Source organism: Zingiber officinale, chromosome 1B (assembly GCF_018446385.1).
Source record: "Zingiber officinale cultivar Zhangliang chromosome 1B, Zo_v1.1, whole genome shotgun sequence".
Taxonomy (NCBI): Eukaryota; Viridiplantae; Streptophyta; class Magnoliopsida; order Zingiberales; family Zingiberaceae; genus Zingiber; species Zingiber officinale.
Window position 1 is genome coordinate 159,574,698 of NC_055986.1, and position 71,487 is coordinate 159,646,184.

General features: G+C 40.0%; 4 protein-coding genes and 1 pseudogene across 4 annotated transcripts; 2 read left to right on the forward strand and 3 right to left on the reverse strand.

Moving 5' to 3' along the window:
• Positions 1 to 8,935: 8,935 nt before the first annotated feature.
• Positions 8,936 to 13,140, forward strand: LOC121986288 (homeobox-leucine zipper protein ROC8-like). The gene is made up of 10 exons (XM_042540166.1): positions 8,936 to 9,480; positions 9,585 to 9,702; positions 9,842 to 10,030; positions 10,466 to 10,927; positions 11,007 to 11,108; positions 11,194 to 11,397; positions 11,484 to 11,661; positions 11,763 to 12,031; positions 12,105 to 12,194; positions 12,447 to 13,140. The coding sequence occupies exons 1-10, from the start codon at positions 9,386 to 9,388 to the stop codon at positions 12,819 to 12,821; spliced, it is 2,082 nt and encodes a 693-aa protein (XP_042396100.1). The 5' UTR covers positions 8,936 to 9,385; the 3' UTR covers positions 12,822 to 13,140.
• Positions 13,141 to 14,190: 1,050 nt separating this feature from the next.
• Positions 14,191 to 16,161, reverse strand: LOC122043766 (65-kDa microtubule-associated protein 7-like). The gene is made up of 5 exons (XM_042604351.1): positions 16,047 to 16,161; positions 15,824 to 15,975; positions 14,466 to 14,553; positions 14,317 to 14,396; positions 14,191 to 14,241 (listed from the first exon to the last, which is right to left on the reverse strand). The coding sequence occupies exons 1-5, from the start codon at positions 16,159 to 16,161 to the stop codon at positions 14,191 to 14,193; spliced, it is 486 nt and encodes a 161-aa protein (XP_042460285.1).
• Positions 16,162 to 48,820: 32,659 nt separating this feature from the next.
• Positions 48,821 to 49,420, forward strand: LOC122043776 (cytochrome P450 84A4-like). The gene is made up of 2 exons (XM_042604359.1): positions 48,821 to 49,017; positions 49,060 to 49,420. The coding sequence occupies exons 1-2, from the start codon at positions 48,821 to 48,823 to the stop codon at positions 49,418 to 49,420; spliced, it is 558 nt and encodes a 185-aa protein (XP_042460293.1).
• Positions 49,421 to 49,533: 113 nt separating this feature from the next.
• LOC121994498 lies at positions 49,534 to 49,699 on the reverse strand (annotated as a pseudogene).
• A 2,539-nt stretch (positions 49,700 to 52,238) lies between these two features.
• On the reverse strand, positions 52,239 to 54,630 carry LOC121986296 (purple acid phosphatase 17-like). The gene is made up of 7 exons (XM_042540178.1): positions 54,412 to 54,630; positions 54,091 to 54,247; positions 53,313 to 53,420; positions 53,090 to 53,217; positions 52,838 to 52,966; positions 52,697 to 52,764; positions 52,239 to 52,614 (listed from the first exon to the last, which is right to left on the reverse strand). Exons 1-7 carry the CDS (start codon positions 54,580 to 54,582, stop codon positions 52,404 to 52,406), a joined length of 972 nt encoding a protein of 323 aa, XP_042396112.1. The 5' UTR covers positions 54,583 to 54,630; the 3' UTR covers positions 52,239 to 52,403.
• Between the last annotated feature and the right edge of the window lie 16,857 nt (positions 54,631 to 71,487).

Genomic DNA, 71,487 nt, shown 5'->3' on the forward strand with positions numbered 1-71,487 from the left:
AACGATCTAACTATTAGAATTACTATGTAAACCCCTTAATCTACTTTGAGGTCTTAGTACATTAATCGATTGATGCCCATGAACAATCAATTAATAATAATCAATTGAGTTGAATAGTCAATCCAATTTTTTTTTTTTTTGTTTCCTAATCGACATCAATCGACTGATATCGATCAGCCGAGTTGTATAGATGATTGAGAAATATTTTATTTTCTTCGTCATCAATCAACTAAATAACTTGACTGTTAGGGTTGTTGTGCAAAACCCTCAACCTACTTTGGGATTTTGGCATATCAATCAATTGATTTTGTGTATTAGTCAATTATTGTCAACCCTTCAGCATGATTTTGGATTTTGTAAACCTTGAACTCCCAATAGAAAATCCCCTTTTGTTCTATAGTTTATCAGTCAATTGATACATCTATATCTATCAACTATTGTCAACCCTTCAGCATAATTTGGGGTTTTACAAACCCTAAACCTGGAACAAAAATATCTCCTTCTATTCTACAGTGAATTAATCGAATGATTTACTTGTATCAATTGATCATTACACTTGATGGTGTCCTTTTTCATCCACCCGGGCTCCTCTCACTTTGCCTTCAAGGTAGAAACTTCGATTATTCTCCAGCATGCTCTTCGTGGCCTACAAGTCAAAGCGCGTCAATGGGGGCCAGCGTTGCTGGTGCGACCCTTCCAACAGTCAAGTCAGCTCTAGACTATGAAATAAAACTATTGGTGCAATCTACCTCAGGTCAAGGTTGACTAAGTTTAGATTGACTCGAGTTTGAGTTTCAATGTTTGATCAATATATTAGTAAGATGTCAAATAGGTCAATGTTGACTAGATACTTGACAATGAAGAAAAGCCGAATAGGTCAAGATTGACTAGATTCTTGATAGTAAAGAAGTCAAGTAGATCAAGATTGATCAGATATTTGACGATGTCAAAAGTCCAATAGAGAATTAGCATAAGAAGTTAAGTAGGTTCAGGCTAACAAGATACTTAACGATTGTAGAAGTCCAATAGGAAATTGGCACGAAAAGTCAAGTAGGTCAAAGTTTACCAGATATTTGATGATGTCAGAAGTCCAACATAGAGTTGACACAAGAAGTCAAGTAGGTTAAGTTTGACCTGACACTTGACGATGTTAGAAGTTCAACAAAGAGTTGACATGATAAATCAAGGAGGTCAAGATTAACTAGATACTTACTAGAAGTCAGAAGTTTAACAGAAAGTTAGCAAGAGGAAAGTCCGAGTGTGTCAAGGTTGATAGAACACTTGGTAATTGAAAGTTCAACAGGAAGTTGCCAAAAGAAGAGTCCAAGTGGGTCAAGATTAATCAGACACTTGGTAATAAAAAATTCAACAAAAAAATAGCCAGAGAAAAATCCAAGTGAGTCATGAAAAATTGGACATTTGACATGACTGAGGAAGTCTTGGCAGATTAAGGATAACTGGATGCTAGGTAACAGTAAAGTCCTAGTACGTTAAGGTCAACTAAATACTAGGTGACGATGAAATCTCATTAGGTCATGGTTGATCAGATATTTGACAACGGAAAGTCTTGATAGTTCAAGAGTGATTAGATGTTGAGCAAAGAAAGTCTTGATAGGTTAAGGTCAATTGGATACCAAGAAAGACATGAATTTCTCCTTGAAAAGATTAAAATCAAGGTTAACAAGTGGCAATTAATTAGCAAACCTTAAATTTAGAATTTCAAGTTTGTTGCTTGAGCAATCAATTGATGCAATTAATTAGGTAATCAATTGATAGCTTATTTAGCAGCGAACAGAATGCTTTGGAAATGATTGGTGCAATCGATTGACAGCTAGCAATCGATTAGGTAAAAATAGTTGTTCTATAGGTTTAAACGGTCGGAATTGACGTGACAATTTATTTATGAGTAAGGTCAATCAATGATAGGTAGAAATCAATCCAAACAACAACTGCATAAGAAGGGTTTCATTTAGAGGAGAAGGTACGAAATCTTGAGGAGTTAGAGATGAAGTGCAGCTGCATTTCTAACCATAAAGAGGCTATCCAAAGCAACAAGCAAGCTTCCAAAGTAAAGATTTCATATGTAAAGTTAGTTTTGCTTTAATTTGCTTTTGTATTTGCCTTTCTTGTTTGTCCTTGCAAGAACAAGATTGTAAGAGGTTTCTCTTCCTTTGAAAAGTATATGAAAAAAAAGAAGATTCTAGTGGAGGGAGATCGCTAAGAGTAGATCTTGGATTAGTCGCCATAAGAGGTGGATACCAAGTAAATCTTGGAGTTGCGCATGTGACGTCAACTTTGAGTTAAGGTTTCCACTGCACATTTAAACAACGAGCACAAGATCAAGAAAGGAAGTGATTGAAGCTATTCACCCTCCTCTAGCTCACACAGGTCCTAACAAAAACCCATAGAAATGCGAGAGAGAAGAAATGCGCATGAGAGAGAGAGAGAAAGAGAGAGAGAGAGATTGTTGGTGGAGAAGAGTTTCCTCCGCATGCGATAAGAAAACCATCATCCCTTTCACTTATCTCTATTGATCCTTATATATACAAAAGGGAATCTCAACGTAGTCCACTAGATGGCTGAATGAAGGGCGGTTAGGGTACAAGAGCAACAATCATTAGACCGTATACTTGACATTCCCGGCGATTATGGTACCAAGGGCGACAATCATTAGACTATATACCGGACATTGTCGAGTTGTTGCCTAGGTGTCGCCTTATGCCAGGTTGTCAGAAGTTGAAGCCAAGTGTCGAATTTGTTTAGTATTTAATTACCAAGTTTCTAGATCTCTAAGTCTGAATGGGACGTTGTGGATGAAAGCCAAGTGCTTGGGAGTAGACATCGGTTGGTTTGGGAATGAAGTTGAGTGCTCGAGAAATGACCCGAGTTCAAGTGGGATGCCTCAGGACGAGTGTTGAGTGCTTAGGAGGAAATGACCAAAGTTCGAGTGGGATACCACAGAATGAAGGCCGAGTTCTCAGGAGTGAGTACCCTTCTCAATTCCGAATGAGATCTTCATCGTGGCACCAAGTGCATGGGAGCTCAGATCCAAGCGACCTTCTTGAGCCCGAATGGGATGTTGCTGGTGGCACCAAGTCCTCAGGAGCATGTATCCCGAACGTGCTCCCTGAGCCCAAATGGGATGTTGTTGGATGAAAGTTAAGTGCTCGGGAAATGAGACTTGTGGGTCAGAAAGTGAGGTCAAGTGCTCGGGAGTAACTCCGGATACCATTACATGTTCCTCCTCCAAGTTGGACTGAGGAGTGGAGTCAAATTAAGTCTGATAGAAGTGATGGGCTGAAGAGGATCAGCTCGGCAAGGATTCCTCTGGATGGCAAGGCTCGGATGCCATCACATGTCCCTCTCCAAGTCATACTAAAGAGTAGAGTCGAATGAAGTCCGATTAAGTATGAGATAACTATAGACATTAAGTACTTGTCAAAGGTAGTGAGCGGAGAAGGCCCGCTTGACATAGTTGGAGTATATGTGTAAGAGTTGTTGTAACCAAGCGGGATGGAGTGGTTGAAGGCTATCTGAGTCCTTACCCTTTGTTTGGGAGGAGATGAGGGAAGGGGAGGGAAGAGTAAATAAGGGGAAGGAGAACTCTAACCCTTGTTTGGGAGGGAGTGAGCTAAGAAAAGGAAAGACAAGTAAGGATAAGCTCTGACCATCATTCCCCATGAAATGGAAGATTTTCTTACAACCCGATTTGGGGGTAAGGGTAAGGGAACCAAACAAAAATTTGTTCTAATTTGATCCTATTTCTCGACAATCTCACCTTCTTCACCATTGATGACACCGCTAGCTCTAGCAACACCGAGATGCCCTCCTTCCTTGAGTGCCTTTGTGATGCCTATAGAATGCACCAAGGAAGGAAAAAATTATAGCACGTTGGCTGGGTGAAGATGTGAAGAGATTAGCAAATCAAGGAAGGGAGAATAGAATTGGAGGACGAGGAGGAGAAGACGCCATCGACGAAGGTTCCTAGGGAAAAAGATGATTCTTGTGAATCGGGAAGGAGAACTTGGCCTTGGAATGACACATTCTGAGAAGCTCCACAAGTAAGGAGATAGTTATCGATCGGAGTAGACACAGCAAAGGAAACATCAAAATAAAAAGGTAGGGATCACAAGGAGTAAACAAATCAACCTCATACTTGTAAACAACTTAATTTCTCTACTCCCAAAACAAAATATTATTGCTTCTAGAAAACTAATATCAAGTAATAAAAACAAGTGTCTTGTGAGTAAAAACTAACGTTGAGCTTCCAAGAAAACTTTATGTTTGTAGACCGCTCCGAGGAAGATGAAGAATTGACCTAGAGCTCAATGTGGAAGGATCTTTTCCTCCCTCTCCAAGATCGTAACTTTCTGGCTACGGAGTGATCCGGGAAATGTTTCGGAGTTAAAATGCGGCGAAGAACGACACTCTAATTTTGTAATTAGATATGAGACCTAATTTTGTAATTTTATATATTTAACTTTAATTCCCCTCCATTTCCTACCAAAAAAGATAACACATGTTATGTTAATCAACCTTCCTTCTCTCTCAAACAAGTGGAACATAAATATTTTACTTTCCCTCACTTTCCATTCCTTCTCCTCCATTCCCCTTTTGTTAATGAACCTTTCCTCATCCCATCCAAATAGAGGCTTAGAGAGTGTTGATCCGCGGAGGGGTGTAAAAGAGAACAACAACCCTATTGGGTTCACTCAGGCTATATCAACGCTGTTCTTAGCTATTTTAATGGTTGAATTCACCTAGACTCCATCTACCTTTGACTCTCGTTTACCTCATGTCAAAGAACCTTGTTCCTTGGACTTTCATGCTTGGAGTCTTTGTGTCTCTAGATCTTCATTTGCATTACATCTGATCTCCTGATTTGTCTAGACTTTTCTTCTTACCAAGAATCCAAACTTAAGCCTCCTTGAACTTTATCACCTTGCATCTGAGTCATTTGACCTTTTAGGGCTTTCTTAACACGAAAGTGAGACATCGCATTATCCTCCTTAACTTAAATACTATCAAACATCAAAATTACATTTCTAGGGCATGATTACACCAATATATCTCACAACTCCTCTCTTTAAGTTCAATTATAAAACAAAACCCTATTAATTGTTTTGAATCTTATTAACTAGAAATAATATTCATCTTCACCAACAAATATAGATAAATAATATAGATATGATCATTTTGTAACTTTATGATGATCTCCTAATAAAGGTGCGAGGATCTTAGCTTATAAAGAAGAGTTGTGAAACAACAAACATTTGATCCTAAACAATATATTGGTCCTTAAAGTCCTTTCCCAAATACAAAGTTCAAGGGTTTTAGTAGGAACACGAGATAGTAGGAGAACAACTTTCACCCTCAATGAACCTGTCTTAATACAAAATACAAGGGTTTTAGTGGGAACACGAGATAGTAGGAGAACAACTTTCACCCTCAATGAACCTGCCTTAATACAACATACAAGGGTTTTAGTGGGAGCACGAGATAGCAGGAGAATAACTTTCATCCTCAATGAACCTACGGACTTGTTGTTGAGAACATTCAAAATGTTGACCACACCTAGTCACACAAAATCTCTATGATCGATTTTATACACGGGGGACTACTCAAATAGAAGAAATTTTTAAAAAAAGACAACACGATTTACAAATCAGATCAAGAGAAGAGAGACAAAAGGCAAGAAAGAAGATAAAGTTGAGAATGAAAAACCCAAGATAATTTTTCCCCATTAGATAAGAAGAGAGATCAATTTATTTACAAATATAGAGGAAAAAAAAGGACAGAACAAGAGTTTCTTTTCAAAATAGAGAGTATATAAACTATATCTAGATTTGCTTAATTAAAAAAAATGATATGAAAAAGAAAACATAACTCATACTTTTGTTTCACAGCATTTGCATATGTGCTACATGGACTCAATTTATCACACACACACACACACACACATAAAAGAAGCTAATTAAGTAAATGACCATCTATATATAAGGTATTAAGAAAAAAAACTTGAATATATAGATATTAATTTGATGCATGAACATATTTGCTCATAAATGCAAAGAATGACAACTAAAATGCTGCTGGCAATGAGGAGGATGAAAGCTAATCAAACAAGTTTGGAGGTTTATGGACAAAAGGAGTAGACTTTAAGAAGGCTGTTGATGGTCCTTGTGGAGTTGGTTGAGTTATCAAAGTTAAATACTATGCATTCTCTTTTATTCGTATTTCAAGATCAAAATGAAATGAAATTAAATTAGAATGATGCCTTAATTATGGTTTAATAGGCTGTGTGGCAATTAATTAACTGCTTAATATTCCATTTCTTTTGTGGATCGATCGACTAAGGGCAAGGGCTCAAGAAGTTGACGTTTCTCAATCATGGCACAGTGCACATTGTAGAGATGGTTCCCCGTAAACCATGTGGTATTCTTTGAGATGGATAATTGACCAACTGCATCATTAATTTGCTTATAATTAATTATCCAACCGTGCATAATAAATTTTTTTAATTAATCTTATTAAATTTGGCCTTTGGTTGTTTGATCAATTAATATGGGTTCCAGAAAAAGCCTATTGTATACTGTCTTATATTGCTTTGCAAGAGACTGTTTCCACAATTCAAATTAATGACCTCCAAATTACACATTAACAATTTTACTATTATATCATGACTCCTCTTCATACAATTCAGCTCTCTTAATAAAATAAAATGTATTAATTATATGCTAAAATATTTGGTCAAAAATGCATAATGCATACAAAAATGGTGTGTAGTTATGACCAATGAGGCTAGATCATCATTCCAATAGAACCCTAACTAAAAATAAAAAAATTAACCTCTTCAAGATTTTTTTTTTAAAAAAATTTAAGTCAAAGTGCTCTCAATCTTGCATTTAGCTCTTACATTTAGTGAGCAAGTACATACAAGACATGAATATTTTTGTATATTGTAGAAGTAGATTTGTGCATATTGATTTTTTAGATTACTATTTAGTGTTTGAGTATGCTAAAAGACATGAATATTTTATAAGAATTTCATATCGTGAGAGGAAAACTAATTCTGTTGGTGTAAATTCTCCTAATTTAGTAAACTTTTAAATAGTGTGTAAATATAATAATAAGCTTTATTTTTTTAAGATAGGTGTGATGTGGTGAAAACAACCGTGACCTATATATATATATTTATATATTTTTAAATTTGAAAAATTATAAATTAAATAGGTATGAATATTTTCCTTTTTTTTCCAAAGAAAAAGAATTAAATCGAAGTTATACTTTCTTGATTTACTCTGTAAATATTCAAAATTAACAGATAAATAAAAACAAAAAAAATAATTAGAATAATATCATTATTTTATTTTTATGATGAAGTAATGAAGTATATTAAATTTGATTCGGCTTAATTTAGTGAGTTCTAATTTAATTTGGCTTGGGTTGAGCTATGTATGGCTAAATGTAATTCGCTTGGAAGATTACAAAAATAGTTACAAGATTTAAAATTATAAAGGAATTGATTAAATATATTTTTTAAAATTATAATTTTTCATACAGAATGATTTTTTTTTCTTATAAAATCTACTACAAAACATTTATAAAATCATGTCGGCGTATAGCTAGCACGACTCACGAACCTGGTCATGTTGGACTCCGGTCTGGGGCTGGCCGGTCCAGAATTGTCTAGGCCGGCCCGGGTCGCGCGGTCAAACCCCGAGGTAACTAAATGAGCGGGGAAACTGGCACGTGTCTCGCGCTCGATATGGGCAAAACGGAGAAAGCAGTGACGAGAGATCCACCGACGGCGACGGCGACGGCGATGCTCGGCTCTTCGTCCCGCGCTTTTTATTTATTGCGATCGGACTTCCGCCACCAAACTCTCGTCCGGCGGCCTTAAATCCCAGCTTTATTATCACCCGTACCATCTCTCTCTTTTCTCCATTCCCAAGAAATCCCCAAAAAGTTCGATCACAACTTTTTGAGGTTGCGAAAACAGATTAATTGAATTTAACATTAAAAAAAAAATTGCAGCTTGTGCACGCATGATGGAGGCAGCCATTCTCTTCCTCTCCGTGAATAAATAAAATATAATTGCGAAGTGTCAGATTTTTTTTTTGTTTACTTTTGTTTATGTTCAAGAGGAGCCCACAAATCTTGCGTGGTTTGACCCTTTTTTTTTTTTTTTCTGGTTAGTTCGCTTGGTTTCAGATAATTGCTGACTATCTTTTAACCTTTTCGGCAATCAAAAATCCAATCCATCGATCAAAATTTGTGTTTTTGAATTCACAACCATAAATTTTTCTACCAGAAAACCATTATAACCCTGCGCCGCTGACCAGAACTCTTGATTGCTCGCATTGATTCACTGCCGCATCGACGCTCGGGTTCGTTTAGACGACGGATTCAGAGTTGCGTTCATTGAGTGTGTTTTTTTTTTTTGAGCATGAGCGGTGGTGAGGTTTGAAGCTTGAGCTGGATTGATCAGTGGTCATTTAGTGGTCACTTGGTTTCTATTTCAGAGGACAGAAACAGGACACATGAGAGAGGATGAGAGGATGGTGGCTGAGAGAGCTGGCAGATCAAGAGGCAGCGCCAGCGCGCCCTCTCTCTTTCTCTTTCCGTTCTTTAATTCTGGAACATGTACAATTGAAGATGACTACCGGATCAGGATCAAATCTTTTTGGTGAATTTTACGGCCAAATGCATGTCTGGAGTGTAGTAACGTACGTAGCGGTTGCTGCTGGATGTAGATGAAGAAAGAGCAAGGGAGTGATAGGAGGATTTGGGAGCAAAATGAAAATGTAGGAGAAGAATTTGGCGGAGTAAAATAAAATCATTGTGTAGTCTACAAGTAATAAATTACGTAGATATGGTTTGGAGAGGAGGATAATTATATATGGGTCCAAAATCCAGCAATTTTAAAGCCCCGGCCTTTTAAATCGCGTCAGTTGCTGTTAGCTTTAAATACAGAGAGAGAAAGGGAGGAATTCTCGGTAGCGTCTTAATAAGGGGAGAGGCCGAGACGGAGCCGGTCGAATCCGCCTGGATTGCGGCCGATATCAGCGATGCGCATACCGCCGGTTTCCTCATTTGGCTCGCTCGACCAGATCATGAGGAGACTGATTTGAAAGGCGCCACCTTTAGGAGGAGGGGGAGGAGGAGGAGAGGAACACGAGGCGGCGGAAGGGAGCGTTGCGACGCCTTGGAAATAGACGCCATCATCTCCCGCGATCGCTTAGCGGATACTCACCTGTAACCGCTTGAAGTCAGAGCAGCAGTGGCAGTAGGAGTGAGAGCAAAAAAAAAAAAAAAAAAAAGGAAAGAGGAGAGAGGAAAGAGGCGGTGCGGGCGTTGGGAGCGGCGGCCGGCGGCGGCGAGGATGGACTCCGGCGATGAGCAAGATGTTCCCGACTCACAGGGGAGGAAGAAGCGGTATCACCGGCATACTCCGCGCCAGATTCAGGATCTCGAAGCGTATGCTCTGTTTCCTTGAACCATTCTACTCGCTTTAGAGATTTTGATGGTGTTTGTGTTGCGGCACTGGCTTCGCCTTCTCATGGGTTTTGTTTGTTGCGTAGGATGTTTAAGGTGTGCCCGCACCCCGACGAGAAGCAGAGGATGCAACTGAGCCGGGATCTGGGGCTGGAGCCGCGGCAGATCAAGTTCTGGTTCCAGAATCGCCGGACGCAGATGAAGGCAACTAACCTCTCTCGATCATTTTGTTTTCCATCCTCTTTGGCTTGCTGTTCACGATCCCCAAATTGAATTTTGATACGGTTTTGAGATAAAAGGAGCGACCTTTGGCGTTGTTTGATGACACTCTGCTACTTTGCAGGCCCAACAAGAGCGGACGGACAACTGCCTCCTCCGCGCCGAGAACGACAAGATCCGGTGCGAGAACATCGCCATGAGGGAGGCGCTCAAACACGTCATCTGCCCCTCCTGCGGCGGCCCGCCGTCGAATGAGGACTCCTACTTCGACGAGCAGAAGCTGCGCATGGAGAATGCGAGGTTGAAGGAAGAGGTAAGCATCAAGCTCACTACCCTTGTTTGGAAATGAACACATATTATTGCTTCAAGTAGACAATGGCTCCAAAATATGGCAATTCAATCATTGTTTGAGTCAGAAATTGCTGCTCTAATGTATCTAGAAAGAGATTGAATCACTAAATCGGTTGCTATTCTCTTGGAGTAGAACTAGTTTGCCAGTTGTTATCAACAAGTCGACAAATCAAGAGGTCACTTTTGTTTTGCTACTTTGGCTTTAAACGGGTGATCCTTTAGTCACCAACACATGTTAATCTAATTTTAATGAAGATTAAATAATCATAAATATGCCATCGTCATTTAATTGTACAGTATTAACTTCATGAATTTTGTTGTTGAATGAGCACCATTGTTACCTGTGATAATTAAGGTTAACTATGTTGCCTCCCTTCCTCCTTGCTACCAATTGCAGCTCGATCATGTCTCAAGTATGGCATCAAAATACCTTGGAAGGCCAATCACCCAGCTTCCCCCAGTTCAGCCACTATCCATATCTTCACTTGACTTATCGGTCGGGGGATATAGCAATCCAGGATTAAGCCCCTCTCTTGATCTTGACCTTCTCTGTCGGAGTTCTTCTTCGGCCTTTCCATATGCATTTCCAACAGCAACTTCCGAGCTTGAAAAGCCTCTAATGGTGGAGATGGCCACCAATGCAATGGAGGAATTCATCAGGCTAGTGCAGACTGATGAACCCCTCTGGGTGAAGTCGGGCAGCGATGGAAGGGACATGCTTCAACTTGAAACTTATGAAAGGATGTTCCAGAGGCCTGGCCAACAACTCAAGTTACTGGATACTCGAATTGAGGCATCGAGGGATTCAGCTTTGGTCATTATGAGTGCTTTGGCATTGGTTGACATGTTCATGGATGCAGTACGTTTCCATCTTGATTGTGTAGAGGGCACATGATCTTCTTAAACGACATTTTAACTCGAATTTGATTATGTTTCAGAGTAAGTGGCAAGAGTTGTTTCCCACAATAGTTTCCAAGGCAAGGCCTATTGAGGTGCTGGCTTCAGGAATGGCAGGAAGTTCAAGTGGATCGTTGATATTGGTAATGTTGCATTACTTGAAACTCTTGTAATTGTACCAAACACTGTTCCTTTATGCTACATACTGATCTATCCAAGAGAATGCAGATGTATGCGGAGATGCAAGTTCTTTCACCAGTGGTTCCAACTCGTGAGTTCTGCTTTCTTCGCTATTGCCAGCAAATTGACCAAGGAATGTGGGCAGTAGCTGATGTTTCGGTGGACTTTCCTCGAGATAATCATCTTGCTTCGCAGTCAAGGAGGCTTCCTTCTGGTTGCTTTATCGAGGAGGTGCCTAATGGCTATTCTAAGGTATTGGCATACTGTAAAGTGATGATAGCTGCGTCTTTCTCCGTTCTCATAGCTTAACTGAACAGCATTTGGTAATCTTGATGTAGGTCACTTGGGTTGATCATGTGGAGATTGAAGAAAAAAATCCAGTTCATGTTCTCTTCAATGACCTAATAAGTAGTGGTATGGCGTTTGGGGCGCAGCGGTGGCTCACCACTCTTCAGCGAATGTGTGAAAGATTTGCTTGTTTCTCTGTTGCTGGAGTTCCAACTAGAGATGCCGGAGGTACATATTATCTCCATTGCAATCTTTAGCCAAGTATAATGGTGACAATCCAAATAACTAAATTCTAGATGATTGAATGATTTGTTAAAATGTTGTATCAGTTGCTCCGTCACCCGACGGTAAGAGGAGTATGATGAAGCTTGCTCAACGAATGGTGAGCAACTTCTGTGCCAATGTTGGTTCATCAATTGGTCATAAATGGACGACTCTCTCGGGACCTAGTGACATAGGAGTTAGGGTTACACTTCACAAGAGTACTGATGTTGGCCAGCCTAACGGTGTCGTCCTCAGTGCTGCAACTTCTATTTGGCTTCCTATATCACCTGAAAGTGTCTTCAGCTTCTTCAAGAACGAACGAACTCGAACACAGGTTCAAATGCTCAACTCCCCCTGTTGTTTCCGAATAATGTAACTTTTTGCTGTATTTTTGTTCTTCTTTTCAGTGGGATGTTCTCTCAAATGGCAACACAGTACAAGAGGTGGCACATATCACAAATGGATCCCATCCAGGGAACTGCATTTCCCTTCTTCGTGTATGTCTCCTTTCTCGATCCCCGTTAATTTCCTCTCCCTGATTGTGGTTGTATGAAAGGTCACTTCATTAGATAGATTGCAAACCAAGTTGTGTTTCAAAATTTTGCTAGATAGGTACTTGCCTAGTTCTGATTACCTTCACCTGCAAATGAATGCCAACTACTCAAGTTATGAAGGCTAGATTGTAATGAAAACAAAGCATCCAGTGTCAGAAAGTTTTAATTGCCTCTTTTATGATGGTGAATAAATAGGGTCTCAACTCAGGGCAGAACACCATGTTGATACTCCAAGAGTGCTTCACTGATGCATCGGGCTCGGCGGTGGTTTACTCTCCTATCGATCTACCAGCGATCAACATTGTCATGAGTGGGGAGGATCCCTCCTACATACCCATCCTGCCTTCAGGCTTCACCATTCTTCCAGACGGACGATCGACAGGGGGACAGGGGGCATCATCTAGCTCAAATCCTATGGGTGGGTCATCAGGCTCGCTGGTCACCGTGGCTTTCCAAATTCTTATGAGCAGCTTGCCATCCGCAAAACTTAACCTGGAGTCAGTAATGACAGTCAATAACTTGATAAGCACCACCGTCCAGCAAATAAAGTCTGCCTTGAACTGTCCTTAACTCTGAAGAGAGAATTGACGGGCTAGTTTTGTTCTTCCACTTCTCTCCTTTAACTTGCAGGTATTTGAAGCTGGCATTGAAGAAGGGGATTAACGTGGGGTATCTTTGTTGGTTGGTTGGACTTGAATGCCTTCAAATCCTGGCCTTAAATTGCAACTTTAAGATGCTGGTGCCACTCTCAGTACATCCCAATTTTTTTTCCCTCTCTTTTTCTCACAGGAATCAGTCAGGCTTTAAATTTACAAGTTGTTAATGAAGGAGTCAAGAACGCACCATACCTGTTTCTCCTCTTTCAGCACTTACTTTTTCAACGTTTTTAGATTTCCCCCCTTTTTTAGGATTTTAATTTGCTCACTCTTCTTTTGCCTCTCCTCACTCCAGTCCTATTTTTTTTTTCCTTCTCTTTTCTTCATGCAGCAAGTGGTTATGGTTCGGGTATTGACTTCTGTCCTTGAGCATTTATTAATGAGCATTTACTTGCAAGATGGTGTAGATGGTCTATGGATTCATTATGAATTTATGATGACTTTGGGAACAGTAAGAAGCATCTAAATTGAACTTGAAATGTGGTACAGTGGTCCCTCTGATCACTGTGGCTTAGCGTGGCTTCGATGTTGTGTGATCTGCTAAAGGGCCATGCCTTCTAGCTTTGCATTAGCTGTTGAATTAAGGTCTCAACCTTTGTTACATTCAAGAGTGAAATGTAACGTGCTTGCTTTATTGGTGTGTACTCTTCATTCCTCTGTTCCGTTTCCATGGCTATTGAAGAGCCAGCCAGCCAGCTATTCCACACTTTACTAGCTATTTAATTAGCTCATAGCAAGTTAGCTGATGTGTGGCACGAAGACAAGAAATCTTTTATTCGAGAAAGTAAGCAAAGGCAATAAGCCAACAAATAACACACATGCAATAAGTAATTTGATCTTTATCTATTCAAAAACCAGCAATTGAACTTTGGACAATTGCATCCTCTGGCATAGCGACAAAATTTAGAGGAGCAGTCGACAACCTTCTCGTCTCCTTAAAGCAGCAATTGTAACGGCCTGAGTAGGAGTGCGGTGCCAGCAGCTCTGGAGTTGCATCACCAGCGGGAGTGACGGGTAGACAACCTATTTGTCTCCTTAAAGCAGCAATTGTAATGGCCCGAGTAGGAGCTCGGTGTCAGCAGTTCTGGAGTTGCACCATTTAGGGGACCCAGTTACGAAGCCATTGACATTTCCAATTTTTCTAGTGCCCCGTTTTGGAGTAGATTTGGATATATAAATTGCATCCCTTTTCAGTGAGAAGCAGATTTTGCAACTTCTTGTGTTCCTGCCGTAGTGAATAGAATAACTCGCCAGCACCAAGCAAAACTAATTTACCCTGTATTTTAGTCTTTCCTCTGCCTTATGTCGTCTTGTAGAATGGACATTGACCTCACCTATACAAAACGAAACAATGATCAAACGATGGAAACCCATTCCTGAATTCAAATAGTTGTGGAGGTCGATCCTACCCCACCATATAGGAGGACCATATTTTTCTCATCCATTCCTCCCAAGCAAATACTTTGTTCATTAGATTGTTGACTATTAGCTGGAAGCAAGATATCATGAGAGTTAATTCGTGCATGGTTAGGAAAGCTACGTTGGAGCCAACATGCACCTGGAATTTTGCTGACAGTCACCCTTGCATTTTCTGCCCGTTTTAGATTTAAATGAGTACCCCTTCCAGCAGTACACTTGCTTGTGTCCTGCAAACAACAGAGGACCCTAAACAACAGAGTGCTAGTTGCAAATACAAGATTCGAATATTTATAATAGCATCTCCGGTATGGATTAGCGGACTAATAAGCTTGAGCGACAGAGGATGAAGAAGATTGAATGAGACTTTAATCTAGGGTTAGTTTATAATGTATTATAAATATTGATATTGTGAAAATATACATGGGAAGAGACTCATACATGGACTCGTTGGGGGTGCAAATCCAGAGATTCGGATTTTGCATTGAACCAAGTTGACTCGTATGCGAGCACGACTTACATGAGTCAAATACCGGACCAATCGGGATAAAATTTATCCAAATGAATCGACCAATGTTTTGTCACATGAATCTTTCTTTTGCAAACCTGTTTAAGTGAGTAACGGATGAATTAATTGAGAATCCATAATCGTCAAGTGAAACAATCGACTATTGGTGGTCGACGGCTGACGTTTCTAGCTCGGTGTGTAATGACGATAAATGATCTTTATTCGATCATTTACTTCGACATAGGTATGAAGCTCTTAAATAAGGAGGCCTTCCATGACCTTGAGCAATGAGAAGCAAAAGCAAGAGAAAGCAATCTCCATTCACTTTGTTCCCCCAGTTTTCCTCTCTGTCATGCATTTCTGCTCGGTAGAGTCATCATGATAGTGTTCAAGTACTAACTTAGTTTGTCACAACCACCAGTGTTTGGTGGTGATCGTAGTTTGTCATTGTATCCTAGGAAATAGACACCCTTTGTAACCTTGAAGCACAGTTGGAAGGAGACAAATATGTTTTAAGGAAACTACATTGCATGCAGGTCTCGGAGTCTCTACTTCCAAGCACTTGGAAACCCACTCGAACTTGGGATTGCTTTCTGAGTACTTTGCATCTCTTTCTCGATTGGGTAAGCGACCGATCCGGGCTTGGTGACATTTGGTAGTTGGGCAACTCTTCTGACTCGGCTTGCCCTCAGAGTTCTTGACCGACTTGCCTGACTCGACGACTCGACACTTGATGAGGGTTGAATTGGTGACTCGACAATTCGTGACTCACCACTCGACTGACTCGATGACTCAGCCATACAAGGTAGTTCGGTCATACAAGATAGCCGAGTCATTCAGGCATCTCAATCATCCCAAGCAACTCATTCTTCCCTGTTTGACAACTTGCAATTATCAACTCAAGCCTTTTCATAGACAAATTGAAATTTAATTACGGTTTCAATTCAGCAATTTCTCCTATATCTCCGGCAATAACATTGTCCAACACATACCTTGTCATATTCTTGAAGCCATCCCTCTTCTTCACATGCCAATAGCCATTTATTCACTCTGTCGATGATTTCTTTTCTGATCACATATTCTTGTTTAACTTTTAAAATATGCTTCCCAATGTTAGCCAGGAGTTCAGAAGGATCAACAAGACCTAAATGGACTAGGAGTTAGTCCAGGATAATTATGATGATTTAGCCAAAAATGTAATCGAGGTTTTCAGACAAGAATCTAGCAATGCGCAGGCCTTCTCTGGTGCTGTGCTCATCTCAGGTTCAATGTGAGTTCTTCTGCATGCCTCTTCCATTTCTGACCTCTCGCCTGAAACAAGTTCTTTCATTCTGCCAACCATTTTTTTTTTTTAAGTCTCTCAATCTCAGTTTCTATCTATCAATAAAAAAATTATAATGAGTTTAATAGCACAGATAACAGTAATGCAAATATTAATGGGCTTCTCTATGCATCTTCTTTTTAGTTGTAAATTTAAGGACAACTTGAGCTAGGCCATCCAAAGTTGCATCACTAATATTAGTGGGCGTCTCTATGCAGACTTGGGCTCACTTCTTCAACTATCTTCTCCATTTCAAGTACACCACACAAACAATGCACCTCGTTTACATGCTCCAATACTTTGCCAGGCCCAAGCCTAACAGAATGGAAGCGACAGATGCTTAGTGGACATCATGTTGAACAAACTGGAGCACGAAAAGAAAGTATATCGCATGTATCATAAAGAATATTATTATATTTTACACAAAAGGATAGATATGCATACTGTTGATTGTCATAGCGAATTCAAAATCTGTCTAGAACTAAGAACTATTTTCACACTCATGGTTAGAGATATTGTCGGAGATATTGAGAATTTATTAAATTTAAATTATATAAAAAATTCAATTCAAACTTAATAATCTCCAAGGAAGGACGAGTTGTCTGGGATAACTAAGCTATCTCCGAGCTAGTAAAGTTTGACCTTGTCGACTGCCGAGCGGAGCTAGTAGAGTTTGACCTTGTCGACTGTCGAGCGGAGCTACCAAGCTTTCGAGCTTCCGAGCTGCTGAGCTACCCAGTCGAAGGCCGAGACCAAGTGGGAAAGAGAAATGCTGAGACTTGTGTTTGACACAGGTTCTTTAAAACATATTCGTCTCCTCTTATTGTGCTTCAAGGTAATACTAGACATTTATTTCCTAAGATACAACGAGAAGACCACTTAGACAACAAAACATAAATTGTTCATGATCATTACCCGAATGTTATCACCAAAAGAGTCATCGAGTAAAGTGCATGACAAAGAGAAAGAATGAGAGGAATGAAGGTGGAAGGATTGCTTAAGCACCAGCTCTCTTTGGCATGTCTTCCTTTTTCTCCGTTTTTTATCGCAACCTCCTTATTTAGGAGCTCGGACCCTCAACATCAAATGGCTGAATAAAAGTCATTTATTGTTTTTACTTGTTCAATCAAGAAATATCAATTGCTATCAATGGCTGACTGTTTCACTCGGACAGTCACGGATTGATTATTAATCATCGATCATTGTAGATTCACACATCAATACTTCCATTACATAGCAAAAGGATGATTCAGATAGTAAAATGTTGATTGATTCATTTGAGTAAATTTTATTCCAACCAGTCAGACATTTGATGCATGTAGATTGTGCTCGCACACGAGTCATCTAAGTTCAATGCAATTCAAGATCTGGATTTACAACTCCTGCAATCTCATGCATGAGAAAAAGTCTTTCCCCATACATATTCACAACATTCATTGATTGTCATTCAATATACCCCAACCATAAAATCATACAACTCCTAATATAGAACTAAACTATGATTCACAATAGAATCTTCTTCCCTTCCACATCTCTTCCATTCACAATTTCTTTTCAACACTAATAATGTAACTAGACAAATAAAGTAGCAATACTTATCTCCTACAATATCATTTGCATGTATTTGACATTTGAAAATTTCCACAGTCGTACTTGAGTTCCAAGAAAATTAAAAGCACACATCAACTCTGAACGATGTCAGCATCTATACTAGATAATGCACCAGACCTCTAGCTGATTAAAAAAAATTAGAGTGGCACAAAAAATTATAAGTTCTCTAAATACCACAAATAATAGGTTGCTACATTGACAAAGATACACTGCCGAAAGATCAATCAAATTTTTTGTGGCAATGAGTATTATTATGAACGCTATCAGTCACGAAGGAACTCCGGTGTCGTCATATGCAGTGTCTAATGGTACAACTTCTGATACAATCGGCAATCATAACAGTGAATCAATTTTTCCTTGTCAAATCTGCATCAGCAATTTACCTAAGATGCACATTATTGTTATTTGATGATAAATTACTGGCAGAAACTACTAAGAATTAATTAACTTTAGGGTCTTCTTGTCTTTCTGCAATGAAAAAGAAATTGGAGTATAGGCTGGTTACTCGTTGACTCGGTTAGCTAGGCTTGAACCATAACCGGCCTAACTATGGCCGTGCCGATTACTGTTCAAAGGTGAAATGAACTAGAACAGCTGGTTCGGTTCAACGTTATTTGATGTTATCAAGATTTGAACCCTAGTATCCTAACCAACTATGCTTAAAATCTAGAGGGAAGGAGTAAGAATAATTCTGACAATTAGACCGATGGTTCAAATTGTTAGGAGAGAGCCGTTTTTATTTTTTTTAAAACGGTTTTGACTGATGGCAATACTTCTAAAATTAATGATGCTCTTTTAAAACCATAGAGTATATCTAGACAACTTAAGTAAGTGCAAATCCTTTTTTATATTTTTTAAATAAATTTATAATTTAAAAATATTTTTTAAAATAATATTAATTTTGAATCGTGATGAACCATAAATCGAACCGTAAACCAGCGATTTCGAACTGTAATAATCTTGGATGATTACAATTAAGGGTCGATCTGTCAAAAATCGTCTAATTAGCGGTTTCGAGTCATGGTCGGATCTAGGTGCAAGGAATATGAGACAACTGTCGAGAACATTTACCCACAAAACTTACATCTTTATTCAAAATAACTCCATGTTGATCAGGACAAGTACTTCTAATTTCTACCAGCTGGCTTTTCCTGTATCATGAACATTCATTAAAACACAAAAGAAAAAAAAATCGCTCGAGATAATATCTGAGCATTGTGGTTCCAATTGTCCTGTTAAACAGAGTTTGAAACAAAGAAAGTGAGCTTAAAACAAATATGATGCTTAACATTTACAATAATGAGAAAGTAGAAACTGTACCAAAGACTTTATTTTCATCAGAAAAACGTTAAGATATCAAGCGAAAAGTTCCAGACTAGCACAATAAGGTTAGAAATTCCATTGGCTTGGCATGTGCCACAAAGAATATGCAACTGAACACCTTTGATCTAATAGCCACCATTGTAGAGAAGAGAGCAACATAGAGAAGAGTGAGGTTCAGCAGTCATGCTTCTTGACTTGCCAAAACAGAAATCTCCTAGGAGGAGACTGGACCTCTGATGGCTATAATCTAGATAGACAAGGAAAATAAACATAGGGTTGAAATTTTTTAATGTCTCATACATAAGAAAAGGAACATCAAATATTCCCTCTCTCTCGATTCACTTGGTTTTTTGCTATTCCATATGATTTTTTTTTTTTTTTTGAAGATTTTCTTGTGTTAATCTACAAACAGTATTCCCATTGGATCAACCCATAGGATTAAGAGGTGCCAATCATGTTCACTACAACCCCAAAACATTGAAGTTCAATGTTACCATTTTCTAAAGCTACACTAGAGGTTACTCTATTAAACCAAGAATTCTCAGTTGTCTTGTAATTTTTAGAACTAGCATCTACTATGAATTGTAAAGGTTAAGAACATATATATAATAAAAAGTATTAAATTTATTCATGTACCCGTTATCTGTGCACAAAGCTTCCGTCAGTGTAAGATCCCGGGAAGGGTCTGACTATATGGGATCTATTATATGTAATTTTACCTTACATGCATTTTTAAAAGGTTATTTTCGCGATTCGAACTTGTGACCTCAAAAAATTCCTGGTTGCCTTGTTTTTCCATATGATTTTTTGAAAATTTTCTTGTGTTAATCTACAAACAATATTCCCATTGGATCAACCCATAAGATTAAGAGGTGCCAATCATGTTCACCACAACCCCAAAACATTGAAGTTCTAAAGCTACACTAGAGGTTACTGTTGGTGCAACCTTAGGTCAAGGTTGACTTGGTTGACCTGACTCGAGTTGTGTTTTGATGTTTGACGATGTTTGACGAGAAGAGAGTTGTATTCTTGATGTTTGACAAGAATAGGTGTTCGGGAGATTGTAGGTGCAACCTTAGGTCAAGGTTGACCTGGTTGACCTGATTCGGGAAAAGTCCAAGCAGGGAGCTTGGTTTTGGAAAAGTCCAAGTATGGAGACTTGGCACTGGAAAAGTCCAAGTAGGGAGCTTGGCACGCGAAAAGTCCAAGTATGGAGACTTAGCACGGGAAAAGTCCTGGTGAGTGAAGCCGGGCAGTGAGAAAGTCCTAACTGGGATGTTAGGCAGTTGGAAAGTCCTGGTGAGTAAAGCCAGGCAGTGGGAAAGTCCTAACTGGGATGTTAGGCAGTTGGAAAGTCCTGGTGAGTGAAGTCAGGCAGTGGAAAAGTCCTAACTGGGATGTTAGGCAATGAGAAAGTCCTAACTGGAATGTTAGGCAGTGTGGAAAGTCCTGGTGAGTGAATCCAGGCAGGAAAATCCAGATGGATCGTGGATGATCGGACATCCGGTGTTGAGGAAAGTCCAAGTAGGTCAAAGGATTGACCGGACACTGGGAGGAGTTCTAGCAGTCAAGGGAGTGACCAGATGCTAGGGATGAAGTACCAATAGGTCAAGGTTGACCGGATATTGGTTTGAAGTCTTGGGACTTGGTTTGGGCAAAATCCAAGCTCGGATCGGTCACCAGATCAGATACTTTTCTCGATCGGTCCGGTGACCGATCGATATCAAGTAAGCTCTGTTGGTTCTCGATCGGTGACCGATCGAAGAAAACAGAGGCGAAAGAGATCGGTCCACGCATCGATCAAAGATGTCCGATGCGTGGACCGATCAGAGACGAGCATCGCGAGAAGGAAAGGAAGGGGATCGGTCTGTGGACCGATCCACCTCTTCCCTGATCGGTCTGTGGACCGATCAGGGTCCTAGCCGTTGCGACGCAACGGCTAGTTTCTTCACTGTTTCTTCTTCGCAGGTATAAAGGGGTCGAGGGCTGCTGCTGCGCGACAACTTCTTCCTCTTCTCTTCAGCTACAGAGCTGCTGTTCTGGTGTTGAGCTCTGTTGAGTTCCTTCCTCGCAAGCTTCGCGTGAGCTTCCCCGACTGGAACAGCTGCTGCTGTTAGGGTTTTTGAAGCTGCTGCTTCATCCGGACTCCAGTCGACGAGAAAGCAAGATTGGTAGAGTGCTTGTGTATTCTTACTGTATTTCTTGCTTATTCTTTGTACTTGTACTCTTTGTTTGCTGTTGCAAACGTTTGTGGCGAGGTTTCTCCACCCACAAGGAGTTGATATTAGCCGGTTCTCCGGGGACTCATCCACCGACGGATTGATAGGGCTCGTCCACCTTACGGACACGCCGAGGAGTAGGAGTATCATCTCCGAACCTCGTTACATCGCTGCGTGTTGAGGTTTGATTTCTTCTTCTGTTTTCTTTCTACGTTGTATTTCCGTTGCACTAACGAATTGTAGGAAGAAACGCGAGCGATTTGGGGTCGGCTATTCACACCCCCCTCTCTAGCCCTACAAGGATCCTAACAAGTGGTATCAGAGCGAGGCCGCTCTTCATCGGATCAACACCCGTGGGAGCAAAGCTAGAGATGGATCTCTATGGAGAAGATGTCACGATTCAACCCTTCTACGAGTCTCACGACAACTTCACATATTGGAAGGTAAGGATGATGTATTTTCTTAGGACTAATATGTTAAATTGGTTTTGTGTACAAGAAGGGTTTTCCCCTCCGATGGATGAGGAAGGAAAACCTATCAAGAAGAAGGAGTGGACGAAAGAGCAAATCCGACAATCCGAAATCAATGACGAGGTAACGAAAATCATTGAATTTTCTTTACCTAATGATGTTTTGTGTAGGGTAGAAGGATACAATAGTGCCAAGGAGTTGTGGAACAACTTGGCCAAACTTCATGAGAAGAACTCCACTTCAAGTCATGAAGAGGAGACAAGTGAGTCATCAAGTAGCTCACTTCATGGAGATAGAGAATTAGGAGTTGAGGGTTACTCAACATCTAAGGAAGAAGAGGAGGAGAGTTCTTCTTCAAGTTCGGAGCAAGAAGAAGAAGCTTCTACCTCCGGAAGGGATGAAGAAGAGAGCTCGCATCCACCCTCATCCTTAGGTAACTCAAGCATTTTAGTTTCAAATAAATTACATATATTATGCTTTGAGTGTAGGGAGTATGGACATTACAAGAGCAAATGTCCAAAGAGAGTTAGGAAGACTCCACCGGCGCCAAAGGTCAAGGTAGCCGGAGTCCCGACACGCAAGGGCAAGGAGCACGTGGTGTGCTTCCAATGCAAGCGAAGGGGACATTATCGGAGTCATTGTCCGAGGGGGAGGCAACCTCACAAGGGCAAGAGACCGAGCACATCGATAGGGGGAGCTAAGGCAAACCCTAAGGTAACCTCTAAGGTTCATTTTTGCAACTCTAATAAAATGCATGCTAGGAATTTTATTGCACTTGTCGATAATAACAAGCATGATAACCTTAGGAATCAATACATGTGCTTAGGAGCCAAGCATGTTAGCCTAGATAAGAACAATTCTAGAAATGCTAACTCTAGAATTAACTCATCTAAGGCTAAGGAGAACCTAGGTAGAAACCCCAAAACAACTAGACACATGCCTAGGAACACCTCAAGAAAGAATGATAAATCAACACTTGAGGTATTAGAGAGGGAAAATCAAGTCTTGAGGTCAAGACTTGATAATTTAGAAAAGGCTCTTAAAAACATGGAGAAGTCATCTCTAGGGTTTAAGAGTCAAAAACCCAAGTCCAAGGACAAGAAAGGTTTGGGTCACAAACCTAAGTTCCAAGTGGTCAAGCCCATTTATCATAGTGTTCCATTCGATTATGGAACAAAACCTAGGGCTAGGAAGACCATTACCAAGGTTACAAGGGGAGTCACCTCTATAGTTGACCTTGATGAGACCCAAATGACCAAGGCTTCAAAGCCTAAGAGGGTCATTAGGAGGGTTGCTAGGGAAGTCATCCCTAGTGAATATTTAGTGAACCCAATGAGCTCAAATAGGTATTGGGTTCCTAGGAGCATCTTCTCTATCCCATAGATGGGTTAGAGAGTGTCAACTCCGATTAGAAGGGTAGTTAGCCCAACTTTGAGGAAATTGACACTCAAGGAGCATTTTCAAGGTTTTGTTAACCTTTGAAAATGAAATAGAATTACTAGTTACTCCTTGAAGAGCTAAATGTGCCTAATGGTGGAAATATCATTTTTAATCCTAAGTGGCACAATTTGAGGAAAACCTAGAGAAATACCATAATTGGGATTTTGGTTTCTCTTAGGGATATAAGGGCAATCTAGGATTAGATGTTAAATTAGCTAAGTGATTAAGGATACTTAGATAGGTAATCTAGGTATTTCATTTGTGCTAACTTACCATGATTGTTTGCCATATGCCATGTCATGACATCATATTTAATTTATAATCATTTGAAATGTCATGATAATGCTTAGGTTATTTATATGTCATGCTTTAGTTAAAATTCAAACTTTATGCCATGACATCATGACATTGGCACATGTTTTCATTTATGATACCATTTTATGCCATGTCATCATCTCTTGCATTAATAATCAATTGAATTGATTTAAGGATGAAAAACACATTTTGATATTGAGATCAAATTTGTGTTTAGAAAATGCATGAGACCTTAGTCTAAGATACCTAAACCCATATCTCACATCAAAATTAACATGGATGTGTTTGATACACTTTAGATGTGTGTGAGATATTAGGATCATGAGTTAGGATCAAGGTGCATAGTTCTTGTACCTAGATGAGCCTAATTCAAGAAATGGAGGATCATAGGGAAAGCTTGTGTACAAGTCATGTACATTTAGCCCTAAGATTATGGTCCTAAATTAAAAGGTTTAAAATCATTTTGAAATTGATTTGTAAAACCTTGATGAAGCCATCTTAGTGATAACATTCATCATTGAACATTGTGATACAAAGTTGAGTTAAACTTGAAATATTTCAAAGTTTTTGAACTTTGTATCAAGATTGAAAAATGGAAGTTATTTTCATAGAAAACTATTTTTCCGTGATAGTATATGGTATGAGGAGTGTATCCTCAAAATTTTACGATTTTTGGAATTTTCTGGAATTTATTAGGAGTTTCTGAATTTCCGGGAAGGGAAATCAGAAATCTCTGATTTCAGAGTGTGGATCGGTCACCGGACCGATCCAGGGAAGTTCTGATCGGTCTGGTGACCGATCAGTGACGATCCAGTGCGATCAGTGAAGGGTGGATCGGTCTGGGGACCGATCCAGGGGCTTTTTGATCGGTCTGAGGACCGATCAGTGCGTGCCAGTTTCTGATTTTCAGCATGTGTCTGAAATTTCAGTTTTTGGGAGTTGAGTTTCGGGTTTCTAAAGGTTTGAAACTTTCCAAGACATTGTTGGTGCAATGGTAAAGGGGGAGTTGACCTTTAGGGGGAGTTTTTACCTAATTGTCAAGGGGAGTTGACTCTTAGGGGGAGTTTTTACTCCTTAAGACTTTTGAGGATTAGTGATATGGGATTATCACTAAGTTGATTGTCGAGTTTAGTATCAAGGAGGAAATTAAGAGTTTCAATGGAAGGTATGAGACTTTCATTAGGAAGAAAATCTTGACCTTGATACCTGTTGGAGTGTATACTGAAAGCCTAAGCTTTGTAAACATTCATTATGAATAAAGAATCACATTTGGTCTAATTATCTACATTTGTTTGTAGTTGTTCATTTAATTTATATTGTAGATAACATAGTATGTGGTGTCACATACAGAAGATGATGTTATCAGTACTTTATAAATTATAAACAGTAGCTCACGACCAGAATGGAAAGGAACAAACCATTAGAAAGTCGTAGTGTAATTAGGTATTAGTTTATCTTGACTATATAATTACACTAGTACACTCAGAGTGTATTGAGTAGGACCATTTGAGGTCGTTCCTTTTATACTGACTTTATAAAGGAACAAAGACCTCAATTATTATGGAAGTGTGTGCTCTTAATCCTAATATAATAACAAGCACATATGTTTGATATTTATTTCTTTAATTTATCAATGGGTGAGATTTAGTTCGATGAATCAATAAACCCGATAAATTGGGAAATGATATCACTCATAGTGTGTGTTGTTGATTATAGAAGGAAACTGTGTCCTAGTGATACTAGGTTGATAATGTCCTCAAGAGGAGCTCATAAAGATTGTCATGTTAAACCCTGCAGTGGACTTAGTCCGACATGATAATAAGGTTGAGTGGTACTACTCTTGGACTTAGATATTAATTAAATGAGTTGTCGAACTCACTTAATTAGTGGACATTCGATATCTTAAACACGGAGACTAACACACTCATAATAAGAAGGAGCCCAAAATGTAATTTGGGATTGATGCGGTAGTTCAATGATAGTTCTCTAGTGGAATGAATTATCATTGATAAAATTAAGTTGTGTGTTCGGGGCGAACATGGGATGCTTAATTTTATCGGGAGACCAAAACCAATTCCTCCTCTCGGTCCCTATCGTAGCCTCTTATTTATAGAGTACTATACCCACATATACCCACCTTCTATACCCACCTAAAGGGGGCCGGCCAAGCTAGCTTGGGAACCAAGCTAGGGCCGGCCTAAGCTTGGTTGGCCCTAGCTTGAACCCAAGCTAGTAGGGCCGGCCATAATTAAATAAAAAAGAAATTTAATTTTAGATTTTATTATTATTTGGAAGATATAATTTAAAGAGAATTAAAATTAAAAAAAAATCTCTCTTGTAAAAGATTTACAAAAGATTAAAGAAAGAGATTAGATCTCTTTCCTTATTTGTAGATTGGAGAGTTTTTTATTTTCTCTTTAAAATTATTCACATGTTAATAAAATTAAAATTATAGATATTTCCTTTTATTAACCATGAAGAGATTTTTAAAGAGAAATTTTATTTTTTAAAATTTCCGGAAACAAATAAGGAAAGTTTTAATTGTTGATTAAAACTTGTCCAATTTGCTTCCTCTTGATGTGGCCGGCCATTAGAGTTTATTTGGAAAATTTTATTTTATTTTTCTCAAATAAATCATGTCAAGGAAATTAAGGAAATTTTATTGTAATTAAATTTCCTAATTTGCCTAGGCCAAGGAATATAAAAGAAGGGGTGAGGGTGCCTTCACAAGGGACAACCTCTATTGTTTTCTCTCCCTTTCTCCTTGGTGTTGTGGCCGGCCATTACCCTCTCCCTCTCTTCCTCTTGTGGTGGCCGAATACTTCATCTCTCTTGGAGTTCTTGTGGTGGCCGGATACTACTTGGAGAAGAAGAAGAAGAAGGAGAGAAAGCTAGCATCTCTTGGAGCTTGGTTAGTATTTTGATTTTCTTCTTTGGTAAAGTTCTTCCTTTGTGGCCGAACCTTGCTTGGAGAAGAAGAAGGTGGTTGGTGGTTTCTCATCTTGGTAGATCGTTGCCCACACAACGTCCGAGGTTAGAAGAGGAATACGGTAGAAGATCAAGAGGTTTTTCTACAAGGTATAACTAGTAATTTCTATTTCCGCATCATGCTAGTTATTTATGGAAATAATACCAAATACAAGAGGCTTACGTTCTAGTATTTCGAATATGTTTTTTTTTTTCGAAGTTGTGTTCTTTGTTTCTTTCTTTTCCTTGTGATTTGATTGTTCTCTTTGGTTAACCTAAAGTTATTTTAGGAAATTAAATATTAGCTTTCTATTAAAGGTTTTGTCTAGTCGGTGGTGGTTGCTCCCATATCCAAGAAGGTCATGTGCCTCGCCACGTCGGTACTGGGAACCTTTTATGGAAATTAATATTTAATGGAATTAATAACTTAAGGAGACTTGGGTCGAACGTGTTAAGTTCCGCAGGAGATCCAAGTCAAAACCTAAAAGAACAAATAGATTAAGTTTTGGATCAAACGTGTTAAGTTCCGCAGGCGATCCAAAATTTAATTTAAAAGAACACATGGTAGCTAGGAAAAGGTTCAGACCTTTGTACAAAATTTTTGTACAGTGGAACCTCTAGGTTTTCCGAGTAGCAACCAACAATTGGTATCAGAGCTAGGGTTTTGCCTCTGTGTATTTGGTATTTAGTTTAATTATGCACATGTCATACATAATTTAGGCAGGTTAATAGTAGGATGTACTAACTCTATGGATGCAGGATCCAACTATTATGGCTTTTAGTTAATTATGTGTGTGATTGGACCCTTGGACATGTCAAGGGCAATTTATATGTGTGGCATGATTGTATTAAAATCTGTATTTAGTTTTATTAGGATTTTATTTTTGATCTAGATACATGTACATTCCTTTTATGGAATATAGGATCAAAATGTAAAATTCTATTTATGTCGCGGATCGAATCTTGCAAAGCGTGGAACCTTCTAAGGACCAGAGGCGCAGCGGAACTCGGAGCAAGATGGATGCGACAGTTAGACCCGGTGGCGGTGGCCAAATATGGCAGCAGCTTCGGATGACAACACACGGAGGACAATTAAAGATAAAAGCCATAATAGTTGAAAATTAGATTTTCTATTTATTGCTTTTATATTGTCTTTGTGCATGTTAGTTTACAAGTTTAGTAGGCTAGCATAGTTAAAATTCCTCATTTATAAATAACTAAGTGGGAGAGGGATTTTTAAGTAAATCCCATGGTCTCCATTACTGGTTTGTAAGTGATGCAAACAAGCTTGCGCGTTGGCTCTGAGTGCCTTCCTCCATAACGGATGAGCTTGTTTGCGGATCACTAGAATAGACTTCCATTTTTGGATGACTATAGGAAGTTAATTAAGAGCGTGTGATCTTCCCCAACGGAAGGGGCGTAATCTTATTAATGGACTTAGTGTCAAGTAATGGTGTACACTTAGACACATCTAATAGTATCCTCCCTAACGGAGTCACCGCTATTATTTGTGTGACCAAATAATACCAACTATTAATTTTATTTGTCAAAAGTTAGGTTGACAAGATAATAAAATTAATGGGTTAAAATCCTCCTTTACAAATGTTGAATTTGTATCGTCCACACTAACGTGGCATACAAAATTCACGGTGTTTTAAGGTGTTGGTTAATTTAAAATAGTATTGTTTGAGGAATCAATATTATTCTAAATTTAGAGTTCTGACCAAAAGTTGTTTGTGATTCTTAGGATGACTTTCAACCCACTGTCCATCATACTTCAACAAAATAGACTTCTGGACCAAATTACATAGATTGGAAAAGAAACACGGATATTGTTCTTCTTCTGAAAGCTATAAATTTGTCTTGTTGAGCATTGCCCTGATGCACCCATCGGTGAATCTACCCAAGAGGAGATTGAATATCATAGGAAATGGGTAAAAGCGGATGAGATGGCGCGGTGTTACATTTTGGCTTCAATGGCAAATGTATTGCAACATCAGCATAAAGATTTATCAACAGCTTATGATATTATGATCAATCTCAAGGAACTCTTTGGTCAGCAGGATAGGGCTTCTAGACAAGAAGCTATGAGAAAGATAATGACACCACCATGCAAGAGGGTACTCTGTAAGGGATCATATCCTAAACATGATGGCTTATCCGAACGAAATCATGATCCTTGGAGGAGAAATTGATGGGAAACCCGGATCGATATGATCCTCCAAACCCTACCTAGAAGTTTTGAGCGGTTCCTTTGAACTATAATATGAATAAAAGGATTTATTCATTAGGGAAACTACTGACAGAACAGAAGGGTTATTTCGTCACAATGCTCAAATTCACTATGTTGAAAATGGTTCTACTTCTAAACCGAAGGTAAGAAGAAGAAGAAACAAACCGGTTCAAAGAAAGTGAATAAATCTCAGTGTACGGGATTTAAAGTTGGAATGAAGAAGCCAAGGGCAAGTGCTTCATCTGCAAGGAGACATGGAAGGCGGACTGTCCTCGTAAGAACCAAAACAAAGGTATATCTCATACTCTAGTTGTTGAAACATGTTTAGCGGTGTTATCTACCAGCACCTGGTGTGTAGATACGGGAGCCACTGATCATGTCTGCAATTCCTTGCAGGGGTTCCAGGAAACCCGACGACTATCTGAAGGGGAGATTACTGTCTACATGGGCAATGCTACTAAGGTGGCAGCTGTTGCAGTGGGAGACGTCTACTTGTCTTTTAGTAGAAATAGAAATTTGGTTTTAAGAAATTGTCTTTATGTACCCAGTTTTAGAAAGAATTTAATTTCAGTTTCTAAACTGTTTTTAGATGGATATTCAGTTTCTTTCAGTAACGATGTAGTTATTAAAAGAAATAAAGTGATTATCTGTTCTGGTGCATTAGTTGGCAATTTGTATATTTTAAATCCAAATTCTTCCACAAAGCAAAACATGGAAATTTATAATTCATCTTCTAATTCTAATAAGAGAAAAGAACCTTCAGAAATGAATCAAGCATATCTTTGGCATCTAAGGCTTGGTCATATTAACTTAAGTAGGATTCAGAGGCTTATAGCCGATGGACTTTTAAGTTCATTAGAGTTGGAAAATTTTCCAACTTGTGAATCTTGCTTAGAAGGTAAAATGACCAAGAGGCCGTTCAAGGCCAAGGGGTATAGAGCCAAAGAAGTGTTAGAGTTGGTTCACTCTGATTTGTGTGGTCCTATGTCTGTCCAGGCAAGAGGAGGTTTTGAATATTTTGTCTCTTTCATAGACGATTATTCAAGATATGGATACATTTACCTAATGCGCCGCAAGTCCGAGTGCTTTGATAAGTTCAAAGAATACAAGGCTGATGTGGAGAAACGACTAGGTAAAAGTATCAAGACACTACGGTCAGATCGTGGTGGCGAATACCTCTTAGGAGAGTTTAGGAATTACTTATCAGAGGCCGGGATTCAATCCCAATTATCTGCACCGGACACAAGAATGGTGTGGCAGAGCGAAGGAATAGGACTCTTATGGAGATGGTTAGATCAATGATGAGTTATTGAATTACCAAATTCGTTTTGGGATATGCTCTGGAAACAGAGTATCGTTCCGAACTTAGTACCTTCTAAATCGGTTCTTCTACTCCCATAGAATTGTGGAATGGGCGAAAACCCGGTCTAAGACATATTCGGATATGGGGTAGTCCAAGACATGTGCTGAAACCAGATGTTGATAAGTTAGAATCTCGTAAGTTCGCGTGTTTGTAGGATATCCCAAAGGAACGAAGGTGGTTTATTTTATAGTCCTAAAGACCGAAGGTCATTGTTAGCACCAATGCCCGCTTTTAGAAGAAGACTATATAATGGATCACAAGCCCAGAGTAAAATTGTTTTAGAAGAACTTAGAGAGGACATGTCTACTTCATTACCAACAAGACAAGATGAAGTACCACAAGAGACGCAACACGTGTCACACATGATACACAACCACGGACGGCCTCGTCGTAGTGGGAGGGTTGTAATGCACTGAAAGATTCATGTTTTGGGAGAGTCTTGGACTTGATCCGTGGTAAACATGATCCCCGATCATATGATGAAGCACTCCAAGATATAGATGCAGATCTTGGCAAAAGGCAATGAATTCAAATAGAGTCCATGTACTCTAATAAGGTCTGGAGCTTGTAGAACCACCTGATGGTGTAAAAGCCGTTGGATGCAAGTGGATCTACAAAAGGAAAAGAGGGACAGACGGGAAGGTAGAAACCTTCAAAGCTAGGCTTGTTGCGAAAGGGTACACTCAGAAAGAGGGAATCGATTATGAGGAAACCTTTTCACCGGTAGCCATGCTTAAGTCTATCCGGATACTCTTATCCATTGCTGCTCATATGGATTATGAGATTTGGCAAATGGATGTCAAGACAGCTTTCCTTAATGGAAGTCTTGAAGAGAACATCCATATGAAGCAACCAGAAGGATTTATTGAAAAAGGCAAAGAGCATCTAGTGTGCAAGCTCAATCGGTCCATTTATGGACTGAAGCAAGCTTCAAGGTCTTGGAACATCCGGTTTAATGAAGTAATCCAGTCATATGGATTTATTCAAAGTCCGGATGAGTCTTGTGTATATAAGAAGTGTAACGGAAACGTGGTGATATTTCTTGTACTATACGTAGATGATATTTTGTTAATTGGCAACAATGTCAAGGTATTATCAGACGTAAGGGTATGGTTGTCCAAACAATTTGATATGAAGGACTTAGGAGAATGTGCACACATTCTTGGGATCAAAGTTATAAGGGATCGCAAGAAAAGAATGTTGTGTCTATCCCAAGCTTCATATATAGATACAATCCTTGCTCGTTTTAGCATGCAAGACTCCAAGAAAGGTTTCTTACCTTTTAGACATGGAGTAGCTCTATCTAAAGAGATGTCTCCAAAGACATCAAAAGAGATAGATGACATGAAAGCAGTTCCTTATGCTTGAGGAAGCCTAATGTATGCAATGTTATGTACGAGACCGATATCTTTTTGTAGGCATGGTCACAGAATATCGAGTAACCTGACAAGGACATTGATGCAAAGCATATATTAAAGTACCGAGAAGGACTAGGGATTATATGCTAGTTTACCAAGCGGATGATTTGCTCCCTGTGGGTTACACGGATTCGATTTCCAATCAGATAGGACAGTAAGTCTACATCAGGCTATGTGTTTACTTTAGGAGGTGGAGCCATTTCATGGAGGAGTGTTAAGCAATGCGTTTGGACTCAACCATGGAAGTTGAGTATGTAGCACCTCTGAGGCGTAAAGAAGCAGTATGGCTCGGGAACTTTCTAATGGACTTAGATGTGATTCTGGTTTGCCCAAGATCATCACAATTTATTGTGATAATAGCGATGCGATTGCAAACTCGAAGGAACCACGAGCTCATAAGGCGAGTAAACATATAGAGCGCAAGTACCACGATACGAGATATCGTAAGCGAGGAGAAGTTGTCATCGCCAAGATTGCATCGGAAAACCTGGCGATCCTTTCACTAAGGCCCTTCCCAAAGCTTTCGATCGGCATGTGGAGGAATGGGAATCGGATGTATGGTAGAAGATATGGCGCTTAGTCATTAGTATAAGTGGGAGATTGTTGGGTGTATCTGAAAGCCTAAGCTTTGTAAACATTCATTATGAATAAAGAATCACATTTGGTCTAATTATCTACATTTGTTTGTAGTTGTTCATTTAATTTATATTGTAGATAACATAGTATGTGGTGTCACATACGGAAGATGATGTTATCAGTGCTTTATAAATTATAAACAGTAGCTCACGACCGGAATGGAAAGGAACAAACCATTAGAAAGTCGTAGTGTAATTAGGGATTAGTTTATCTTGACTATATAATTACACTAGTACACGCAGAGTGTATTGAGTAGGGGCATTTGAGGTCGTGCCTGTTATATTGACTTTATAAAGGAACAAAGACCTCAATTATTATGGAAGTGTGTGCTCTTAATCCTAATATAATAACAAGCACATATGTTTGATATTTATTTCTTTAATTTATCAATGGGTGAGATTTAGTTCGATGAATCAATAAACCCGATAAATTGGGAAATGGTATCACTCATAGTGTGTGTTGTTGATTATAGAAGGAAACCGTGTCCTAGTGATACTAGGTTGATAATGTCCTCAAGAGGAGCTCATAAAGATTGTCATGTTAAACCCTGCAGGTGGACTTAGTCGACATGATAATAAGGTTGAGTGGTACTACTCTTGGACTTAGATATTAATTAAATGAGTTGTCGGTAACTCACTTAATTAGTGGATATTCGATATCTTAAACAGGAGACTAACACACTCATAATAAGAAGGAGCCCAAAATGTAATTTGGGATTGGTGCGGTAGTTCAATGATAGTTCTCTAGTGGAATGAATTATCATTGATAAAATTAAGTTGTGTGTTGGCGAACATGGGATGCTTAATTTTATCGGGAGACCAAAACCAATTCCTCCTCTCGGTCCCTATCGTAGCCTCTTATTTATAGAGTACTATACCCACATATACCCACCTTCTATACCCACCTAAAGGGGGCCGGCCAAGCTAGCTTAGGAACCAAGCTAGGGCCTAAGCTTGGGTTTAAGGTGGCCGGCCCTAGCTTGAACCCAAGCTAGTAGGGCCGGCCATAATTAAATAAAAAAGAAATTTAATTTTAGATTTTATTATTATGTGGAAGATATAATTTAAAGAGAATTAAAATTAAAAAAAATCTCTCTTGTAAAAGATTTACAAAAGATTAAAGAAAGAGATTAGATCTCTTTCCTTATTTGTAGATTGGAGAGTTTTTTATTTTCTCTTTAAAATTATTCACATGTTAATAAAATTAAAATTATAGATATTTCCTTTTATTAACCATGAAGAGATTTTTAAAGAGAAATTTTATTTTTTAAAATTTCCGGAAACAAATAAGGAAAGTTTTAATTGTTGATTAAAACTTGTCCAATTTGCTTCCTCTTGATGTGGCCAGCCATTAGAGTTTATTTGGGAAATTTTATTTTATTTTTCTCAAATAAATCATGTCAAGGAAATTAAGGAAATTTTATTGTAATTAAATTTCCTAATTTGCCTAGGCCAAGGAATATAAAAGAAGGGTGAGGGTGCCTTCACAAGACGACAACCTCTATTGTTTCTCTCCCTCTCCTTGGTGTTGTGGCCGGCCATTACCCTCTCCCTCTCTTCCTCTTGTGGTGGCCGAATACTTCATCTCTCTTGGAGTTCTTGTGGTGGCCGGATACTACTTGGAGAAGAAGAAGAAGAAGGAGAGAAAGCTAGCATCTCTTGGAGCTTGGTTAGTATTTTGATTTTCTTCTTTGGTAAAGTTCTTCCTTTGTGGCCGAACCTTGCTTGGAGAAGAAGAAGGTGGTTGGTGGTTTCTCATCTTGGTAGATCGTTGCCCACACAACGTCCGAGGTTAGAAGAGGAATACGGTAGAAGATCAAGAGGTTTTTCTACAAGGTATAACTAGTAATTTCTATTTCCGCATCATGCTAGTTATTTATGGAAATAATACCAAATACAAGAGGCTTACGTTCTAGTATTTCGAATATGTTTTTTTTTCGAAGTTGTGTTCTTTTGTTTCTTTCTTTTCCTTGTGATTTGATTGTTCTCTTTGGTTAACCTAAAGTTATTTTAGGAAATTAAATATTAGCTTTCTATTAAAGGTTTTGTCTAGTCGGTGGTGGTTGCTCCCATATCCAAGAAGGTCATGTGCCTCGCCACGTCAGTACTGGGAACCTTTTATGGAAATTAATATTTAATGGAATTAATAACTTAAGGAGACTTGGGTCGAACGTGTTAAGTTCCGCAGGAGATCCAAGTCAAAACCTAAAAGAACAAATAGATTAAGTTTTGGATCAAACGTGTTAAGTTCCGCAGGAGATCCAAAATTTAATTTAAAAGAACACATAGTAGCTAGGAAAAGGTTCAGACCTTTGTAAAAAATTTTGTACAGTGGAACCTATAGGCTTTCCGAGTAGCAACCAACAATACCCTCCTTTTTCTTTTTGATGTGTGTCAAAAAGGGGAGAGTGTTCATTGGAGAATTATTGGAGAACCCAAGTTAGGTTATCGGGTTAACCTAAGCTAGGGGAAGAATGTCAAGGAATGTTCGAGGAAGAACATTGGAATACTTTTTGATGTGTGTCAAAAAGGGGGAGAATTATTGGAGAACCCAAGTTAGGTTATCGGGTTAACCTAAGGGGAGAATGTCCGGAGAATGTTCAAGAAAAGAACATTGGACATTGGAAGATGGTTGGAAAACCTAAGTTAGGTTATCAGGTTAACCTAACTTGATTTTGGATTTTGTCAAACATCAAAAAGGGGGAGATTGTTGGTGCAACCTTAGGTCAAGGTTGACTTGGTTGACCTGACTCGAGTTGACCTGACTCGAGTTGTGTTTTGATGTTTGACGATGTTTGACGAGAAGAGAGTTGTATTCTTGATGTTTGACAAGAATAGGTGTTCGGGAGATTGTAGGTGCAACCTTAGGTCAAGGTTGACCTGGTTGACCTGATTCGGGAAAAGTCCAAGCAGGGAGCTTGGTTTTGGAAAAGTCCAAGTATGGAGACTTGGCACTGGAAAAGTCCAAGCAGGGAGCTTGGCACGCGAAAAGTCCAAGTATGGAGACTTGGCACGGGAAAAGTCCTGGTGAGTGAAGCCGGGCAGTGAGAAAGTCCTAACTGGGATGTTAGGCAGTTGGAAAGTCCTGGTGAGTAAAGCCAGGCAGTGGGAAAGTCCTAACTGGGATGTTAGGCAGTTGGAAAGTCCTGGTGAGTGAAGTCAGGCAGTGGAAAAGTCCTAACTGGGATGTTAGGCAATGAGAAAGTCCTAACTGGGATGTTAGGCAGTGTGGAAAGTCCTGGTGAGTGAATCCAGGCAAGGGAAAATCCAGATGGATCAGGGATGATCGGACATCTGGTGTTGAGGAAAGTCCAAGTAGGTCAAAGGGATTGACCGGACACTTGGCAGGGAGTTCTAGCAGGTCAAGGGAGTGACCAGATGCTAGGGATGAAGTACCAATAGGTCAAGGTTGACCGGATATTGGTTTGGAAGTCTTGGGACTTGGTTTGGGCAAAAACCAAGCTCTGGATCGGTCACCAGACCGATCCAGTGATACCTTGTTTTCTCTGATCGGTCTGGTGACCGATCAGATACCGAACAGAAGCTCTGGCGAAAAGAAAGGCAGCCTGATCGGTCCACAGACCGATCAGGCCATGTCCTGATCGGTCTGTGGACCGATCAGAGACGAGCATCGCGAGAAGGAAAGGAAGGGGATCGGTCTGTGGACCGATCCAGCTGTGGCCTGATCGGTCCACAGACCGATCAGAGTACGCACAGAATGTTTCTTCACTTCGCAGGTATAAAGGGGTCGAGGGCTGCTGCTGCGCAACAACTTCTTCCTCTTCTCTTCAGCTACAGAGCTGCTGTTCTGGTGTTGAGCTCTGTTGAGTTCCTTCCTCGCAAGCTTCGCGTGAGCTTCCCGACTGGAACAGCTGCTGTTAGGGTTTTTGAAGCTGCTGCTTCATCCGGACTCCAGTCGATGAGAAAGCAAGATTGGTAGAGTGCTTGTGTATTCTTACTGTATTTCTTGCTTATTCTTTGTACTTGTACTCTTTGTTTGCTGTTGCAAACGTTTGTGGCGAGGTTTCTCCACCCACAAGGAGTTGATATTAGCCGGTTCTCCGGGGACTCATCCACCGACGGATTGATAGGGCTCGTCCACCTTACGGACACGCTGAGGAGTAGGAGTATCATCTCCGAACCTCGTTACATCGCTGCGTGTTGAGGTTTGATTTCTTCTTCTGTTTTCTTTCTACGTTGTATTTCCGTTGCACTAACGAATTGTAGGAAGAAACGCGAGCGATTTGGGGTCGGCTATTCACACCCCCCTCTCTAGCCGTACAAGGATCCTAACAGTTACTCTATTAAAACCAAGAAATCTCAGTTGTCTTGTAATTTTTAGAACTAGCATCCGCTACCAAAAAAAAAAAAAAGACATTTAGGGATGAAATTTTGTAACAAAAAATATTCATTGTGAATTTACGATGAATTTCGTGACGAAAACAGAATTCATTGCTAATTGGCAATGAAGTAAAATCGTCGCAAAATAGCAATAAATAAATTTTCATCACAGAATTCGTTGTCAATCGACGTTAAAATATGAAATTCGTTGCAATATTTACAAACTCTGCAACGAAAAAAAAGTTCGTCGCAAAATCTTGCACCAATGCAGTAAATTTTGCGACAAATCTCTGATTCGTTGCCAATTGGCGACGAATTTTTGGATTCATTGCAAAATTTTTTATTTTTTAAAAATAAAAAGAAATACATCCTAAATACGAAAGAGAGACCTATAGATCTCGGAATAACATAAAACAAGTTCCTATATGTTCGTGTTGATCTCCTGATCACATTAATAACCTCAAACATGAATTTCACCCAAAATATTAAGGTTTATAAATTTTTTAATATGAATGAGTATTAAAAATCTAATTCTTGTTCCAAGGATTACTAATCTCAATATATTGGACAAAATTCATGTTTGAGGTGATTAATGTGATGAGGAGATCGATATGAACACATTAGAATTTATTTCATATCATTCCAAGATCTCTAGAGTCATCTATCACATTTAAGACGTATTTCTTTTTTTTTTAAAAAAAAATAAAATTTTGGGCTGAATATGAGGATTCGTCCCAAATTTTCTTTTTTGAAAATAAATAAAAATGTATCTTAAATACGGAAGATGGATCTAGAGAGGTTGAAATGACATGAAGCAAGTTTCTATGTGTTCGTATCGATCTCTTGATAACATAAATGACTCAAACATAAATTTTATCCAATACATTTGAGATCAGTAATTTTTGAAACAAGAATTAGATTTTTCATATTCATACGTGTTAAAAAATTTATGAACCTTAATGTATTGGGTGAAATTCATATTTGAAATCATTAATATGATTAGGAGATCGATATGAATACATAAAAACTTATTTCATATCATTTCGATATCCCTAGGTTCATCTTCTGCATTTAGGATGCATTTCTTAAAAAAAAAATAAAAAATTGGCAAGAATTTCTAAATTCGTTGTTAATTGGCAACGAATATCAGAATTCGTCCCAAAGAATTATTTTTTAAAAAATAAAAATAAATGTATCCTAAATGTGGAAGATGAACTTAGAAAGCTTGGAATGATATAAAACAAGTTTCTATGTGTTTGTATGAAAATGTTAAAGTTATTTTGATATTAAACAATCACTGATCTAAATGTATTGGGTGAAATTCATGTTTGAGGCCATTAATGCGATCAAGAGATGGATACAAATATATAGAAACTTGTTTTATATCATTCTAAGATCTCTAGAGTCATTTGTAGCATTTAGGACATATTATTTTTTAAAAAAATATGGGATGAATCTCTAGATTCGTTGCCAATTGGCGACGAATTTGAGGATTTGTCCTAATTTTTTGTTGAGAAAAATAAATAAAAATATATCATAAATACAGAAGATGGATCTATAGAGCTTACAATAACATGAAACAAGTTCTTATGTGTTCGTATCGATCTCATGATAAAATAAATGACCTCAAACATGAGTTTCACCCAATATATTGAGATTAGTGATTTTTAGAATAAGAATTAGATTTTTCATACTCATTTGTGTTAAAAATTTATGAACCTCAATGTATTGGGTGAAATTCATGTTTGAGGTCATGAATATGATTAGGAGATCAATACAAATATATAGGAACTTATTTCATGTCATTCTGAGATTTCTAGGGTTATTTGTCGCATTTAGGATGCATTTTTTTTTTAAAAAAAAATTGGGACAAATTTCAAATTTGTCGCCAATTGGCGACAAATCTCTATATTCGTCACCAATATTTTTTTAAAAAATAAATAAATAAGTGCCCTAATGTGGAAGATGGACCTACAGAGCTCGGAATGATATGAAATAAGTTTTTATATGTTTATATCGATATCCTAATAAGATAAATGATCTTAAACATGAATTTCACCTAATATATTAAGATGAGTGATTTTTGGAATAATAATTAGATTTTTGATACTTATTCATGTTAAAAAATTGATGGATCTCAATCGATTGGGTGAAATTAATATTTGAGGTCATTAATATGATCAGGAGATTGATATGAAAATATAGGAACATGTTTTATGTCATTCCGAGATCTCTAAGTCAATTAACCTATTTTAGACACTTTTATTTAATAATTTTTAATTAGTTTTGGAAGAATATAGTTTCATCGCCAAATTTGCCCTAAAATTTCCCAACATGATCCCTTCTGCCCTATTCTTTCTTTTCGCATATCGTTGGTGGTGGTTATGGAGACGGGGGGATTCCTATTCTTCAACCACGATCTCCGATGAGTAACCTTCATTTTCTCTCCTCTTTACTCTCTGACGGGTTCAACGGACCTCGGGTGGTTGCGCCTTGTCACCGCAATTGGTCTTGCATGACATGCCACGGGGAGCCAGGCTCAACCTTGCCTAGCTGTGAGGGGCCCCTGGCGGTCAAGGTGGACAGCTAGCGGTCGTGGGGGATCGCTGTTGCCTTGGGGGGGGGGGGGGGGGGGGGCACTGCCATCCTCAACACTCCTTGGCTAATGCCGTTCGTGCTTGGCCCTGCTCTTCGTGGGTGTCCGAGGCTATATTTGTTTGTGGACTCTTATATATGATTGTAGACTTTGTAATGTTGTTTGTGTAGGATTGTATTTCACGTGGCTTGGAGAGACACTCATCTTTTTTTCTCCTTTGTTATGTATATATATCCAAACATGTTATTTTAATAATCATAGCATTAGTGTATGAATGATATATTTTAATAATGATAGCATTAGTGAAGGAATGATAGAGGGAGCTTGTTCGCCGCTCACCCTTGTCGGCCGAGGGCGAATGCCGCTGGCCCCTACCGATCACGAGCAGCTGCGACCTTCCCTCTGTCCTTGTTTACCTTTGTTAGGTAATGTCGCTCACTCTTATTTTAATAATGATATCAATTTGCCTATTAGACTATCTAATGTTTTATTTATTAATGTTCTATTTTTTTCTATAGATCATTAGAAGCATAAGTTTTTTTTTTTCATAATATTCATTATGCATCAAATTTCTATTTACTTTATCCTATTTTTGAATTTTTCAAAATATCTTTCGAAGAGGTGGCCGTAGACGGAGATCTCAAGGGCAGTCTAATACGACACTTAACACTATACCTATGCCTACCCTCTCTCAGGCAGGACTGCTGGATACACCTTCGCCAGTACCTTCCAATTCACCATTGCATGTACCTTCCCCTTCAGTAGTACCTTTACCACTTGAGTCGCTAGTAGCCACTTTTGTTCCTTCCAGACACTCAATTGCTGAGAAGCCAAACACTCGATAGTTTATAGCCCCTTGTGGAGATTTGTAAGTAAAATCAAAATATTTTATTTTTTCAACTATCTTAATTATTTAACATTTTTTGTTTATAATTTTATGATAGGTTTGATAATTCTGTCTGTATTCTGTATGAGATAAATAAAATCGTGAATAATCATCTGAGAGGAGACTCGATGAGTTATACAAGCACTCTAATACCAACAAGAGAGCTATGTTGGAGTGAGTTTAGGGTATACTAATTCATTTTATATCTTAAATAAAAATGAATATATAAACAATTATTTGTTTTCATTACAGTGATCATTCACTTGGGAGAGTAGTGATGACATGGAAATAAGGAAGATTTTTATGAAAAAAATATAGCGATCACATTCGCCATGTACTCAATCATGTGAAGTTGGAGGGGAAGTCGGAGGGGGGGGGGGGGGGCACCACTCATCTCCAAAGAAAATTGGACTAGGATTTCCATTTTTTTAGGAAATCGAGGAGTGTAAAAAAAGGAGTCATCAGAATAAAATAAATCAATCTTTTAATTTTAGAGATATGTTTGTGATATATACGGGAGGCTCTATCGATATCGATGAGCATAGGTGCAAATTGATAATTTTTTAACTCTCCCACTACTTGATCTATTTGACATTATTTAATTATTTCTAATCATCTTTTTTATATCAAAGAAATGGGAAAGGAATCTATATTTATATAGTTTCACCTGCACCTTTAAAAAAAAAGATAAGACTTGAAGCGAAAACAAAGCTAAAGCAATCAAGGTTTGGATAAATTTTGGATTTTAATTTATAATTTAGATTCTATTATTAATATACCCGCTCTAACTTTATATTTTTACGTTCCTAAAATTTTGTTATTGTAAATTTATTTTAATTTTTTATTACAATATATGACAAATATGTTGAGCTAGAGGCAGCACAGAGATGTTCATGTGCTATTAGTGTTAAAGACAGCTGAACTGTCTATTATTATTATTATTCATGCATTTATTATTACTGTGCTAATATCTATTTTGCAGGATTATTATTTAACACTGTTTTGCATGTTCGGCCTGATCGGTCGATCGAACCAGATGATCAGTCAATCGAACAAGGCCAACTCAGAGCCTATATTTGTTCAGACCAAAATAGAGCAGGGTCCGATCAAAGCTTGATCGGTCGACCAAACAAGATGATCGGTCGACCAAACCTTGATGACTCAGTACACTTCAGATCGATCAAAAGCAGAAGGAAAGCATGTTGATTGGTCTACCAAACACATGGATCGGTCGACTGAATGATCATCACATTAAAGCGCAGTAAGTGTGAATCTCGGCTAATCTTGATGAACAGGGAAGGATCCTGTTCGATCGACCAAATCCTTAATGATCAGTTAATGTCGAAGATTGAATCAGCATCAGATCTTAGCAAAGATAGAAGGTAGCTGGTTCGATCGACCGAACCCAAGGATCGGTCGACCGAACATCGACGATTTTTATAAAATAAAGCTCGAGGTCCAAGGCTGAGCAACACTGTTTGGTTCAAAATTAATCACTGTGAAAGATTCTGCTGATCGTGCTACTGCTCTACAACTCACAAGCTGCTCCATCCAGAAGTACCGACCAAGCTTCGTCTTTTATTATTGTCTGTATATTTATTTAATCTTGCATTGTACTTAAACTCTTACAAGATAGTAGGATGTTACTATCTTGCATATTGTGCGCACTACTTCTTTTCGAGGTTTTCGGAAAGAAGGGTTTTAGTGGATTGCCCATCAGTGCAATCAAGGATTGCGGGCCTTGGAATAGGAGTCGACCTAGGCTTCAAACTAAGTAACCGAACTGAGTATTTTAATTTCCGCTGCATATTCTGATTGTCCTTAAAATACAAAAAGAAAAGTTTTTAAAAAGCACGATATTTACCCTCCCCCTCTATCGCACTCTTCCGATCCAACAGGTTTATGCTCCAAGACTGCTCGAGCCTTCTCCCGTCTTTGTCCTGCAGGTAGTAGGCCCCCGAGTAGAGCTTTTGAATGACTCTGTCAGGTTAGCAGTGACAAATGTAGTGGCTTCCGACCTGCTAGGATGGATCTGAACCTCCTCCTTTTCCTCATAGACCAGCACGGGAGGTTCTTCCATGATGGTATTCACTTCCAAGCGCAGGATCTTCTGCACGACCCTTGCTTTAGATTTGACCATCTCGATGTAGTACCGTTGATCGGCCAACTGGTTACCTTTTCACTAGCCTTATTGTCTACCAGAAACTTGATCTTCTGGTTGAAAGTGGACACCACCGCTCGAAACTCATTCAAGGCTGGTCAGCCCAATATGACATTATAAGCGGACGATACATCCACCACAATGAAATTTGTTGTCCTAGTCATCTTGAGAGGTTCCTCTCCGAGCGATATAGCTAGTCGAGCCTGGCCGATCGACAATACTTCATTGCTTGTGAACTCGTAGCGCGGGGTCGTCATGAGCTGCAGTTCACTCCGATCGATTTGCAGCTGATCAAACGTCTTCCTAAAGATTATATTCACCAAGCTACCTGTATCAACAAAAGTTTAGTGAATGATATAGTTAGCTATTACCTCCCGGATGATCAAGGCGCTGCCGTGAGGTATCTCCACTCCCTCTAGGTCTCAGGGGAATTGATCTTTGGTCCCTCGACCTTCTCCTTGCTGCATCCAACAACATGTATCTCTAGCCACCGAGTGTGCGACTTCCTTGCTCAGTTGGAATCACCACCAGTCGGCCCACCGACGATCATTCCAATTTCACCTTGAGTGGCATTATTTTAGTTCTCCTCCTCCTGAGTCGAGGGCCTAGTTCGCTCAGCAGAGGCTTGAATGAGACTTGTGATATTTCTTCTTTAGGGCTGACGATGGCTTGTTCGTCAGCGAGTCTATCTTCTTCTCTTCGCTCGTCCAACCTGCGTCGATGTTGTCGCTCGAGAGTCAATGAGTGATGACGGTATCCAGGAGGAGTCAATCAGCTGGAAATCGACGTCAGGTCGTACCAGTCGTGCGTGTTGTGCGTCGCCAACTGATGGAAGGAGAAAAACAACGACGTCCATGACTTGCCTTTCACAACTTTCGGGTGACTTGTTGTTACATGCTCACGACATGTATTCTTGGCTCTAGGTGCAGCTGTGCTACGCCCAATTGGGGGCCCTTTTGTGGTTGATGACTAGTGATCGGTCGCCATTCCGAGAGAGCAGTATGCTCGGTAGGCGTTTCCTTCCTCCGTGTCGCTTAGGCCTCCTCCATATTTATGTATTAGGTAGCCCTCCTAAGTAAGTGATCAAAGTCCTTTGGCGACCTCTGGATGAGGGAGCGAAAGAATTTCCCTTCGATAAGCCCCTGAGCAAAGGCATTTACCAATATCTCCAAGGAAACCGATGGAATGTCCATGGCCACCTAGTTGAACCGCTTAATGTAGTCCCTCAGTGCCTCTTTGGGCCCCTGCTTCACTGCGAGCAGACTAACAATTGTCTTCTAGTAGCGACAACGGCTAGCGAATTGGTGCAAGAATGTCACTCGAAAATCTTTGAAGCTGTGAATTGATTCGATCGGCAGTCGTCTGAACTAGCACTGCGCTGATCCTGAAATGGTGGTGAGGAAGACTCGACACTTCAATCTATTGGTGTACTAATGGAGTGTGACTGTGTTATCGAACTTGGCTAAGTGATAGTTTAGATCGGTTATTCCATTGTATTCCCCGATCGTCAATGGGGCATAATGTCGGGGTAGGAGGTCGTTTATGATCTCTTGAGAAAACTATCGATTAATCCGCTCGGGTGAATTATCATTTCTTGGTGCTTTCCCTTTCCGTGCATCCCAAACGAGCACGTCGTCCGATGAAGATCTTGGTTCTCTCTCCGTTCGACGCTACTCCTCTAATGGAGTCTGGAACAGAGCGCAATGAAAGGGGATTGACGCATTGGGTGCACCCCCATAAATGTCGGTCAACTTCTTATTTTGCCTCCAAACTGATATATGTTCTTCTCGCTCGCTATATCTTGCATACTGCCCTGCTGCTGATGTCGTGAGCTCATGTATCTGGCACTTGGCCAGCACCTGCTGCTATTGTTGCTCCGCCATTTTTGCTGCTCGGGCTTATCTTAGCATATCTAATTCCTCCTTTGTCAATTAGGACCTTGACGTCCGCTAGAGGGGGGGTGAATAGCGTCTCACCCAAAACTTTACTTCCTATAATGTTAGTGCACAGCGGAATACAAAAATAAACTAACAAATACGAAAGTTAACCTAAAACAAGAAAGAAGAAGACAACAAACCAAACACAAACCCTAACACAAGGTGTTTACGTGGTTCGGAGATAACTTGCTCCTACTCCACGGCGTGTCCGTAAGGTGGGCGATCCCCATCCATCGGTGGATTACTCCTCGGAAGACCTCCGGCTAGCTCAAACCTCCTTGTGGGTGGAGAAACCTCACCACAAACTCACCAAGACCTCTTGGACACAAGGGAAACTCTTGAGCACTTGTAGACTACTAATTAGACCTTAACCAAGTCTAATTTCGTCACCTTGGCCGGTCATACCAAGCTCCTTCTTATAGAGCTTGGAACAAATCAGAACCTGATTTGCTCGCTACCAGTCGACTGGTCCTTTCACCAGTCGACTGGTGCTAGCCCAACGGTTATCTCAACGGCTCTGCTACAGTGCATCAGTCGACTGATCCATCACCAGTCGACTGCTACAGTGCGCTACAGTAACTGCTACAGTACGCGATAGTAACTACTGCAGTGCCGCTACAGTAAAACCCTAAAACTAAGATTTTACTCTGAATACAATCTCTCATGCACTCGTACCCTCACGACTCATTTGACTCTTCTTTGCAGCCTTGACCTTTTGCCTTCAAGCCTACTTCCTTTGGCTCTCGTCCCTCGGATGCATCCAAGCCCGCGACTTGTCCCCAATGCCATCCTTCGCGTATGCCTTGAAGTCGCTTCCCTCGGCCATTGTCCTTGCTGTCTTGTCCACGGTCCCTAGGATGCTCCATCCTTCATCGGACCCGAAGCCGTCAACCTGAGTCATATGTGTCACCTGCAGTCCTGCACAACTCAAGTACACATATCAAATAACAAGGGTAAACCTAACTTAAATCCTTTGCCCAAACACCAAAACACATGGTCCCGCGGACCATTGGGATTGCTCCAACAAACGTCACCATCATGAGTTGTCCAGCGCCCTCCATCTCCATGTCTCGGATGCAAGCTACATTCCCATAGACGACGCCAATATGAACCTGTTTGAAAATCATGAAGAAGGTTAGCTGGGGATGTGGCATCTAGGTTGATCGCGTGTAGACTTTGCTCCACTTTACAACACAAGAAACGTCAGTGCCAGACTAGGGAAGAGGTCTCCAATGTTGACCCTCCGACGCTCAAGTCAGTCACTGGAAAAATAAAAGGAAGCGGAGCAACAGTAAGTACAGGCGTGAATAGTGAATGACACATACCTCCACCGATGCATGTACCCCCTCTTTATATAGCGCCCCAACAGGCGACGTACACGCACCTCAAGGCATAGGCACTCTTTCCTACCATTCTATGAAAGGACCTGTCATGAAAGTATCTCTGACACCATACCTTTACAGGTCATGCAAATCCCTGATGAGATAGTAGAAACTTCCATCGTACGATCCGCCTGTTGATCATGCCTCGTTGCTAGCGACATTATCTCTCAAAGGGATATCTAGAGATATGAGAGGGGTCCCACTATTTGGCCGAGCGGAGGAGTCGCTCGGCAGGGGATCCCTGCCCGGTTGACCTCAACCGATCTTCTCCGTAATTCCTTGGATCGGTTAATTGTTTTCGCCTGACCGAACCAACCCTTCGGTCGTCTTAGCGTTCCTTCGCTCCATGATGAGCATTTGATGTTCTTGCCGTAGTGCTCTTGGCTGTTCGGGCGTTCCGTTCGGACAAGCCATGCCCGATCGACAAATGCAGTAGACCTCCACTCAGCCCACCTTTGGTGAGCCCGTTGATTCTCTGACTTTAACCGCCCTGACTTTGACCTCCACATTGACTGCTATTTCCATCCTTGACCCGCACTTAGTGGGCCTACTTTTATCACCGCATAACATAGGAAATCCGAAATCAAGAAAGGAGGAAGCTTGGGATATGGCCACTATTGGAGACTTTCCACGAGACCGTGCTTGTAGAGAAGGTATTCACGGTAAATCTTGCTTATAGAATTAATGAACAACAAAAAGAAAAGGAAAACTAATGAGAGCAATCGATTCATGTTTATCATTTTTATAAGTGTTGTTATATCATTTAGTAACTTGGAATCTGTTCATATCTCAATGATTTCAGTCATTAATATTTTGTCTGTTAAATTTTGCTTTCGTTTTTTGAAAAGACACACACACACTGACACACATTTGATACCGCTTTCTTTGAGTTGCCTGCTATTGCTTAATCAGTGTTAATATAATGGGATTGACTTGTGTATTAGAGTTTTGCTACTGCTCTCACACTGGCTATAGCAAGCCCAAGCTGCTTCGGATGATGAATTTGTTGTGCAAGAATGAAGTTCTTGCAATTCGCGGTCTAGTTAGGTCTTATAATTCATTGGCAATCTGCGACAAGTCAATTTTTTGCCCCTTTTTTTTTATCGAGAATAGAGACTTATTTGTGCCATCTATGCCTAAGGTGTGTTGAATACAACAACTTTATTGTCTGTTTGATTTGTGTGGTCTGATGAAAATTCAATTTTATTTGGCTCTGAGTATTCATTTCCAAGGATGGTTACCACCTTCTCTTTGCAGCCATACTCTATTGTAATTTAAGAACCAATGCAGTTGTAGAAAAATTGGCAGGGTGTGTTTTTATTCTTTAGATTACTGAGCCAAATGTTGTTTCGGAAAAATTGGTAGAATTTTTTGTTGAGAAACATGAATTTTAACCATACTTGGATTCCTTCTTTTGTAACTTAAAATTGAGATTGTTTTGGCATTTTATATATTTTGGCATCTGAAGGCCACAGCAGCAAAGAATGGAGCAAATTCAGGATAGTGTTATCAGTAATTAGCTATGCATGTATTTTAACTTCAATTTTCTTCCTACTTGACTCATGTTTCTCACTTATGGATCTCTTTCATTTGGCATACATAAACAGTTAACTAATAGTAATTCTGTTAGTGCAATTAATCTCTAGGATTTCGATGTTTAATAATATATATAAATTTGGTCAATTTGATCAAGGGTAGATCGAAACAGGACTTGATGTTTGGGAGAGAAAGGTCTAGTCGGGACTAGATGACTAGCAAAGGTAAGTCCTAACCAAATGTTAGGTAAAGCAGAAGTCCTGGTGAGTGAAGTCAGTCCCTAGTGAGTGAAGCTAGGTAGTGGAAGTCCTGTTGAGTGAAGTCGGACCCTAGTGAGTGAAGCTAGGTGGTGGAAGTCCTGGTGAGTGAAGCCCGATCCTAGTGAGTAAAGCTAGGTAGTGGAAGTCATGGTGAGTGAAGTCGGGCCCTAGTGAGTGAAGCTAGGTAGTGGAAGTCCTGGTGAGTGAAGCTAGACCCTAGTGAGTGAAGCTAGGTGGTGGAAGTCTTGGTGAGTGAAGCCGGGCCCTAGTGAGTGAAGCTAGGTGGAGGAAGTCCTGGTGAGTGAAGTCAGACAATGGAAGTCCTAGTGAGTGAAGCTAGGTAACCCTAGGGGGAGATAACCCTAGCGGTCGACCGAACTAGCGAATCTTGAATTCTGTTAACACTATTTTACCTTACCATTTTATCTATTATGCTAACTCAGTGTTGCAGGGAAGTTCAGCTAGGTCGACGGGTCGATCAGATAGCTGACTCGAAGTCCTGACTGGTCGACGGGCTGACCTGATATCTGGTAAAAGGTAAGTCACTGGAAGAGAGTAATTGTGAGGACACATCCCAGTTGAGGGACAGTAGGCGTCAGTCCAGTTTAGGTCCATTTGGGATCCCTAAGTTGAGACCTTGACTAGTTCCTGGTATTGGGAGGACAGGAATTAATTACTCTTTTTATTATTTGTCTATGTTTGTGCTAACACTTGTCTTGCAAGTTATTTGGACTAACACATGTTTGCAGGACAAGAAAGCAAGCAAGAAAGCAAATCTGGCTTCGGGTGAACAGTACCCGAAGGCACCTTTCATGGTTATGGAAGGCGCCTCGGTACTGTTTATAGAAGGCGCCTTCTATGGCTATGGAAGGCGTCTTCCGCTGGATAAATTTTGGTCGAAGTCTTGGATAAGCATCGAAGTGATCGAGATTGATTTTGCCTCATTAGAGGCGGCTTCCATGCTTATGGAAGGCGCCCTCCAAACCTTTTATAAGGCAGTCTCGAGTGTGCATTGAAAGAACAGCAAGATATAAGCTACTACGCGCACATTTGAGCCTCCGACCACTCCCGATTCTTGTTGTGACACTATTGCGAAGCTGCTAAGCCTGACGACTTCTCTGAGGAGTTCCGATCGCGCCCGGCAGATAGACTACAACACAAAGTGCTATCATTTCTATCTTTGAAAGTGTTGGTAACATTTCTTTTTGTACTTAATTACTATAAAAGGACAAGTGAAGAGTGTTGCATTTGGCCTAACTTTTTTTGTACTCAATTCTCTCTTCTGGGGGTACTGGAAAAGGTTTTTAGTGAATTGTCCATCGATAAGTCCGTAGGACCTGGGCCTTAGAGTAGAAGTCCTCAAAGGCTCCGAACCAAGTTAAAAACCGCTCGTATTTTTCTGGTGCTTTCTTATTTACTTTCCATTGCGCACTCATATTTTTAAAATCGAAAAAGAAGCATTTTGAAAACCACGTGATTCACCCCCCCTCTCTCTCACGTGCGTCACGATTCAACAAATTCTTCTATGGATAAATATATGTTCTTCTTAGGGGTGTAGCTAAAATATTAGTTCAGATGTGGTCGCTCACACTACCCGACGAGGTAGCGACGCAGTCGTGCAAGGTAGCAACGTGGTCGTGCAAGGCAGCGGCTGCCTCACGAGGCGGAGACAATGGCATCAGTGATCAATGGGTGATGGCGGAGCTGATAAAGAACCCCGACAAGATGAGCCGCGTCCAGGAAGAGTTGCCAGCCATCGTCATCTTAGATCGGTTGGTCTAGGAGAGCAACCTCGAAAGCTCTCCTACCTCAAGTGCGAGTGAAGGAGATGCTCTGTGCCTCTGCCTGCACCAATCTATCCCGTTGTTGCTCCACAAGACGATGGAGGAGAGCCAAGTGGCGAGGTACTTGGTTCTAGCATGGTCTCGTGTGATGGTCAACGTGTGGGAGATCGGGCAGCAGATGTCAGTCTTAAAGGAAGCAAGGGCATTCCGCCCCACACGATTCGTCTCAAGTGGTGAGGCAGCAACAATGGACTTCAAGGGGAATTTCTTTGAGTTCCTTCCCTTCGGGTTGGGGCAGTGGCCCTACATGTGGATGCAATTGGGACTTTATGGGGTGGAGCTGGCGGTGAAACAAATGGCATATTGCTTTGAGTGGAGCCTAGCAAACTAGACATGAGAGATGTCTCCAGGCTGACCTCACCTAGGCCAGTGCGGCTAGTGGTCATCCCCACCTAGGCTCTTTATTGATAACTAGTGATATGTATATATATAAATTACACTTGGTAAGAATACGTCCGACCCATATAGTAGTGGACACTCGAAAACCTCAGCAATAAATTATTATAATGGACTCTCTCTCATAAAAAATTAATTTAATTTTTATATCAGATATTAAACTGATATGAATAGATATTACACTTGATCTTAGTCAAAATGTCAAGAAAGGTATTTTTTTAAACCCAAGATATTTATAGAAGCTTCTCTATTCACAGTGTTACCAATCCTAAGGTGTGAGACTAAAGAAAATCATGATAATATATATTTTTTATATTAAAAATAATTAGAGAAAATTATTAATAAGATTTAAAATTATTTTCAGAGTAAAAAGAAAAAAAATATTAACATAATTTAATTTTTGAGTTTTATCAAAATTAGTTATTAAACGTCTCGATTCTTAATTAAATAGTAAAATGATGATCATTGAGTTAGATATCAATAATAGAAAATATTATAAATATGATTCTTATAAATAATTATGTGTAAAAATATGTACAATAAATTTTGCAGCCCAGTGTGGGTGGGCTCAGGCTCCGCCCTAGTTCTTCTTGGAGAAGCATAATAATCCTGTTAACCTGGTTCAAATATGTAACTAACACATCTCCAATATGTAACTAACGATAGACAAGTCACTTACGGATCAAACCTAAATTATCTAGCGAACCGACTGGTTGAAGTTCGTCTATATTTTTTTTAAAGAAAATTAATTATTAACAATGAGAGCTTCTTATTTAATAATATTTATAACATTTTAATGATATTAATGGTATGATTTAATATAAACCAACCCTTTTTGCTTAAAATTTTTCATTACGGGATTATTTTACCACTATTGAAGTCAATTTTTCAACTGAATTTTTTATTATGGGATTATTCCACTTTTAAATCATTTAATCTTATTTTATTTTTTATCCGATCCATTCAACACTTAACTTATTGAGTTTATTATAGAGACCATTTTAATTGTATAATATATTTAATAATAATTTATTAAGAGATATTAATTAATTCAATAATATACACCAAAATATAAGAATATTAATATTAGATAATAAAAAATTATTAGTATCATGCAAGACTAAGTGGCACGAAAGTTATAAAAAAAAATAATATGAATATAACTTTTAAAAGATGAAGTATAAAATTTTAGTATCGAAAAAACTACAAACTAAGTAGGTTTTTGAAACGGCTATTGAGGTGGGTCTTTGAGTCCAGTTAAAGTCTAGGAGATCGATTGATATGGTGGTCAAAGTTAAGAAGGAGTTAACTCTTAAATTCAGTATAATTAATCATCACGGTCAAGAGGTTATCCGACTGGACCATCGGATAAGTCGGACGCCAAGCCTCTCCATATGGACGAATAGCTCAAGACGAGTTAGTATTCTCCAGGCCAAGATTTCTTTAAGATAGCACAATAGCTCGGTCGAGCAATTTAGCTAATCGAAACTACGATCCAATCGAACAGAATGGATGCCCGATCTTGTTGAACTATTTGGTTAAAATCGATAGATTGAATAAGGGACGAGCCCTCGACGATATTCTATATATTTGATCGGCCAAGCGACTGCCGATCGGGTCATAAGAAAAGCTCTATCAATTTGTCAGGTAAGCAGGTTGTAGGTCCCCAGCCCAACGATCTCATATTTCTTTTTGATGTTTTGTGCCACGAAGGACAGCGAATATTCTATATGCAAATTGTTCATCAGAAGTTTCCTCTCTGCCAAACGAAGAGATTGCAAGTCCATTTTAGGAAAGGTATCAAAACATCTTTATAGTTTGCCCTTTTTTTAAAATACTTTGATATTCGTGCACAGACAAACAATAACACTATAAAAAGGGATTTCCATTTACATGCGCAGGTATGCTCATATTACACGAGACTATGCAATTTTCACTGTTCATTCATACTGTTGTTCATCAACTTCTATCGATTACTGACTTGAGCATCAGATGACCTACGCTGGAGACCTCTTCCCTGACCCAACCACTAAAGTTCCTTTTGATACGCAAGAGTATTTCAAAATTATCTTTTAACATCCGAATCATATATCCAACATTCCACCTCCACCTATTTCCTGAGAGGATCAATTTTAATACACTGCCGTAAGTGCTTTGAAGTTCACATCTTGGTTTATTTTTTTTTTATTTTCATATTTATAGATTTTTAAATTTTTTTAAAAAATAAAATATACATAATAATTTGAAAACCAAATCATAATTGAAGGTTAAGATTAATAGTCTAAAAAATTTGAACCTTCGGTTTCAACTCTAGCCATACTTGAATTGTTATATTTTAAAGTTAATTTTATTCTTCAGGTGCGATATTTATCAAGAAAGTAAATTAAAAGGGTTTTGAGATATTAATTATTTTTTATTTTTGGACCTTGAGCAGGGTTGGAATACTGGCTTGACAGTAAAGAATCCCCAGTGTCATGTCTACCTTTTCGCATTGGACATCTTTGAGACAATTATCTGTCAAGTCAGCTTGTAAACTGCTATCCTTCCTTGTGTGCCTTGATTCTTTGGCTCCTATAACTTGGCCTTTGCTATCTCATATCAGAGTGACAATCTTAACTAAGCCAGCTCGTTGCCAATCTTAATGTGATACAGATCTGTTAGATGATTGATGCGGCATTGGTTGCTACGCAAGAGCATTCACGTGGCTCATTCATTGAATCTTGGCTATTTTTCTATGGCAGGTGAGATGGATATATCATCTGTGACATCATCATTAGGTTTTCAACATTACTTGCAACCATATAAAGCACTACAATATAATACTTAAAGATCAATAGAGCTTCATAGTTACTAAGAAATTGGAGGCCAATTAAGAAGCATTTCCCATATATGATTGTTTATATTCAAGCTCTACTTAGCTATATTTGGCTGTGGAATTGTTTGGTTATAGCCTGCTTGTGGAGGGCATTGCCAAATGCATCGTAGAAGACAACATGAGCCTGCGTCTTGGTGAGCTGCAGGGACATGAACCCTTGGCCGTCGTAGAAGAACTCAAGCTTGTCGGAAACGGAGTTGAGAATGCCCCTCCAAGCTTTTGACCCACCTCCACTTGTTAGGAATTGGAGAGGGCTGCGGCGCCGACAAATGGAAGACTATTAGATCCTCGAAACCACCCACCCATGGGGGATCAAGTTAACTTTCAGAATCTTACCAGTCATTGCTGCTAATGTGTTCAAGGCAATGGTCATGTCCATTGACATAAAAATCAACTCCATTTTCCTGTGATTTTAGAAGCATTACAAAGAGTGTATTTTTTTTCTATAGAAAAGAGAAAAATAAAGTAAGATATTACCTTGAGAATCGGAAGGAGGAGTAACTGGAGCTCAATGGTGTCGCCATGTACGCTGGCACTCCTTATAGTGTGGTGACCAACCACAACCTTCCATCTTGCAGGGGATTCCTTCAGTGCTAAATCCAAATCCTTGCTCACAAAAATAACAATCATAAGTAATGTAGAAGAAACACCAAGTCTATGGTATTGAATTTGAACCAAACAAGGATTCAATTGATCTTTGTGTGAATTGTGTCAGATTTAGTTTAGTACCTTTACTAGATTTGAAATGTAAGTTTCTCGCGGGGCGACTCCCCTCCAATCATAGTGATGGCCCTTGGGGTTGTCCCAATAATGTTCAACAAAGGGAGTCGTGTCCACAAAGAAGAAATCCACAATTTCTAACAATGAGCTCGAGCCACAAACAGAAATATAAGCACACTTGGCCATGAAGATTAGTAAGGAAGTGAATTTGGAGTTATGGTTTTCCTTTAACCTGCGTTGAGGACAAAAGATCTCAAACACAGCCATCGGCGATCGATTTGCCGAAGAACAGGGCTCAATTGCGCCAACACATCACCTCTGTAGTCATGGTTCCCCAAAACTGCAAGAGCATCATCAGAGCTAAGGACATCTCCAATGCAAACTTTTTAAAAGGTTTGTAAAAATAAAAAAACTCAACAAAAAAGTTTCTAATGAATAGAGAGATAAGATTTAAGGTTTTTATTTTAAGAGCAGATTTAAAATATCAAACATGTTGACTTCTTTTTAAATAATTAAAAAATATATTTTTTAAATTATAAATTAAATATTAAATAAAGATGAGAAATTATAAATTATAAATTAAATTAAAAATTATAAGTTCATTAATTTATTAATTAAAAATTATAAATAAATTAAATTAAAGATGTGAATTAAATAAATTATTAAGTAAAAATTATATAGAGATATTAAATGAAAAAAAGTAATAAATAAAGATGTGTGATTTTTAATATAGGATCCATGAAAAAGTTGTATGGAGATTTTTTTATTGTGGAGAGAATAGTAGATTTTTTCCCAATTGATATGACGTTGATGTGACATATTAGAAATTACAAAAAAAAACTTATAGAGAGGTTTAACAATTGAAGATGCCTTAAGATTGTCAGATCGATATGCAGCAAAATGCTTCACCAATACAAACACATGTTTCCATTAGCATTGACGATATTGGAATCGAATGATAACATGCATGATGCGAATTGTGAGCCTCGCATATGCTTGTAGAAACATACCACTATACCATTGCTTCTGTAAGCTCTCAGCAGCATAAATGTTGGTGAACGATTCCTCAAATTCCTTGTCGTCAATGCCTGTCAGCCCTTCTTCGTAGAAATTGTCCCCAGTGGATACCACAAAATCTATGTCAAGACTTTCTCCAATCCTCCCCATCTACATTCATGTTTAGGTTAATTAGGTTTTTTTTTTTAAAAAAAAAAACAAAAGTAAAAGGGGAAATAAAAACTAATGCATAGTGCAGCAACACATGGCATACTGTAGCAACACAGATCTAGTGGAGGAATGAACGAGGGAGAACAGGGAAGGCAGTCTCCTACCTGAGCTGCAACAAGTGTTTGATTAAATGTCCCTTTCCTTCCCCAGTCACCAATCACCAACAAGCTGAGAGATCCATCGCTCTTGAGGGGGTGCTCCAGCATTGGGAGCTCAGCCATGGAGGAGAGGAAGAGAAAAGAAGAGACCATGGAGAGGAGGGGCAGGAGAGCCATGGCTGCGGCTGCTTGCTGCTGCAAGCATAGGTTTTGAGGAAGAAGAGTTGGACATGGTTGTGTTTAAATAATGGCAAGTGATTGTGAAGGTGAATGATTGTGGTCCTGTGGAGCAGGATGGATAGAAGAGTAAGTGGAGATGCATTTCCTGCATTAGTTGAAGTGGTGGCGTGTAGAATCTTTTAACTGGTGTATTTTATGTACGAATCTCTAAATTTAGCTAAATGCTGATTATGCACGTCAATATGTTCATATATTTTTATTTTTAAAAAATATTATATAACAGTTATAATTTTTAATTATTATAATATTAATATACATTTTGTTTCTATCCATACTAATGGGCATTAATCATGTTACCACTGGTCTAGCTAATAGGCTTTCGGCAGGTATACTCCAGCAAAATTGTAAATTGTTTACCCTCAACTTGTACTTTTTATCAAGTAGAGCACTACTTAAAAGTTTAATTTAAAATGAGAAACCGATGTGAAACATGTGCAGGTGGACCAATATAAAGAATGAGAATTGCACAAAAAGCAGGCAGATTTAGGAATGAATTAAACGGCGCATATAATCACTAGAGGACGCATTTATTTAAAACTTGTTTGTCTATTGTATGGCTCCTGTCAAAGGGCGCATTAATTAAAAGAGCAGGCAGAGCTGCATTTAAAACTCTCTTTTTCTTTCCCATTTATACGGTACTTTGTTTTTTATGTATTTATTTTCTCTCTCTTCGCTCCGATAAAACTTTTCGCTTTTTCATCTTTTACCTATCTAATGAAAGTTTAATTCTGAAACACCTCGAGCCACAAATAAGTAATAGAGTTTTAGACTCTTATGATCTTGAAAATCCATAAAATTTAAAATATGCCCAATCTGAGTTTTCTAGATTAATAAATAAATTTTGACCCAAACTCATTAATCGATCTAAGTTATTTGAATTTTATAAATTTATATTCACCCGATAGGATTGAGTGAGAGGAAGATAGATATAATATCAAACCTTGATTTTCGATAAAAAAAAAAACTATGGATTTGATTTGGGAAGACCAGGACAACACTAGGCCTGATCTGAGAAGATCATGACTAATGTGAGCTTGATCTGGATCTGAGTAAATTAGGCCTATGTTGGCCTTAGTCTTTAGGATATCAATCTCAAATATTCTAGCTGAAAATTAGCATAATACTAAAGCACCTATGGGAGCCCGAAATAAATAATAGATGACATGTTTGGAGTCTTTGCAACTTTAAAAATTCATAAGACTTGAAATGAGTGCAATCCGAGAACTCTCTAGGTTGATTAGTAGTAGGTTTTGACCGAAATCTACTAATAGACCTAAACTATTTGGATTTCTACAAGCTTACCCTAATCGGATAGGGTTGAGTGAAAGTAAGGTAGATAGTGTCAAACATTGGTTTTGATCTAGGAAAATGGTGGGCCTAATCTAGGGAGACCAAGCCCAACGTGGTCTTGGTCTGCCCAGACCGAGCCCATAGTTTTCTTTGACCAAAATCAAAGTTTGACATTATATCGACTTTCCTTTCACTCAACCTTACCGGATGGGTGTAAGTTTATAAAAATCTAAGTAATCTAGCCTCTAGGTCTATCAATGAATTTTTGTCAAAATCCAATGATCGATGTAGAGAACTCAGATTGCACTCATTTCAGGTCTTGTGGATTTCTGATATCGCAAAGAGTTCAAAGGTGTCCTCCATTACTTATTTTAGGATCCCTATAGGTGACCAGAATTAAACTTTCGTGGGGCATGTAAAGAAGGAAAAAATAAAAAGTTTAATCGGAGGAAAAAGAAGTGAGAGAAAGAGAAAAATTGCATGTAAATATGATGCATAAAAGGTCAAGTTTGGCAAGAAGGGTAGAAAGGGAAAACCAAATAAATTAATATGCTCTTTGATAATTATCAAAATATAATACGTCTTTTCGTCAATTCTCAACTCTGAGTGTGCCCTTTGGGCAATTAACATATAAATAATCATAACAAAGTTGATCCTATCTCATCCTTAATTATCCTAAAACTAACTCACGTGACCCCACTAAATCTTTACTAAACTCTAGTAAATTCAAGTGAGTCATATTTGACCTTGCTTGAGCTTGGAACTTCATTTTCCCTCCTCTCTTTCTAGTATAGAGCAAAATCATGAATTATCATTCAATTTTGATTCTTAGTCCCTGCCCTGACAAATACTATAGACCTATCTATGCAAGTACCTACCAGATGACCCAAGACCTGACCTCAAGTATTCATGACTTGGAAAAAATGGTGGCTTGGGAACAACATCTCTAGAAAGATTAAGTCTTTATAGCTTGGGAAAGGTAGCTACTATTGGTGCAATATTCCCCAGGTCAAGGTTGACCGTGTTGACTGAGCTTGAATTGAGTCAAGCTCGAGTCTTGATGTTGTGGTTTCGATGTTTGACAATACATGTAGACAACATATGAAGATTGCAGGTGCAATTGTTCATGTGGTGAGATTGTAAAGGAGAGTCAAGTAGGTCAAGGTTGACTGGATACTTGACTGGAAATCCTAGTGAGTGAAGCTAGGTGAAAGTCCTGGTGAGTGAAGTCAGGCAGATGGAAAGTCCTAACTGGGAAGTCAGGCAATGGGAAGTCCTGGTGAGTGAAGCCAAGTGAAAGACCTAGTGAGTGAAGCTAGGCAGAAGGAAATCCTGGCGAGTGAAGCCAGGTGAAAGACCTAGTGAGTGAAGCTAGGTAGAAGGAAATCCTGGTGAGTGAAGCCAGGTGAAAGACCTAGTGAGTGAAGCTAGGCAGAAGGAAGTTCTGGTGAGTGAAGCCAGACATTTGGGAAAGTCCTGGTGAATGAAACCAGGTACGAGAAAATCCAGATGGATCAAGGCTGATCGGACATCTGGTGTTGGAAAGACCAAGTAGGTCAAAGGGATTGACCGGATACTTAGCATGAGGTGGAAAGTCCAAGTAGGTCAAAGGGATTGACCGGATACTTAGCACGAGGAGGAAAGTCCAAGTGGGTCAAAGGGATTGACCGGACACTTGGTGAGCGAGTCCTAGCAGGTCAAGGGTGACAAGATGCTAGGCATGATAAACCAACAGGTCATGGTTGACCAGATGTTGGTTTAGGAGACTTTGGACTTGTTTTTGGGCAAAAACAAGAAGCTGGATCGATCAGCCGATCGATTGGCACATGCCCAATCGATCGACCGATCGATTGGGTGAGTCTCCGCGACAGGCTTTCTCCCAATCGATTAGTGGATCGATTGGGAAGAAGTGTCATGCGAACAGAAGAGCTCTGGATCGATCGGTCGATCGATCCAGAGCCCCCAATCGATCAGGCAATCGATTGGGAGGCGCGATTTCACGCGATGGGACCTGGATCGATTGGTTGATTGATCCGGGCAATTCCCAAGAGCACAGAGGCGCTCTGGATCGATCAACTGATCAATCCAAAGCCTCCCCGATAGATTGGGAGCAATCCAATCGATCAGGATCCGACCGTTGGAGTCGATTAAAGCCGTTGTCGAGCTATTTCTTCGCCAACCCTTACACTGTTCGGCTCCGATCTTCACAGCAGCTTCTCCACAGCATTCTTCCACTCTCACCACCAGTTCTTAAAGGATCTTGGAGAGACATCCAAGTCAAGAGGCATGACTACAACAAGAAGAAGAAGCTAGGGTTAGGGCTTTCATTGCATATATTGTAAGATATTTCTTGTATTTGTCTTCCCTTGCTTTCTTGTTGTATTGAGAGTATTGTAGGGCTTCTCCACCTTCGGTAGTTACCAAAAAGGAGTGTTTTATTAGTGGAGGGTGCGTGAGTGTGTGGATTCTTGGATTAGTCACCTCTGTTGGTGCAACCTTAGGTCAAGGTTGACCTGGTTGACCCGACTCGAGTTGACCTGACTCGAGTTGTATTTTGATGTTTGACGAGAATAGAAAAGTTGTATCTTGATGTTTGACAAGAATACAAACTTGGGAGATTGTGGGTGCAACCTTCGGTCAAGGTTGATCTGGTTGACCCGACTTGAGTTGACTTGATTCGGTAAAGTCCAAGTATGGAGACTTGGCACGGGGAAAAGTCCAAGTATGGAGACTTGGCACGGGGAAAAGTCCAAGTATGGAGACTTGGCACGGAAAAGTCCAAGCAGGGAGCTTGGCACGGGAAAAGTCCAAGTGTGGAGACTTGGCACGGAAAAGTCCAAGCAGGGAGCTTGGCACGGGAAAAGTCCAAGTATGGAAGCTTGGCATGGGAAGTCGGAGAGGGCTCGACAGCTCGTTCTCCGGACTAGGTCAGAGAGGGCTCGGGAGCTCGTTCTCTGGACCAGACGAAGTCGGAGAGGGCTCGGCAGCTCGTTCTCCGGACTAGGTCAGAGAGGGCTCGGGAGCTCGTTCTCTGGACCAGACAGAGTTGGAGAGGGCTCGGTAGCTCGTTCTCCGGACTAGGTCAGAGAGGGCTCGGTAGCTCGTTCTCTGGACCGGATAAAGTTGGAGAGGGCTCGGTAGCTCGTTCTCCAGACTAGGTCAGAGAGGGATCGGTAGCTCGTTCTCTGGACCAGACGTGGAAGTCGGAGAGGGCTCGGTAGCTCGTTCTCCGGACTAGGTCAGAGAGGGCTCGGTAGCTCGTTCTCCGGACTAGGTCAGAGAGGGCTCGGTAGCTCGTTCTCTGGACCGGACATGGAAGTCGGAGAGGGCTCGGTAGCTCGTTTCTCCAGACTAGATCAGAGAGGGCTCGGTAGCTCGTTCTCTAGACCGGGAAGGCTTTAGGATTTAGGGCTGGGAAGCTCTAAGGCATTGGATCGGTCTGGTGACCGATCAGTAACCAAACAGTGGTTCGCTGTAGGTTATCTGATCGGTCCACAGATCGATCAGAAAACGATCAGGAAGCTACTGATCGTTGCCTGATCGGTCCACAAACCGATCAGGCTTTAAAGCCAACCCTCACAGAGATGGCTGACCGGTCTGGGAACCGATCAGCCTAGGGCCTGATCGGTCCACAGACTGATCAGATGGCTCCCAGATCGATCAGGGTGGAGCCTGATCGGTCTAGGCCTAGCCGTTGCGACACAACGGCTAGATTTCTGTGCTGCTCTTTGTCTTCTTCACAGGTGCAGCAGGTGCAGGATATATATCGAGGTCGAGGGCCTCTACAGTAACAGTTCTTGCTCTTCCTCCTTACTGCGATTTGAGCTTTGCTGAGCTTCGTGTGAGCTTCCCTCGACTGGTTGATCAGCTGCTGTTGGCATCATCCGTGAAGTTGCTGCTTCATTAACGGACTCCAGTCGACGAGAAGAAGGCAAGCAAACTTGGTAGAGTGTATTTACATTCATATTATCTATTATTTCTTGCTTTATTTCTTGTACTCCTTTATTGCTGTTGCAAAAGAGATTGTGGCGAGGTTTCTCCACCCAGAAGGAGTATTTATTAGTCGGTTTTCTGAGGTCTCATCCACCGACGGATTGATAGGATTCGTCCACCTTACGGACACGCCGAGGAGTAGGAGTATCATCTCCGAACCTCGTTATATCGTCGCGTTTGAGGTTTGATCTTCTCCATTTTCATTTCTACTCTTTATTTCCGCTGCGTTAACTCAAATTGTAGGAAGAAACGTGAATTTGGGGTCGGCTATTCACACCCCCCTCTCTAGACGCTATCTGAAGGTCCTAACAACCTCTTGTGAGGTGGATACCAAATAAATCCTCGAGTTAGCATTGTGTGTGTTGTTTCTTTGTATTTCCGCTGCATATCATTGAAGAAACAAGCAACGAAGAGCACGACGAGCGCGCCGAGCTATTCACCCCCCCCTCTAGCTACATAATCGGTCCCAACAACTACTTGAGAACAACCTCTTTGGATACATCCCCGAAAAGATCAAGTCTTCATGGTTTGGGAAAAGTGGCGGCTTGGGAACAACGTAACCCCTTTAGGTATATCCATAGAAAGATACAAGTCTTCGCGGCTTGGAAAAAGTAGTTGCCTGGGATCAACCCCTTTGGGTATATCCTCGGAAAGATTAAGTCTTCACGGATTGGGAAAGTGGCATCTTGGGAACAACTACTTTGGGTACATCCCCAAAAAAGATTGCCTTCAGGGCTTAGGAAATAAGACGACTTGGGAACAACCCCTTTGATTGCATCCTCAAAAAGATTTGAAGCTTGGGAAATCATGGCTTAAGAAGTTCGTATATTAAGAAGTTCGCAGCTTTAGATATTGTAGCTTGGGAACACCCCTAAAAAACATCCCTCGAAAGATTCCATAGCTTAGAAAGTTCATGGCTTGGGAAGTTCGTGGACTAGTAAGTTCATAGCTTTGGGAATATTGTAGCTTGGGAACACCTAATGCGGGAATCCCCAAAAAGATTCAATGGCTTAAGAAGTTTGTGGCTTGAGAAATGCGCATCTTGGGAGCATCCCCTTGGGAACGTCCCTAGAGAGGCCTAACAATTAGATTGCTCGAGTATGGGAGTGGTGGTCTACCTATCATATGTAAGTATTCTGGGTTAGTTTTGATGTGATCAACCGAGTTAAGTTAGGTTCTACGTTTTTGATGTCTTGTGTCTAAGTGTGCAAAGACTTAAAACTACAAGAAGTCGAGCGGAAGACGCAGTGAGCAAGAAAGATGGCACGGGATGCAAGTTGACGAGTTTAGTGCATTCAAGGGATAAGAAGCTATGAAAGAGTACACTAGCCAATGAGATTGACGTGCTCAGCGCTTCCAAGAGATGAGAAGCCAGGGAGGAAGAATTGAAGTCGGAGTTAGATTCTGGTGAGCTCAACTCTAGACGGCGTGAGGATCACCCAAGAGATCTAAGAAGCAACTGGATAAGTCAACCCTAAGTTGATTTTGTCCAAGCGACTGGACCTAGTCCAAGCACATGGATCCCAGGCACCCGGACCAACTCCAGGTGCCTGGAGTAGTATAGGCCATGTCGACGAGCCGTTGCAATGAGGATCAACACAGGAGTCCACTTCAGCTGACTCCAAGCACCCGAACCGAGTCCAAGCACCCAGGAACCAATAAGTCATTAACCAAGAGCTATTGCAAAGTAGATTGAGATGACCACGTCCAGGCACTTGGACCATATGTAAATGCTCGGGAGCTGCCACATCAGCTAACAGCTAACTTCGACCAGTGGACTATAAATAGAGCCCTAATCCTCGAAGTTAGACACAACACACTCGTACTTTATTTCCATAATTCAATTTTAAGTTGTTCTTGCTTCCACTTCTGTAAATGGCTACTCTGCCTCCGATGCTTTGTTCGAAGGAATCTTTAGTAGTGCTTTTACATAGTTCTTAGACTAGCAACTATCCAGTTGCAAACCAAGTAATCTCTAGTCTCTTACTCTATTTTTATGTGTTTTGTTTCTAATTAATTGAGTGTGTATCCTTGCTAAGTTCTATAGCAATAGAAAGATAATTTTAACTTATAAGGCTATTCACCCTCTGCCCCCCCTCTAGCCGGCCTATAAGGACCAACAAGTGGTATTGATGCCTAACAATTTTAGAAGGACTAACTACCAACTAAAGCAACAAAGAGATGGCTAGAATGAGCATCATCCATTGTAGTTCGAGAGAGATTTTAAATTTTACTAACTATTAAATATGATTTTGTAATACCCAAAAATTGGCATAAAAAGGAAAAAGAAGAATATCTCTCGAGAAAAAAGAAGTAGGCCTACTTCATGGCTAAAGGAAAAGCAGAATTCCATCTGTTGACCATACTACCACATCAAGAAGTCAATTGCATAGAAAGTTACAACTCAGCCAAAGAACTCTAGGAGAAGATCTTGGATCTTCACGAAGGTACATTGGAACCCAAGCTAACGAAACGAGACTTGCTCAGAAATCTACTGATAAACCTCCAGATGGAAAAAGGAGAAACTGTAGTCCAACTAATGCAAAGATCAAGGAGCTGATCACCGGACTCACGAATCTTAGAGAAATGATAACGAATCCAGACTTGCTAAGGTATGCATTAAATGTGTTCCCGAGAATACCAAAATGGGCATCTATAGTGGGCTCCTACTATATTTCCAAGGATCACGAGGTAAATAAGTTAGAAAGTTTATTTTCCACCTTTGAATTACCTGAATTAAGATGCGCAGGTCTAAAAAAAGGAAAAGGAGCCAAGTCAAAACCTAGCACTGAAAGCTAACTAAAAACACATCACTTGACGAAGATGAAGCAACTTTTATGATAAGGAAGTTTTAAAAGTTTTTTCAATCTAATAACTTTGACAAGAAACTGGCCAACAAGATTCTCCAGATAAAAAGGAAAGTCAGATACTATAACTGCCAAGAAAAATGTCACATCAAAGATAACTGCTAGAAACTCAAAAGCAAGGAAAAAAGAATAGGGGACAAGACGATCAAAGCACAAGAACCTCAAGGTGACTTGAGAGGAAACGTCATCATTTGAATTCAAGATGGAGGAATATGCTAGATTAGCATTGACGACAAGTTACCGAGAAGGAGAAGAAGATGAAGCTTTGTCCGAGATGAGCATCGAGAGTATCGATGAAGGGGGAGCTTCGAATTACTAGTCTGACACGATAAATGAGGTACAATTCTTACCACCGGATCAGCTTTATAAGGCAATTAAAATGATTTCTAGATTATTATGTAAATTGTGAAGTAAATATATGAATTTGAAACAAAAAATAATGATTTAAAAATAAACTTAGCGAAAGCATGTCCATTAGAACATTTTGACAAAGTACAAATAGAAAATGTAAAATTGAAAAAATAAATAAATTTATTGAAAAAAATGATGCATGCTCAAAATTTTCACCAATTTCAAATTTTAGAAATAATGGAAGACTAAATTGGTATATTAAGAATTATATGTAAGTACCTCATGGTAGTTTTTGATGGTGCGATTAGCACTAACGGTCTAACTCAGGTTTTGATGAATGATAAAATCGGTTAAGTTTGTTTCGTTGTGATCTAACACTTTGACTAAGTGTGCAGGAGAAGCCCAGCTAGGTTGACGGGCCGACCGGATAGCTGGCACAAAGCGCTAGGTCGACGGGCTGAACAGATAGTTGACACGAAGTCCAGCTAGGTCGACGGGCCGACCTGATAGCTGGGACAAAGTATAGACATGTTGATGGGCTGACCGGATGTTTGGTACGAAGTCTAGCTACGTCGACGGGCTGACCTGATAGCTGGCACGAAGTCCAAATAGGTCGACGGGCTGACCGAATGTCTGACAGGTAAATTAAGATAAGTCATTGGAGGGGAGTGACTTGTGAGGACGCATTCCCGGTTAAGGAACTTAGGCATCGATCGAACTTAGATCCATTTCGGAAATCTAAGTTGAGATTATGACTAGATTTCAGTCTCGAGGGGACGGAATCTAATTACTGTTGGTGCAATATTCCCAAGCTCAAGGTTGACCTGGTTGACTGAGCTTGAATTGGGTCAAGCTCGAGTCTTGATGTTTGAGTTTTGATGTTTGACAATACATGGAGATTACAGGTGCAATTGTTCATGTGGTGAGATTGTGAAGGAGAGTCAAGTAGGTCAAGGGATTGACCGGATACTTGACTGGAAAGTCCTAATGAGTGAAGCCAGGCAGATGAGAAGTCCTAGTGAGTGAAGCTAGGCAAAAGGAAAGTCCTAGTGAGTGAAGCTAGGTAGAAGAAAAGTCCTGGTGAGAGAAGCCAGACAGATGGAAAGTCCTAGTGAGTGAAACTAGGCAGAAGGGAAGTCCTGGTGAGTGAAGTCAGGCAAGGGAAATCCAGGTGGATCAATGATTGATCGAACACCTGGTATTGATAGGATACTTGACTAGAAAGTTCTAGTGAGTGAAGTCAGGCAGATAAGAAGTCCTAGTGAGTGAAACTAGGCAGAAGGAAAGTCCTAGTGAGTGAAGCTAGGTAGAAGAAAAGTCCTGGTGAGTGAAGCCAGGCAGATGGAAAGTCCTAGTGAGTGAAGCTAGGCAGAAGGAAAGTCCTGGTGAGTGAAGCCAGACAAGGGAAATCCAGGTGGATCAAGGATTGATCGGACACCTGGTATTGATAAGTCCAAGTGGGTCAAGGATGATCGAGCACTTGGCACAAGGAGAAGAGCCCAAGTAGGTCAAAGGGATTGACCGGATACTTGGCACGATGAAATCCAGATGGATCAAGGTTAATTAGACATCTGGTGTTGGGAAGTCCAAGTAGGTCAAAAGGATGACCGGACACTTGACACGAGAAAATTCAGATGGGTCAAGGTTGACCAGACATCTGGTGGAAGTCCAAGTGGGTCAAAGGGATTGACCGGACACTTGGTAAGGGAGTCCTAGCAGGTCAAGGGTGACCAGAGGCTAGACATGATGTACCGACCGGTCATGGAGGACCGTATGATGGTTTGAGGGATGTTTGGACTTGATTTAGTAAGTCTCACATGGGCTGGATCGATCAACCGATCGATTGGCTCATGCCCAATCGATCGATTGATCAATTGAGTGAGTCCCGCGGAAGGGGAACCTCCCAATCGATCAGTGGATCGATTGGGGAGAATTCCCGATCTCACATAATGCCTCCCAATCGATCGGCCAATCGATTGGGAGCCTCCAATCGATCGGCTGATCGATTGGGAGTTACGATTTTTCGCGATAAGTCCTGGATCGATCAGTCGATCGATCCAGGCAATTCCTAGGAGCACAGAGGCGCTCTGGATTGATTGGTCGATCGATCCAAAGCCTCCCCAATCGATTGGAAGTAATCCAATCAATTGGGATTCAACCGTTGGCGTCGTATTTAGCTGTTGGCGAACACTTCTCTCGGTAGAACTCTCAGCTTTCATCTCCGATCTTCACAGCGATTTCACAGCTTCTCCACAGAGTTCTCGCCGCCAGATCTTGAAGGTTCTTGGAGGCATTTCCAAGTCAAGAGGCGGATCTACAACAAGAAGAAGAAGTTAGGGTTAGGGTTTCTTGTGTAAACCGTGTAAGCTTTCCCTTGTATTTGCTTCTCTTTGTTTCTTATTGTATTGAGAGTATTTTAGGGCTTCTCCGCCTTCGGTAGTTACCGTAAAGGAGCGTTTTCATAGTGGAGGGTGCATGAGTGTGTGGATCCTTGGATTAGTTACCTCTTCTTGAGGTGGATACCAAGTAAATTCCTTGTGTTAGCGTTGTGTGTTTGTTTTCTTATATTTCCGTTGCACATCATCGAAGAAGCAAGCAACGACGAGCACTATAATCGCGACGAGCTATTCACCCCCCCTCTAGCTACATTTCGGTCCCAACAAGTGGTATCGGAGCAAGGTTTCTTTTCACCGGAATCATCGCCGGAAGGGGCAAAAAGCTAGAGGGTGAAGAAGTTGGAGTAACTCTACAAGTCGAAGACTTCATTCAAGAAGCTCAACTTCAAATGGAATTCCAAGATGGACTTGGATTCGATACAAGGGTGCCTCCACCATTCACAATGATGAGCTTCGATCTTTGGAGATCAAGGATCGAAAGTTTCTTGATGGTGGAGATAGAGCAATGGTTCGCTCTCATGGAAGGCTTCGAAGCTCCAACAAGTTCAAAGGGCAAAATTCTCAAGAAGAGTAAGTGGAGCTAAGAATAAATTCAAAGGAGCAAGGCCAATGATAAAGTGACCAAGCTTTTGGTCAATCTATTGCCTAGCCACATTTTGGAGCAAGTTGGAGAATTCAAGGATGCCAAGGAGCTTTGGAGCAAATTGGCAACGATTCATGAGATCCCCTCCACTGTACAAGATCAAGAAAAATCCAAAGAGGGTGACTCATTGGAGCAAGATCAAAAGGAAGAGGATTCCGAAGTTGAGAGATGCTCAACTTCCGAAGAAGAGGTCCAAGAAGCTTCATCTTCAAAGGAATATAATGAAAAGGGCAAAGAGGGAGCATACTCTTTGTTTCATGTACAAGAGAAAGATGAAGAAGCCTCCACCTCCAGGATTGAGGGGGAGTGACTTTTGTTGACATCGGATCAAGAAGAAGGAGAAGCTTCTACATCCAGGTCAAATGGAGAAGAAGACATTGCATCTTCCAAAGATCAAGAAACATCGAATGGAGGATCAAGTGTCATCCCTACATGTGAAGGTAAAAATATTTCCATTAAAAATAAAAATCACATCATATATTTTGAATGTAGGGAACATGGGCACTACAAAAGCAAGTGCCCTAAACTAGCCAAGAAGAAGGGTCAAGTGGCACCAAAGGGCAAGGAGAAGCCCAAGGAGACCGCTCCCGGAACAAAGAAGAGTAAGGAGCACATTGTGTGCTTCTCTTGCAATCAAAAGGGACACTATCGTAGTCAATGTCCCAAGGGGAAGAAAGCGGTCAAGGCTCAAGGAGGAAGCACAACTCAAGGGGGAGCCTCCAAGGTAAAACGAAAGGTATCATTTATTGAGCCTACTCCTTTAAATGATGGTAAAAAGCATGCAAATTTTAATTTTTATCATTTTAATGCTATTTACCATAAAAATAGGGAGCATGGTAGTATTAAAGAAAAACATATGGCTCTTCATGCTAAGACTACCACACCTAGGGTTAGGAAGGTAGGTAAAAGTTTAGGCAATAACACTAAGGACCATAGTTAAAAGCCTAGAGATAAAAATGCTCAAGGATTTAATGAAAAATCAAAATCTAGGGATTTATGGGAAGAAAATCAAGTCTTGAGGTTAAAGCTTGATAAAATTGAAAAGACCCTAAAAAGGATGGAAATTATCCTAAAAGGGCAAAGTGGGCAAAACCTAGGTTTAGTACACCAAGGGTCATCCAAGGGCCATAAGGGGTTGGGATACAAACCTAAAACCAAAAAGGATGTGCCTTCTTATCATATGGTTCCATATAATTATGAAATCAACCCTAGGTCAAATGGTCAAGTCAAAAATACTAGGAAGGTTATTCCTAAAAGTGTTTTTGCAAAAAACGTGACTAAGACTTCTAAGAAGTCCAAGAAAGTCACAAAGAATATCACAAAGGAAGAAATCCCTAGAGTTGATCTAGAAAAAGTGATCAAGGCCTCCAAGAAGTCTAACAAGGTTACTAGGAAGGTATCTAGGGAAGTTATCCCTAGTGAATACCTAGAGCATCCAAGGAGCACCAATAGGCTTTGGGTTCCTAGGAGCATTTTCTCTACCCCTAGATGAGATAGAGAGTGTCAACTCCGATTAGAAGGGTGGTTAACCCAACTTTGATGAAGTTGACACCCGGAGAGTATTTTCAAGGTTATTATTAACCCTTGAAAATGAAATGGATAAATAATTTACTCTTGGAAAGAGTAAGATGTGCCATAATGTGAGAAGTGATTTTAAAATAAAATTGGCACATTTGGGAGAATCGTAAAGAAATGTCAAGTTGAGATTTTGACATTTTATTGGGAAGTTAAAGGTAAATCTAAGCCTTATTTTAATTTGTTACTCTTTAAAAGAGTAATTTGTGCCAAAAGTTGAGGAATATGCTTAATTTAAATTGGCACAATGTAGGAAAAGCAAAGGAAATGTCAAAATTGGGTTTTGGCATTTTCTTGGGAAAAATTAGGTAATCTAGGTTTAAACTTTAAGTTAGCTAAGGTTTTAGGATACTTAGATAGTTACTCTAGGTATTTTATTTATATTGATTTGTCATGCTTTGTTTTCTCATCATATGTCATGACATCATATTCTTGCACTCATGCCTTATTATGAAAAATACAAAAATATCATATCATGTCATACATACATCATGTAGTTCTAGGAAATTTTCTTTTGAAAATTATTTCTTTTTGATGTATGCCATAACATATCATGCATTATATTTAATTCCTTGCAATTGAGGGCAAATGGAATTTATCAACAAGTAATATCCTTAATGGATGTTCATAATTTAAAATGCCTAGATAGATTTGCATGATCCCTAGTTTAGGGCAAAACCAAGGTTTACATCTCACTAAAGAACTATAAGATAACTTGTATGTTTTTTAGTGCACATTAGATACAAGTGAGATATTAGGATGATGAACAAAACTCAAGGTGTTGATTTAGTTCATTCTTTTGAGTTTTAGGTTCATCAAAACACATAGTTATGTGTTTTCCAATCATTGGGAAAGCTAATGTACAAGTCATGTGCATTGAGCCCAAAGAACATGGTTGGATATTGGTTTTGAAAATGATTTTAAATATATTTTAGAAAACCTTGATGAAGGCTATTTTTTTAATAGTAATCATCATTGAATAGTTAAACACAAACTTGAAGAAAACACTAAAGTTTTTACAAGTTTCCAAGTTTGTATCAATCTTTGAAAATAGGAAGTATTTTCATAGAAAACTATTTTTCCATGATAATATATACCCTAAGTAAAGTCTACAACGAGTTTCATGATTTTTAAAATTTTGTAGAATTTTCTAGGGTTTCTGAAGTTGATTGAAATGAAATTTCAGCAACTTCAGACCTTCAATCGATCACCTGATCGATTGAAGGTTCTCGATCCATCGGGCAATCGATTGAGCGTGAGCTTCTCGCGAATAGAAGCTCATTGGATCGATCCACCGATCGATCCACGCAGTCTGAATCGATCAGTAGATCGATTCAGCAGGGTTCAATCGATTGGAATCCAACTCCAATCGATTGGGAATGCTGATTTTGGCTGGGAAAGCCTGATTTCAGCATTTTGAACCACCTTTAGTCTAGGTTAACCATTCCTTACCCCTCAAAACTCATTTGTAGACATTTAGGGGGAGTTTTCATCATGAAAACAAGGACGGATTGGTTAAGGGAGACAAAGTAGAGGTTTAGGTTGAGGTTTAGTTTCAATATTGAATTTTTGAACCTCAAAACTTCTAAATTTGGGTTTCCTAAAGGTTTAAGGATTCCAAGTCATTGTTGGTGCAATGACAGAAGTTATGTGCATGTCTTTAGGGGGAGCTACTCTTTAAAGACATGAAAATCTATTTTTCATACACCTTGTAATGTGGTTAACCTTCTTAAAGCTCAAGGTTGGACATTTGAATATAATGGAGAGTGGATATCTTCAATATTCACGTGGTGTATGCTCACAAATGAGCATTTGGTGACAATGAAGGGTATGGGACTTTCATTTGAATCGTGTGTGAATATATCAAGTGGTATATGCTTAAGGATGAGCGTTAAGAATAATGAAGGGTATGGGACCTTCGTTATTATGTTGTGAATAATGAGTGAAGTTGTAAACAACGTTGGGTAACTCTTCAAGGGGAGAGTTTTTGATGTGTGCCAATAGGGGGAGAATGTGTGGTTAAGTTAGGCCTTCATTACCTGAAGAGGGAGTTTGCCCTCGGGGAAAGGGGAAGAATGAAGGAAGCCATCATTCATATATTGGCAAAGGGAGTTGAGGCTAGGATTAGCCTAACTTAAAAGTGGTATTGTCAAACATCAAAAAGGGGGAGATTGTTGGTGCAATATTCCCAAGGTCAAGGTTAACCTGGTTGACTGAGCTTGAATTGGGTCAAGCTCGAGTCTTGATGTTTGGGTTTCGATGTTTGACAATACATGGAGACAAGACATGGAGATTACAGGTGCAATTGTTCATGTGGTGAGATTGTGAAGGAGAGTCAAGTAGGTCAAGGGATTGACCGGATACTTGACTGGAAAGTCCTGGTGAGTGAAGCCAGGTAGATGAGAAGTCCTAGTGAGTGAAGCTAGGCAGAAGGAAAGTCCTAGTGAGTGAAGCTAGGCAGAAGAAAAGTCCTGGTGAGTGAAGCCAGGTAGATGAGAAGTCCTAGTGAGTGAAGCTAGGCAGAAGGAAAGTCCTAGTGAGTGAAGCTAGGCAGAAGAAAAGTCCTGGTGAGTGAAGCCAGGCAGATGGAAAGTCCTAGTGAGTGAAGCTAGACAGAAGGGAAGTCCTAGTGAGTGAAGCCAGGCAAGGGAAATCCAGGTGGATCAATGATTGATCAGACACCTGGTATTGATAGGATACTTGACTGGAAAGTTCTGGTGAGTGAAGCCAGGCAGATGAGAAGTCCTAGTGAGTGAAACTAGGCAGAAGGAAAGTCCTAGTGAGTGAAGCTAGACAGAAGAAAATTCCTGGTGAGTGAAGCCAGGTAGATGGAAAGTCCTAGTGAGTGAAGCTAGGCAGAAGGAAAGTCCTGGTGAGTGAAGCCAGGCAAGGGAAATCCAGGTGGATCAAGGATTGATCGGACACCTGGTATTGATAAGTCCAAGTGGGTCAAGGATGATCGGACACTTGGCACAAGGAGAAGAGTCCAAGTCGGTCAAAGGGATTGACCGGATACTTGGCACGATGAAATCCAGATGGATTATGGTTGATCGGACATCTGGTGTTGGGAAGTCCAAGTAGGTCAAAAGGATGATCGGACACTTGGCACGAGGAAATCCAGATGGGTCAAGGTTGACCAGACATCTAGTGGAAGTCCAAGTGGGTCAAAGGGATTGACCGGACACTTGGTAAGGGAGTCCTAGCAGGTCAAGGGTGACCAGAGGCTAGGCATGATGTACCGACCGGTCATGGAGGACCGTATGATGGTTTGAGGGATGTTTGGACTTGATTTGGTAAGTCTCACATGGGTTGGATCGATCAACCGATCGATTGGCTCATGCCCAATTGATCGGTTGATCAATTGAGTGAGTCCCGCGGAAGGGGAACCTCCCAATCGATCAGTGGATCGATTGGGGAGAATTCCTGATCGCACAGAATGCCTCCCAATCGATCGGCCAATCAATTGGGAGCCTCCAATCGATCGGCTGATCGATTGGGAGCTGCGATTTTTCACGATAAGTCCTGGATCGATCAGTTGATCGATTCAGGCAATTCCCAGGAGCACAGAGGCACTCTGGATCGATCGGCCGATCGATCCAAAGCCTCCCCAATCGATTGGAAGTAATCCAATCAATTGGGATTCGACCGTTGGTGTCGTATTTAGCTGTTGGCGAGCGTTTCTCTCGGTAGAACTCTCGGCTTTCATCTCCGATCTTCACAGCGATTT

Bases quoted from the DNA above. Each gene is read 5' to 3' on its own strand.
- LOC121986288 (XM_042540166.1), top strand. From the start codon at position 9,386: ATGGACTCCGGCGATGAGCAAGATGTTCCCGACTCACAGGGGAGGAAG. The intron at 9,703-9,841 runs GCAACTAACCTC...GCTACTTTGCAG, and splicing joins ATCGCCGGACGCAGATGAAG to GCCCAACAAGAGCGGACGGA. The intron at 10,928-11,006 runs GTACGTTTCCAT...ATTATGTTTCAG, and splicing joins TTGACATGTTCATGGATGCA to AGTAAGTGGCAAGAGTTGTT.
- LOC122043766 (XM_042604351.1), bottom strand. From the start codon at position 16,161: ATGAAAGAACTTGTTTCAGGCGAGAGGTCAGAAATGGAAGAGGCATGC. The intron at 14,554-15,823 runs GTATGTGTTGGA...TGTTGTTTGCAG, and splicing joins GGCTTCAAGAATATGACAAG to GACACAAGCAAGTGTACTGC. The intron at 14,397-14,465 runs GTGCATGTTGGC...TCTTGCTTCCAG, and splicing joins GACTGTCAGCAAAATTCCAG to CTAATAGTCAACAATCTAAT.
- LOC122043776 (XM_042604359.1), top strand. From the start codon at position 48,821: ATGTGGTCGCTCACACTACCCGACGAGGTAGCGACGCAGTCGTGCAAG. The intron at 49,018-49,059 runs GTTGGTCTAGGA...TCCTACCTCAAG, and splicing joins GCCATCGTCATCTTAGATCG to TGCGAGTGAAGGAGATGCTC.
- LOC121986296 (XM_042540178.1), bottom strand. From the start codon at position 54,582: ATGGCTCTCCTGCCCCTCCTCTCCATGGTCTCTTCTTTTCTCTTCCTC. The intron at 54,248-54,411 runs GTAGGAGACTGC...ACATGAATGTAG, and splicing joins AAACACTTGTTGCAGCTCAG to ATGGGGAGGATTGGAGAAAG. The intron at 53,218-53,312 runs GTTAAAGGAAAA...GCTCATTGTTAG, and splicing joins ATCTTTTGTCCTCAACGCAG to AAATTGTGGATTTCTTCTTT.